The sequence below is a fragment of the Hibiscus syriacus genome, unplaced genomic scaffold (genome assembly GCF_006381635.1).
Source record: "Hibiscus syriacus cultivar Baekdansim isolate YM2019G1 unplaced genomic scaffold, ASM638163v2 tig00110234_pilon, whole genome shotgun sequence".
Taxonomy (NCBI): Eukaryota; Viridiplantae; Streptophyta; class Magnoliopsida; order Malvales; family Malvaceae; genus Hibiscus; species Hibiscus syriacus.
Window position 1 is genome coordinate 1,125,649 of NW_024062639.1, and position 72,089 is coordinate 1,197,737.

At 36.4% G+C, this 72,089-nt stretch overlaps 1 protein-coding gene, 2 long non-coding RNA genes and 1 pseudogene across 3 annotated transcripts; all 4 read left to right on the plus strand.

The window, feature by feature from the left end:
- The first annotated feature begins 9,031 nt into the window (after positions 1–9,031).
- Positions 9,032–11,028, plus strand: LOC120114527 (pentatricopeptide repeat-containing protein At2g30100, chloroplastic-like). The gene is given in 5 exon segments (XM_039135403.1): positions 9,032–9,578; positions 9,581–9,850; positions 9,853–9,902; positions 10,221–10,446; positions 10,449–11,028. Coding segments are annotated over 5 exon segments (1,311 nt in total). The 5' UTR covers positions 9,032–9,364; the 3' UTR covers positions 11,000–11,028.
- A 5,862-nt stretch (positions 11,029–16,890) lies between these two features.
- LOC120114525 lies at positions 16,891–39,884 on the plus strand. Its single transcript, XR_005515402.1, has 3 exons — positions 16,891–17,017; positions 37,399–37,404; positions 39,872–39,884. It is a non-coding gene; the product is annotated as an uncharacterized LOC120114525 (long non-coding RNA).
- LOC120114526 lies at positions 21,357–27,672 on the plus strand. The gene is made up of 2 exons (XR_005515403.1): positions 21,357–21,958; positions 27,553–27,672. It is a non-coding gene; the product is annotated as an uncharacterized LOC120114526 (long non-coding RNA).
- An 8,402-nt stretch (positions 39,885–48,286) lies between the features above and the next one.
- On the plus strand, positions 48,287–52,206 carry LOC120114555 (annotated as a pseudogene).
- Positions 52,207–72,089: the final 19,883 nt, after the last annotated feature.

A 72,089-nucleotide genomic window follows, 5' to 3' on the forward strand; every position in this document is an offset into this window, starting at 1 on the left:
TGTGATATTATGTACTTTGTTTGTAATCTTTATGGTGAAATGTTATATATGATATGATGTGGGTATTTTCTTTGTGAAACAATATGTATATATGATATACAAATGCAATAAGTATAATATATATTAAATAGGAGTAATAATAATAGGTAAAAAGGAAATATTCTATATATATATATATATATATATATATATATATATGTTGGATGCATTTTAGGTTTATCATGATTACATGAAATGTGCATAATATGAATTAGTATGATATGATATAGTTAGATTATTTATGCTCACTAAGTCATAGACTTAGCGTGTGATTGTTTCACCCGTAGGTTACAGAAGCGATAAGAGAAGCGAAGAAGAGAAAGACAGGTCAATATCCCTTACAAAATTTCAGATCAAAAAATAGATGATTTAATGTTTGGTTGTTTTGAATATAGTTGGCATGCACTAATTGATTGAGTTAAACATGCTCTGATCGATTTTGGTTACTATGGACAATTATGTAAATAAACCGCTTTTACTTTAATGAAAGTTTTAAATTTTCTTTGAATTTTGTCAAGAGTCAAAGTTTGAAAAGCAATGTGACACCTCAGACTCTTATTCGGGTAGGGTATAGGTATGGGGTGTTATATTTAATGTATCAGAGCTAAGGTTTAGCCGATTCTAGGATTAAACCGAAGTCAAATGAGTTTTAAAAATGTGTACATGCCAACATAAAGTGAAAATTTCTGATCTGATAGTTTAAGGAGTGTGCTGTCTTACTAATAGAATTAGATTGCTAAGTTTAATAGAAGTATGATTATGATAATTCCGAAATAAAGTGAAAGGTGATATTCCTGATTGTTGTAGCTATTCACCTGCTTGGCCAGGTAGGATGAAGAGCAGACACCTCAGGAAGTGCCTCATAAAATCAAAGGTTGATTTCAGAAGTCGAAATCATATTAGAATAATGATAGAAGATTTTTCTAGTTTTGAATCACAAAAGTGATGTGAAGTCTTCTTATTATTCCTTGGATAAGATAGAATATGGTGAACAAGTGTCACCATAAGAAAGTTAAAAGATCTAAGGATGTGGTTAGAATTAGTAGAGATTCGAGAATAAGTGCATCAGTGACAAGCGTATAAGATATATACAGCCAGAGTTTATGAGTTTGAAATAAAGGAATAATACCGTGTATAAGCAAGAATGTTAATAGAATAAGGGTTTTCATTTAGATGGAAAGAGTTAGCGTTGGCTAACCAGATTATGTGATGAAAAATATAGACATATAAAATTTGAGATGTTGTCAGGATAAGACAACCAAATATCTCAGACTCTTATTCGGGTCGGGTATAGGTCTGGGGGTGTTATAATGGTATCAGAGCTAAGGTTTAGCCGATTCTAGGATTAAACCGAAGTCGAATGAGTTTTAAAAATGTGTACATGCCAACATAAAGTGAAAATTTCTGATCTGATAGTTTAAGGAGTGTGTTGTCTTACTAATAGAATTAGATTGCTAAGTTATAGAAGTATGATTATGATAATTCCGAAATAAAGTGAAAGGTGATATTCCTGATTGTTGTAGCTATTCACCTACCCTGGCCAGGTAGGATGAAGAGCAGACACCTCAGGAAGTGCCTCATAAAATCAAAGGTTGATTTCAGAAGTCGAAATCATATTAGAATAATGATAGAAGATTTTTCTAGTTTTGAATCAGAAAAGTGATGTGAAGTCTTCTTATTATTCCTTGGATAAGATAGAATATGGTGAACAAGTGTCACCATAAGAAAGTTAAAAGATCTAAGGATGTGGTTAGAATTAGTAGAGAGTTCGAGAATAAGTGCATCAGTGACAAGCGTATAAGATATATACAGCCAGAGTTTATGAGTTTGAAATAAGAAATAATACCGTGTATAAGCAAGAATGTAATAGAATAAGGGTTTGCATTTTAGATGGAAAGAGTTAGCGTTGGCTAACCAGATTGTGATGAAAAATATAGACATATAAAATTTTGAGATGTTGTCAGGATAAGACAACCAAATATGAGGTGGATCGGGATACAGTTGTATATTTTGATCATAATAATGTGATATAGTGAAGAAGATGAGGATTCATATGTTTGAGTAAAGCTAAGGATTGATAAGAAGAATTTAAGAATGGGTACATCAGTGATCATTTTTTAAAATAAAGGAAGTTAGAATGTTGAGTTGAACCAACGGAAATTACATGGTGTATGAGAATAAATGTGGATTTGATAAGTTAAGTAAACTATAGCTGAGATAATTCTGACTGAAAGGAATGTATGAATGGTTCGATGAAGGTTTATGTTTAGATTGAAATAATTGGTGATGACTAACATAATATGTGATGATAAGTGTATTTAGTTAAAGGATTAGAAGATGTCAGGGTAAATTAACTAAGCATGGTGTGAATTGAGACATGATTATGTATTTTGATCACATATTTGTAAGGTAATGGAAGAGATAAAAGAATAGTAATGTATATGAATAAGAGTGTGGTTGGATAAGTGAGTAAATTCTACTGGTTGGATTTCAACTGAGAAGAGGAATATGAGTATTCTGATTAGGGCTTATCCCCTAAATTGAAACATTGTTACTGATTAATTGTAATGGTATGGATAATAAAGTTATAGGATTTGAAGAAAAGATAAAGTTAAGTTAATCAAGTATGTTGTGGATTTGGATATGGTTTTGATCATATAGATATGATAAAGGCAATGAAATAAGTATTTGTATGTTTAAAAAAAATAGCTTTGAGGAAGGAAATACAAGTACAAGAAATGGTAAAGAATAAGGTTCTATATAAGTAAGGATTATCAAAGTTATGAAGATGTGATGAAGATCGATAATCAGAGATGAGTATAAATGATAAGAAAGAGTATGTGAACATTAAATAAAAAGATATGATATGTATGAGAATTTTGATTTTCAAAGAAAGAAAGAATAAAGGGATAAGAAAAGATTGTGTGTATAGTAATACAGACAAGGATTAAGAAATGAGCAAAAGCTTGATTTATGTGCAAAACATATAGAGAATGATGAAAAAGATCAAGTGATTCATAATAATAAGGAATAAGGATTGGGGAAATGACTATAAAATGAATGATATTATATGGACTTATAAAGATGTGGATGTATATGAAGATTTGAGTTTGGGGAAAATGGTAAGTTTGCTAGCGGTAACAGGAAAGATTAAGAAAGGGAAGCAACATGAAAAATATTAGAAGACATGATATTATAAAGGTATGCGGTGAAAATTCGAGGATGAATTTCTTAAGGAGGGAGATTTGTAACATCCAAAAGTCGGTCAATGACTAAAATAGAATTTTGGTAATTTAGTGACCAATCTCAGAAAAGATTGGAAATTTAGGGATTTAAATGAAAAGTATTGATGTTGGATTTAATAACAGTTTGAAAGTAATAAGGGTATTATGGTTATTTTTCATGAAAGATTTTTATTTCCCTTTATAAAAGGTATTAAGAAAAGCTTAGGTGGCTTAAAACTCAAAGATTAACAAGTCTGAAATTAAGAAAAATGAGTTTTTAAGTGAATTTTTGAAATAGAAGGAGTTAATAGATTTTGAAGTTGAATTTGACTTGTCAAGGGTTGAATTAAGAGATGTGAAGTGATAGAATGAGTTTTAAAACATGTTGAAAATTGGTATGATTCTTGAAGTTAATCAAGAGGAGAGGATATTAGGTTAAAGACAAGATAAATGATATAAATGAGTTTAAACATGTATGTAAGTTAGGAATTTGAAAGGGGATGAATATGAAGCATTTGAGTTGAATTAAATGGATTTTCGTGCCTAAAGAGCAATTTCTGGGCAAGATGCATCGGTACACATTCAATATGTACCGATGCATTCTTAAAGAAGAAACATCGAATGCTAGGAATGCATCGATGCACTATGAGTATGCATTGATTCACCAAGACAATTTTGAAGGTGCATCGATGCATTAAGGGGTGCATCGAGCATGAATATTTCGAAGCTATTTTGGGTACCGATGCACTATAAGTGCATCGGTACACCCTGAAGAAAAATTGAATATTAGTTTATTAAGTTCGTTAAGTTGTTAGTATCAGATTGCAAGGTAGGTATCTGATAATTGCCTTAAAATGTATAATTATGTAGATCCAGAGCCCTAAACAGTTCGGAATCATTGACAAATAAGATCGATCAAGGGGAAAGATAAGAGATTAATTGACTAGTGAGGCCAAGTGAGTGCATAATAGTGACATGTATGTTTAATAGAAATAGGACTTGCGATGAGTCTATTCCTAGAATAATATGCATGAAGTCATGAATAAGATTATGTGGTTGTTATTATTATATGTGTTATATGTGATTATATATTTTACATTAATGTATGTATGCATAACTAAAGATATCGATGTGCTTTGTATATGCTATAGGATTTTGTGTAAACACTAAAATGTAATAATGGAAGACATGAAATAAATTATACGATACATAAGGAATGAAATGAACGAGTGAGCATAGATAATCGAGTATAAGTATATTATGGTATAGGTGATTACAGGAGAAAGGTTAGAAGACTCTATGAGGATAGTATAAATTCGAGGGCATATGCATAAATAAGGATACATAAGTATATAGGGAAGATTATATAGTTAAAGGAACCTATGGTTTATGAATTATAGTGAAGAGCTACAAAGCTTTATGAAAGAGTATATGTATGAAGTAATGGGAAATTGAACTAATTAAAATAGGTTAAATTGTATATATAGATGAATTATGTAAGTGAAAGGGGAAATGAGATAAGATAAGTAGAAATTATTTATAGGATAGAATGAGCCTATTTGAACATGTATTATAAACTTTATAAAGGATGACTTACTATGTAAATTACATTAAAGAGACATGTTTACACGATTACAAGATATGATAAAGGACATTAGATATATGAAAGAGAAAGTGAAACAAGTTAAATGATATTGAATCAGGTGAATATAAGATTAAAGCATAAATTATACGAAAAGATATAACTCATAGGATATGAATGTTTATAGGAACACTTGAGAAGTGTTATATGCCATGTGATACATAATACAAAATGATATGAGAATTACATGAACTACGTGATTAAATGTATATGTGATGAAGCTACGAGTTTATATGAATATGTGATATGTTTACATGAATATGAAAAAGGATATAAAAGATAATGCCCATGATATGTGTCATGAGAGCTAGGGTATAGTTGGCATGCCAAGATTCGAGGTCTACGCGGTCCTTCGGGATATATATGTATCCTTTGGAACATCTATGAGGTCTTTGAGACACATACTTGGTCCTTGGATATGTATGTGGATCTAAAGGAATTTTATACGTGGTCCTTAGGGACATCTTATATGGCACTTCGCTGCATTTCTACGCGGCACTTAGGTGCAATTTACGTAGCACTTCAGTGTATATATACGAGCTGTGGTGACAGCATTAGCACAACCTCTATAGACTCACATATCTATAGTTATCATATGTGTAAATGGGCTAATAAAGAAGATGATATAAAAAAAACCTTGTATGATATTATGTGCTTTGTTTGTAATCATTATGGTGAAATGATATGTGATATGATGATGTGGGTATTTTCTTTGTGAAACAATATGTTATATATATATACAAAATGCAATAAGTAAATATATATTAAATAGGAGTAATAATAATAATAGGTAAAAAGGAAATGGTATATATATATATATATATATATTTATGTTTGGATGCATTTTATGGTTTATCATGATTACATGAAATGTGCATAATAGGAATTAGTTATGATATGCTATAGTCAGATTATTTATGCCTCACTATGTCATAGACTTAGCGTGTGATTGTTTCAATCGTAGGTTACAGAAGCGATAAGAGAAGCGAAGAAGAGCAAGATAGGTCAGCATCTCCCTTACAAAATTTCATATCAGAAAATAGATGATTTAAATGTGTTTGGTTGTTTTGAATATAGTTGGCATGCACTAATTGATTGAGTTAAATGTGCTCTGATCGATTTTGGTTCATGTGGATAGTTTATGTAAAGAAACCGCTTTTACTTTAATGAAAGTTTTAAATTTTCTTTGAATTTTGTCAAGAGTCAAAGTTTGAAAAGTCAATGTGACGCCTCAGACTCGTATTCGGGTCGGGTACGGGTTGGGGGTGTCACTAACTCTTATCCCCTGTACCATTCCTAGCTCTTATGAACCTTAACCGGGTGAATCTGATTACACAAAGTGGGTAGTATCGATACTATAGTTGTAGTATCGATACCCTATGGTCAAGTATTGATACCCCTATGAGTATTAGTACTAAAAATGCATTTTGTTACGAAAATGGGGCATCAGTATCGATACTGCTACCCTGAGTATCAATACTACTCACCCTGGCAGTATCGATACTCCCATATGAAAACCTTAATTTTCCCCAATTTATCCAGTATCGATATTGTTCATCCCATTATCGATACTCGGACCTTAGAATGGATATTTTAGGCTCAAAACACCAAAAAAATCATCCTAAATGACTTGGGTTAGTTTCTAATCTTTTTCTGAAGGTTTAGTAAGTTGGTTAAGGTCTTAATGTGTCTTAAAAACACATTATTAACACCTAAAACGTGTTTTAATCATGAAATCAAAGATAAACCCTAAACATGCTCAAATATCTAAATCCTAGCGATTTCTTAAAATTTATGGAAACTTAATACTCCAAAGGATTAGAAATACATTACCTTGATGATTGAATCCCGGGATAGAGTCATTTAGTTAGAAATCATCCTCCACCTTGACTTGGATGATAAAACCCCTTTTTTTTTGCAAAAATAAACCCAAGCTTGAATCTTTACAACAATGTTGTTGGGGGTTTAATTAGGATGAATTTGAAATATAAAGAGGCTCAAAACCTTACCTTTGCTATGTTTGGAGAGGAAGAAGAGGGAAAATAGAAAGATGAGGATTGAAGAGGATATAAAGATGAGAAATATAATAAAGTTTTCATCTTCAAGAAATGGGAAAATTACACTACTAGTCTCTCTTCATCTTCATACTATGCAAAAAATCCCTTTTTATGGCTAATTGGGCCTAAGTACAACCCAATTAAGCCCAATAACTTGAATTATAATTCTACGGGTCCACTTACCTCTCGGGTATACCCGAAACTACTAGTTCAAAATTTGGGACGTTACAAATTACTCTTTGATCATTTGATAACATGCGTTTTCATCTAATTAGGTATTATATTTATTTAATTGAATTGAAGTGAAGATTAAATTGATAAAATATTAAGCATTGAGGACCATATGTATTATGCTAATTTGTTAACTGTGACGTGACCATCTTGTTAAATGTTAATGACTAGTGACTTAATTAAAGCATTTAAATAGTTAGACTTTGATTGATAAACTTAAAACATCAGTGAATAAATAAAATTAAGCAATAGTTGAGTGGTCACCAGTATAATTTACCCAAAAGAAAAACTCAAAGGGTTGATAATGTCATGAAAAATAAAAGTTTCTTTAATTTTGGGTAAATACATCATTCCTCTCTAAATTTACTCTCTTCTATTTTACTCATTGTACTTTCATATTTTCTAAATTTATTCACTGAACTTTCAAATTACTATTGTTTTGATCAGTTTTGGATTATTTTATTATTATTTTTGTATGATGTACATTATTATTATTATTTATATAAAAATAATTTAATATAATAAAATAATATTATTATTATTAAAAAAACTCAAAATATTCAAATCTCACCGTCAATCACCGTCGACCTTTGAAATAATAATAAAACTATTTTTATATTAAATAATAATAATGTCACATCATATGAAAATAATAATAAAAATAATCCAAATGATCGAAACAAGAGCAATTGTAAAGTTGAGTGAGTAGAAAAATTAAGTACAAAGAGTAAATATGAGAGAGAATAAAATTTAGTGAGGAATGATGTATTATACCTAAATTAAAGAAACTTTTATTTTTATTTTTTTTCATGAAATTATCGTTGGACCCTTGAGTTTTATTTCTAGGTAAACTACACTGGTAACCACTCAATTACTATTTAATTTTATTTTGTTCACGATGTTTTAATTTTATCAATAAAACTGACTAACTCTTTAAATGTTTTAATCAGGCCACTAGCCGTTTAACATTTAACGAATATGGTGACGTGACAATTAATAAAATTAACTAATTATATATGATCCTTAATGCTTATATTTTATCAATTTAATCTTCACTTTAATTAAATTAAATAAATGTAATATCTAATTAGATGATAACACATGTTATCACATAATTAAGAGTATTTTATTATTTATAATTATTTATTTCTCATTCAACTAAGTGATGACATGTCACCTCATAAAGTGGGAAAAATAAATTAGGAAAATGCAGCCCCTAAATCAAACCTGCGTAGGGCAGGGAGAAGCCGCGCCTAAATCGCTTTAATGAAGGGAAGAGCAAGCAATTTAGTAGTGTATTACAAAACTTTTACATAACCTATTTTAATGAAGGACATAAAAAAGGAAAAAGAAAAAAAGGGAAATGCATCTGGGAATCAAGTCTGCGAGGAATGATGTAATTTATTCTTTAATATTTTTTGAAATTAAATTAAAAATAAAAATAATATATATTTTTTTTATAATTATGAATTATTGATAAAATATATTTTTTAGAATTAGATAATTTTTATTATGTTATTAAATAAGTATATTATCACTTTATTATAGAATAAATGGATTACTAAATAAATAATTTATTGAAAATTATTGATGAATTGATTTAAAAATTACAAATAAATTAATAATGTGACGAAATATACATTTTTTAATCGGTTGCCAATAATTTAGTGACGGCGGGTGTAGTTACCCGCAAACAATTCCTCCAACCCTTTGTTTCCTTTTTTATTGATTTTATTTTTGTCGTTGTTTTGCCTTTTCACTTTCTCCAGCTAGAACCACCCTGGACATCTGTTTGGATGCGGAGAAATTGCTGGAAAAATAATAGAAAAGAGGAAACATTGACTCTAGCAAGAACCACCCAAACTTTTTCCCCCTAATATTAGACTTCGGTTTTTTCTTTATTTCGCGGGAACTAAAACTCATCGAATTTCTTTTCTTTTGCCCCTTAAATTATATGCAAAGCAAGCTCCTCACGTACCCAGAAAAAATGGCTTTTACTCATCGGTTCTCATCGTTGACTGAATTATCTTTGCCTTTTCACCGTCACCGCTTGTTATCTCCTCAATTGGTTCAAACTTTCTTTTCGAAACATAGTCTTAGAATAATGTCAACAAGGATACAACCACCAAAACCCAACCTTTGTTGTTAGGGAAACAAAACCCAAGTTCAAAATGTTGAGATCTGTTGAATTGGAGCAATATTTAACAAGCGATGAAGAAGAAGAAAAGGGTGAAGGCTATTTTCAGGCAATTGAAGAATTAGAGAGAATGGTAAGGGAACCCTCTGATATTCTTGGAGATATGAACGACAGGTTGTCATCAAGAGAGTTGCAGTTAGTTTTACTATATTTTTCTCAAGAAGGGAGAGATTTATGGTGTGCACTTGAAGGTTTGAGTGGCTTAAAAAGGAGAATAAAGTCGATATCGAGACGATGGAACTCATGGTTTCGATCATGTGTAGTTGGGTAAAGAAGCTGATTGAAGATGAGGCTGATGTGGGTGATGTGGTTGATCTCCTTGTGGACATGGATTGTGTGGGGTTGAAGCCTGATTTTAGTATGGTTGACAAAGTGATTTCTATGTACTGGGAAATAGAGAAGAAGGAGGAAGCTGTTTTGTTTGTGAAGAATGTTTTGAGCAAGGGAATTGAATATGAGATGATGAAGGAGAAAAGGGAGGCCCAACTGGTTACCTTGCTTGGAAGATGATGGTATGCGGAGCTTTTATCAAATTTGCTCGTATTTTCCTTAGATATCTGTAACTTTTGATATTATGTTATAAAATATGATTTTATATAATATTAGAAGATTTTAGTATAGATATGAGCTTGTAGGATAATGTGATGTCATACCCTTCATGATCTTTACATTCATTAGGATAATTTGATATCATACCCTTCATGATCTTTACATTCATTCGATAAAGTAACCAAGACTGAATCATATTAAATTTATTTTGTGCATATTTTATTTTATATTCGTTTTGGTTATTTTTCCCTTCACAAATTTCTAACACCATGTTTTACTAGGTTCAGGGCGACTACATGGATGCTGTTCACTTGGTCATTGACCTCAAGGAATCTGGATTGAACCCTGAGATTTACAGCTACCTTATTGCAATGACAGCATTAGTGAAAGAGCTTAATGGTTTTGCAAAAGCCTTGCGCAAGTTAAAAGCTCTTGCAAAATCTGGTTCCGTTGCCGAACTCGATATCGAAAACATGGAACTTATCGAGAAGTATCAAGCAGATCTTCTTGCCGATGGATAAGATTGTCCAACTGGGCAATAAAAGAAGGAAACCCTTCACTCCATGGATCAGTTCACGAGAGGCTTCTCGCTATGTACATATGCACGGGTCGAGGACTCGAAGCCGAAAGACAGCTCTGGGAAATGAAGCTTGCGGGTAAAGAGGCAAGCGGAGACCTATACGACATCGTTTTAGCCATTTGTGCTTCACAGAGGGAGACCAGTTCCATCTCACGGTTGCTCAGTAGAATCGAGGTTTCGAGCTGTCAACGGAGGAGGAAAACTTTTTCATGGCTGTTGAGAGGTTACGTTAAAGGAGGGCATATTGTCAATGCAGCTGAAACAGTGATTAAAATGCTCGACTTGAGATTGTCTCCAGAGCATTTAGATGGGGTCGCTGTTTTGCAGGAACTGAGGAAAAGAATCCAACGGCCAGGAAATTTGGAAGCTTATATTAATCTCTGCAAGCGACTGTATGATGCTAGCTTGATTGGACCTTGCCTTTTATATCTGTATATAAAGAAATACAAGCTTTGGGTTGTAAAAATGGTTTTAAACTGATGAACGTTAATGAAAATCTTGGGCAGGATTCTTTGTCAAGCATTCTCATTATAAGAGCTTTAGCATGTAAATGGAAACCTAATATTTTGTATGCTTTTAGATGCCCTAGCATAGACCTGTAAATTAGATGACTTGGATTAGCTTTAAATTTCTTAATTTTTAAATATTCTTGAATTTTATCTATTTTTAGTTTTAGTATGTTTTGATTTCGGATTATTTGAATCAAAATACAATAATTTTGTTTTGAACAACGATGACCGTGTAGGTAAATAATTGAAGCACTTGTATACATTTGGCTACTGTGCGCCAGTGCTACTCATGGCACTGGTGAGTATATTAAGGATTTAGAGTCTTAGAGTTCAATTTTTTTTTTTTTGACAATTACATATTTTAATAGTTTTTTATTTTAAAATTATAATTATGTCTATCTTCTATAAAAATTTTATGTGATTAATATATAATATGTTCACTACTTCGGTAGTTTTTTTTTCGTCTTCAATTTTCCCAGATTCATAATCTGCTAAACTTCTTTCCTTCGAAACCGAGTAAGTTACGTTTTTCTCATTCACCTTTTAATGAACTCTGCAGATCTGTTATTCCATTATATAATCTTGCAATTTTTGTTTGATCTCGTTTCAATAGATTTATTTGTTAACTGGAAGGAGACGTATAATAAAAATAACACACAAAGGGTCACTCTTTCTATCGCTTTAAGTCTCAGATTTTCTACTCCCTTTCCGTTTCTATTGATCTTTGACAAATCAAACTCCTTCCACACTCATCCGCAGTTTAGATCTGTCGGTGCTGCTGCATTCTCCGGTCATTTCCTTCATGTGTTCTTCCGGAGCTTATTCATTTTTATAATCTGAAAAACTTGTTTTGCTTAACTTTTGAAGATTTGTTTACTGTGATTTTCTTCAACTTTGTTGAACCATTTTTGTTTTCTCGTTGTTCGTTTGAGCTTTTGATTTTTCGTGATATTCTTAACTCTGGTATATTTTGGGTTTTCGTTATTGCAATTTTTAAGTTCTATTTTCAACTTGGGTTTCTAATAAACTTCAATCTGTTTCTATTTTTTTCCCTTGCTGGCCTCTTCAAAGAAGTATAAGTATTAACTTATTTTTAACTTGGGTTTTGGAATTAATAAAGGATATGTGATTTGTTAGTGAGATCTTATAGTTATTGTTAGTATTCGATCATCATTTTTTTTATCTGTTATGAAAAATTCAATAGATCCAATCTTTTGGGCTTTTGGAATTATAGATCTAGTGCTTTAATCATTGCTACTCAAGGAAGCATATTGGTTTTGGTTTCTGGGATAATGTGATGTTATCTTAGAACTTTAGATATGCATTTTGTTTACGTAGATCTTTTCTTGTTAACCCATTCTTACTAAATTTACTTGTTTTCATTGATTTTGGTTTTCAATTTATGATATGGGTTTGCCTAGTTGTTCCATTTGGGTGATTAATTGGAAATTTCTCTATTTTTTTACTATAATCTGTGTGAGTTGTTTAGCGTTTTATTGGTGCATCTTCTGTCTTCTTTGGATCCCTTTTTCATAGTTCCTCATAGCTTCGGCTATAAATGATTACTTGAGGTCATGTCCTTCGTTTAGATCCCATAGGGCATATAGGGGAGGGCTCAACAGAGTGGTGTCAAGGAGACTAGACTTAGAGTTTGTTCGTTGAATAGGCACATTAAATGCTAGGCTGTTGGAGCTGACCGGCGTACTTAGTAATAGGAAAATAGATTTTGCATGTATTCAAGAGACTAGGTGGAAAGGGGCTCGCGCCAGAGAATGTAATGGGTACAAGTTGTGGTATTCAAGCGTAGATAACGCTAGAAATGGGGTGGGTATCTTGGTATCCTCTAGGCTCAAGGAAAATGTAGTTGATGTTTGTAGATACCGGGATAGGATCATGATGATTAAGGTTATTATAGAAGCTGAAGTGGTGAATGTCCTTTCAGTGTACGCCCCACACACGTTGGCCTAGGGGAGGGGGAGAAACGTTGCTTCTGGGATCAATTAGATGATGTACTTAGGAGCATTCCGGAGGACCAAAGAGTTTTCATAGGGGGAGACTTCAATGGCCATATAGGTAGTACAACCGATGGGTATGACGGTGTTCATGGGGGTTTCGGTTTTGGTAGTAGGAATGAGGAGGGGAGTACGTTGCTTGAATTTGCTACTACACACAATATGGGGTCACTAATTCCTGCTTTAACAAGAGAGATGTAAACTTGATTACGTTCCATAGCGGAGGACATTGTACCCAAATCGACTACATCCTGGTTCAAAATTGGGATCGATGGGCTTGCATTGACTGTAAGGTGATCTCGAAAGAGGCATGTGCATCACAACACAGATTGCTGGTTTTGGTGTTCCGCGTACGCCACGGGCGGAGCACTCATAGGAGGGCTAAACTAGGTAAACATAGGATCCTTTGGAAGAACTTACATGGAGCGACAGCTAATGACTTTTAGGAGTAAGGTTTTGTCTAATACATGTTTTGGAACTACAAATCCAAATAATGCAGATATGTTATGAAAAAATATCCATCAGAGAGGTGGGCAAAAAAACCCTTGGGTTGTCGATAGGGAAGGTTAAGGAGTATAAAGAATCGTGGTGGTGAAACGACGAAGTCCAAACTAAGGTGAAGAAAAAGCAAACATGCTTCAAGGAGTTTCTACAATGCAATGATGACGAAGAAAGATCGAGAGCTAAACAAAGATACAAGGAGGCAAATCGGGAAGCCAAGAAAACAGTGGCTAAAGCAAAGGATAAGGCATACGAGGAAATGTACAAGAGATTAGACACCAAGGAAGAACAAAACGGCATCTTCAGGCTTGCAAAAAGCAGGGAGAATGATGTTTTTTTAGTGAAAGATCATGATATTAAGAGGGTTTGGGGTAGTTACTTCTTTGGCTTATTTAATGACGGTGCCTCTCCCTATAGAGATAGTACCGTTGATGGGTCAGCCGACCGTCAGACTACGGCTAATGACTGCCCTACAAGTAGGATTGGGTTTGAGGAAGTCAAAATGACTCTTAGAAAGATGGGGAGGGACAAAGTTGTCGGCCCTGATCAAATTCCTATCTCTGTGTGGTTGGCCCTAGGAGAAGAGGGAGTAAAGTGGTTGACCAATATCTTTAATATTATTATTTTAGAGACTGCCAAGATGCCAGAGGAGTGGAGAGAGTCTACGGTGATACCAATATATAAGAATAAAGGAGATCACCAACGTTATGATAACTACAGAGGTATTAAACTACTCAGCCATACCATGAAGCTATGGGAAAAGGTGATAGAGGCTAGGTTGAGACTGGTTACTAGGGTTTCGGAAAACCAATTTGGCTTTATGCCAGGTAGATCTACTACGGAGGCGATTCATCTACTTCGACGGCTTATGGAGAAATATAGGGAAAAAATAGAGATCTTCACATGGCGTTCATTGACCTTGAGAAGGCGTATGATAGCGTTCCCCGCGATACGATCTGGAAGACCTTAGAAACGAGACGGATATCATCTGCTTATATCCGGGAGATTCGTGATATGTACTGTAGATCTACTACATACACATCAGGACTACAGTTGGCGATACCGAGGCATTCCCGGTGGAAATCGGACTCCACTAGAGGTCGACTCTTAGCCCCTACATCTTCACCATGATTATGGACGACATCTATTGTGCGACACCAGACGGTGTTCCATTGTGCATGCTTTTCGCTGACGACATTGTCCTAGTTGCTGAAACAAAAACTGAGTTGAATAGTAGACTAGCTACCTGGAAGGCTGCTTTGGAAGAAAAAGGTCTAAGGATCAATATTGAAAAGACATAGTTTTTATGTTCAAACTTCAGTGGGAACCAAAATGATGAAGATGTAGAAGTATGCATAGAAGGACACGTTCTCCCCCAAAAGGATTATTTCAAGTACCTAGGGTCTATGATACATAAAGATGGGAGGATGGCTAAAGTGGAGGGCTGCTACTGGAGTTTTGTGTGACAAGAAAGTGCCTCTAAAACTTAAGGGAAATTTTTATAGAATAACAATAAGACCAGCACTGCTATATGGATCAGAATGTTGGGCAATCAAAAATGATCACGTAAGGAGGATGGAGGCCGCAGAAATGAGAATGCTTCGATGGGCATGTGGTAGGACTCTGTGGGACATGACACCAAACTCTTCTATTAGGATGTCCTTGGGGTGGTGCATGTATCCGAAAAATTGAGGGAGGGAAGATTACGGTGGTTTGGGCATGTCATTCTACGACAATCGTCGGATGCGGTCAGGAGGGGTAGAGTCGATTACAGTCGACAGTGCCAGAAGGAGAGGTCGACCAAGGCGGAAGTGGTAAGACTGCTTCAGATCTGATTTGAAGGATTTAGCCCTTACCGAGGACATGACCTCTGATAGGAAAGTATGGAGACTTAAGACCAGGGTAGTCGAGTAGTGCAGGCCACATCCATATAGTGTATCATCTCTGTCTTCTTTTAAAACCTTTGTAGTAATTTCCATGACTTCTACTTTTTATACGTTTCATTCGTTGGAATTTATTAAGGCTTAGAACTAGGGTAGCGGAGTAGTGTTGCCTTAGTTTAGATTTTAACCCATTTGACTTCATTCCTTCACGTAGTCTGTTATCGTTGATTTCTGTGTATCATTCTTTTAATGTTTTCTCTTTTTAATTTTAATCGGGTCTTACGTTACTTTCTATATGCACAGAATTTTACACATGGATTCATTTGTAGAGATTTACTTCCAATTACAGATGTGCATATGAAGACTGCATATGAAGACTGTTCAATCATGTATTTATTTATACATGTATTGCATTTTATCTTTATTTTAAAAAAAAATTGACTGTCGAAGATCTTTTACGGAATATACTTTCAACTTGGTGTTGAAGACAGCCTACTACACTACCTCCCTCTACCTCATAACATACTTTCAACGAAAATTGTAAGTCTCGAGAGAAATCTTGCTGACCGTACAGTTCCCGATATTCGAAATATTAAAGCTTCTGAGGTTTGTGTGATCTTTTCTTTTCTTTTCCCCGCTTTTATGTTCCGTTTCTTCTTGTTTCTGCTATGCTTTTTTTCTCTGATTGTTTCTGGTTTCTGGTTTCTGGTTTCTGTAAGTTGGAACTTGGCTTTAGCATTGAATCAGGGATACATATCTTGAGTTTCTTTTCTTTTCTTTCTGGTGAGAAATTTTACCTGGTGTTGATCTTGAGCTGAAACCACTTTGTACTAATTTTTATTGCGTTTTGATTTTGTATTTTCTTGTTTTTTTCCTGTGGATCTAAGTGGTAGTAGTTTGTAGATCTGTGTTTTATAAGCTATAAACTTTATTGACTCGAAGAAATTTTCTTTAAAAAAAAGATCGAGTGTCGAATTGCTGTGCGAGGGGCTTTGCTAAGAAATCGTCTTGATCGTTTTCCTAAACAGAGTAAAAGAGTCCATTTGCAGAATTATTCTTTTTTAATGTCAGTTTTCTTTCAGATTATTGAGAGTTTTGCGTTGAACTGTTTCTTATTGTTATATTTGACGATACTCTGCTGCTAAGAGAACCTTCGGCTTTCAAAGCTGAGAATCTCCGTGTCTTGAAGTGAAACGGCTTTTAGCCGAAGTGCGGCAACAATTTTGTTTTCGTTGCATAGTTCTACAATTCATTGTATTTGTTCTTCTACAACTTTCACCAACAGAAATTTCGTTTCCTTTTCCTTTTTTTTCCCCTCTCTTTTTTTCTTACAACTTTACTTGAAATTTATCTTCCTTTTATGAACTTTTGAGTATACCTTTGAACCCCGCTTAATGCTGGATTTCTCTCCATATCAAACTTCTCTTTAACGTGTTCTTTATTCAGCTTTTCTTTTCTTTTCAACCCTTTATTCTCATTTGTTTTTCCAAATTCCATTTCCAGTACTAAGTCAGTTTGAACAGATCCGTGGATAATTTCTTCTTCTGCTTGGTTTAATCCCTCGTTTGATTTAAGTACCGAAACTTCAGCTCAGTTTTCTCGCACTTCCGAACGAACTTTCCAGGCTCAATTTCTTCCGCCTTGCAGTTCGATCGGACCACCTTCCTCGTAGAGCAACGATCGCCTTCGTCAGCGGTTTAATTTCTGAACAAAAATTCTGGGTTTTCTCTTTTTCTTCTAATTTCATAAGATTTTGCATGCTAATTTCTTGATAGGTAAAGGTTTGATTTTGTGTTATAGCACGGTTTTTATCAGATTTTTATATGAACAAAGATTGTTAATTTCGCATCCACGAATTTTGATATATCCCTTTAGCTCTGTCGTTGTTTTGCATATCCCTTGCATATTTTGTACTTAATATTTCTTAATCTTGTTGTTGTTGGATCTGCTTTCTTTGACTTAGCTTCTTGCTGTTTTTTCTCTTGTTTTTACTGATCTTTTTTTACCAGCTTTGGGTTTGATGTTTTCAATTAGTTGAGTAGGATTCATTACTCTTATATCTCGTGTTACAATTTTAATCCTTTTTGCTTAGCTCGGATATTTATGAACATTTTAAATTATAGTTTCTAGATATTGGCCTATAGTTAAATAAGATAGTATTATTTTTTCTTAAAATCCTATTAAGTAACCAACTAGGATTTTTAGTACTCCTCAATTCTCTAGCGTTTTATTAGTGCATCTTCTGTCTATTTGGATTCTTTTTTCATAGTTCCTCATAGCTTCGGTTACAGATGATTACTTGAGGTCATGTCTTCTTTAGATCCCATGGGGCGTATAGGGGGAGGGCTCGACAGAGTGGTGACAAGGAGACTAGATTAAGAGTTTGCTCGCTGAATGTAGGCACATTAAATGCTAGGCTGCTGGAGCTGACCGACGTACTTAATAATAGAAAAATAGATTTTGCATGTATTCAGGAGACTAGGTGGAAAGGGTCTCGCGCCAGAGAGTGTAATGGGTACAAGTTGTGGTATTCAGGCGTAGATAATGCTAGAAATGGGGTGGGTATCTTGGCATCCTCTAGGCTCAAGGAAATGTAGTTGAAGTTTGCAGATACCGGGATAGGATCATGATGATTAAGGTTATTATAGAAGAGGAAGTAGTGAATGTCCTTTCAGTGTACACCCCACACGTTGGCCTAGGGGAGGGGGAGAAACGTTGCTTCTGGGATCAGTTAGATGATATACTTAGGAGCATCCCGGAGGACCAAAGAGTTTTCATAGGGGGAGACTTCAATGGCCATATAGGAAGTGCAACCGACGGGTATGACGGTGTTCATGGGGGTTTCGGTTATGGTAGCAGGAACGATGAGGGGCGTACGTTGCTTGATTTTGCTACTGCTCACGATTTGGTGATCACTAACTCCTTCTTTAATAAGAGAGATGCGAACTTGACGTTTCATAGCGGGGGACATTGTACCCAAATCGACTACATCTTGATTAGAAATCAGGAACGATGGGCTTGCATTGACTGTAAGGTGTTCCCTGAAGAGGCATGTGCATCACAACACAAATTGTTGGTTTTGGTGTACCGCGTACCCCACGGGCGGAGCACTCATAGGAGGGCTAAACTTGGTAAACCTAGGATCCTCTGGAAGAACTTACATGGAGCGACAACTGATGACTTTAGGAGTAAGGTTTTGTCTAATACAAGTTTTGAAACTACAAACTCAAAAATGCAGATATGTTATGGAAAATATGGCAAATTCCATCAGAGATGTTGGCAAAAATACCCTTGGGTTGTCGACGGGGAAGGCCAAGGAACATAAAGAATCGTGGTGGTGGAACGACGAAGTCCAAACTAAGGTGAAGACAAAACAAACTTGCTTCAAGGAGTTTCTACAATGCAATGACGACGAAGAAAGGTCGAGAGCTAAACAAAGATACCAGGAGGCAAAGCGGGAAGCCAAGAAAACAGTAGCTAAAGCAAAGGATAAGGCATACGAGGAAATGTACAAGAGATTAGACACCAAGGAAGGACAAAATGGCATCTTCAGACTTGCAAAATCTAGGGAGATTAGGAAAAAGGATCTATGTAACATTAGGTTTATTAAGGACAACAATGGTGTTCTTTTAGCGAAAGATCACGATATTAAGAGGGTTTGGGGTAGTTACTTCTTTGGCTTATTTAATGACGGTGCCTCTCCATGTAGAGATAGTATCGTTGATGGGTTAGCCGACTATCATACTACGGCCAATGACTGCCCTACAAGTAGGATTGGGTTGGAGGAAGTCAAAATGGCTCTTAGAAAGATGGGAAGGGACAAAGCTGTCGGTCCTGATCAAATTCCTATCACTGTGTGGTTGGCCCTAGGAGAAGAGGGAGTTAAGTGGTTGACCAACATCTTTAATATTATTTTAGAGACTGCCAAGATGCCAGAGGAGTGGAGAGAGTCTACGGTGATACCAATCTATAAAAATAAAGGAGATCCCAACGTTGTGGTAACTACAGAGGTATTAAACTCCTCAGCCATACCATGAAGCTATGGGAAAGGGTGATAGAGGCTAGGTTGAGACAAGTTACTAGGGTTTCGGAAAACCAATTTGGCTTTATGCCAGGCAGGTCTACCACGGAGGCGATTCATCTACTTCGACGGCTTATGGAGAAATATAGGGAAAAGTCTAGAGATCTTCACATGGCGTTCATTGACCTTGAGAAGGCTTATGATAGTGTTCCCCGCGATACGATCTGGAAGACTTTGGAACGAGACGGATCCCAACTGCTTATATCCGGGCGATTCGTGATATGTACTGTAGACTACTTACGTCAGGACTACAGTTGGCGACACCGAGGCTTTCTCGGTGGAAATCGGACTCCACCAGGGGTCGGCTCTTAGCCCTTACATCTTCGCCTTGATTATGGACGACATCTATTGTGCGATACCAGACGGTGTACCATGGTGTATGCTTTTCGCTGACGACATTGTCTTAGTTGCTGAAACAAAATCTGAGTTGAATAGACTGGCTACCTGGAAGACTGCTTTGGAAGAAAAAGGTTTAAGGATCAATATTGAAAAGACAGAGTATTTATGTTCAAACTTCAATGGGAACCAAAACGATGAAGATGTAGAAGTATGCATAGAAGGACACGTTCTCCCCTCAAAGGATTGTTTCAAGTACCTAGGGTCTATGATACATAAAGATGGGGGTGTAGATGATGACGTTACACACCGTATAAAGGCGGGATGGCTAAAGTGGGGCCGCTACTGGAGTTCTGTGTGACAAGAAGGTCCTCTAAAACTTAAGGGAAAATTTTATAGAATGGCAGTAAGACCAGCGCTGTTGTATGGATCAGAATGTTGGGCAACCAAGAAGGATCACATAAGGAGGATTGAGGCCGCAGAAATGAGAATGCTTCGATGGACATGTGGTAGGACTCTGAGGGATATGTCGACAAACTCTGCTATTAGGATGTCCTTGGGGGTGGTGTCTGTTTCCGAAAAATTGAGGGAGGGAAGACTACGGTGGTTTGGGCATGTCCTTAGGTGACTACCGTCGGATGCGGTAAGGAGGGTAGAGTCGATTACAGTCGACGGTGCCAGAAGGAAAGGACGACCAAGGCGAAAGTGGGAAGACTGCTTGAGATCTGATTTGAGGGATTTAGCCCTTACCAAAGACATGACCTCTGATAGGAAAATATGGAGGCTAAAGACTAGGGTAGTCGAGTAGTGTGGGTCACATCTATAGGGTATCATCTCTGTCTTCTTTAATGTCTTTGTAGTGTTTTCCATGACTTATACTTTTAATACGTTTCTGTTATTGGTATTTATGAAGGATTAGAACTGGGCTTGCTAACGTTGACTTCTGTGTATCATTCTCTTCATGTTTCCTCTTTTAAATTTAGACGGATCTTATGTTTCTGTCTATATGCAGAGATTCTTTCGCAGGGATTATTATGCAGGGATTAATTCCCGTTACAGACGCACATATGATTTTAATGACTGCATATGAATACTGATTAGCTATGTTTTTATGTATTTATTTATACATGCATTGCATTTTATCTAAATTTTTAATTTTCTGACTGCCGGAGGTCTTCCACGGAAGCTACTCTTAACCTGGCGTTGGGGGTAGCCTACTACCCTACCTCCCCCTTACCCCATACATATGGGAATTGGGTTTTGTTGTTGTTGTTGTTATTTGCCAATAGGTTATATATTCTTCTTTTTATCCAAATAACAGCCAACTTTATTACAAACCAACAAAGCGTGTACAAAAGCTCAAAAACCCATAAAACTGAGTTAAAGTACCCACAAGCTGTCATGCAAAAACCAAAATAGAACAAAACAGATAAAGACAAAACGGTTGGTGTTCAAAGTTCCTTGAAAACCAGATGAAGCGGTGAAAATAAAAGGAACCAAAAAACGAGCCTTCAAACCACAACCCATCACAGTTCTTCGACTACCGGAGAAACCAGCCAGCGCCGATCTTCCAACGCTTGTTCTTCGACACAACGGGGAGCTTCTTCCGTCCAAAATAAATCGTCCGTTCCCAACGATGATTGAGCCGCCAGGAGACGTGCCGCCTTGTTGCCGGAACGGGGAGTGAAAGAAAAGAAACATGAACGGAAAGAGTTTGTTCTTCCCTTCACCTCACAAATCAAGGTACTAATTTCTGAATAATATGCTTTCGTCGATTTCAGCTTGTCAATGACCGTTTTGAGTCACCTTCTACCACTATATCAAAAAAACCCAAGTCGGTTGCAAGCAAAACGGCATGGAACGCCGCCATAGCCTCGGCCATAAAAACAGAGGTAACTCTCTCGATCAGTCTCTTACTTGCTTACATTAAAAACCCCAAATGATTCCTAATGACCACTCCTGTCCATGCATGTTGATGGAAATGAATGAGACGAGCGTCAAAATTAATCTTCACCGCCGGTTAACACAGTGCTTTCCAACTAATTGAAGGAGGCTGCTGTGGTCCGTATATAATTGATGTAGCCATCGAAAAGTCAAAACATTGTGTCTTTATCAAGGTAATTACGTCGTTCCTCTTTAACACTTTGCCTTGATGATACTTGAAATTTATCGCATACCAGAGAGCCCAAATTACTACTAGAATCTCTGCATGCTTATAGCTTGGGTGATCACTAAACAACCAATATAACCAGCCCACAAAATCATTAGTTGATAAGCCACCATTCCACGAATATTGTAGCTCAGACCAAACAGATTCTGCTAACACACATTCCTTCACAATATGAACTCCAGTTTCGACACCCGAATTACAAGTTGGGCAAATGTGGTTGTTTACAATTCTTTTCTCATACAAACTTTGTAATGACGGGATAAAATTATGAACGAAACACCATACCTGCAATTTGATTTTTCATTGACATGAATTCGCCCATATGTGCTTAAACATGGCGGAAATTGGTGGTGAAAAGACTCCCTCATCCAATAATATTCGATACCCATATCACACGCTATAAACCCTAGATTTGTCTTCACTCCAAATTTTGCATGAAAGAGAACAGATTTGATAAATGCTATGATAAACTGGAAGAGAGAAGAGAGAAACAAAGCAGCAGAAAGATAACAATGCAAACAGAACTTTATTGAAAAAAATGAGAAACGAATACAAAGTTCAAAAATTACAGAGTGATTACTTCATACTTAGATCATGTATAGTGGACAAGCCCACTATATATAACACAAGGATTAATTAACTGGCCCAACTAACATGATTCAGTTGTAACAACTTAACTAATCAGAAACAGTTACAGCTAATCAGCTGTAGATAGCTGCATTATTATACTCTAACATTCTCCGGGTTTTCTAATGATCTAAATCACCATTTCAACATTTTTCTGGCTTCTTCAGATCCACTTTTTCATAACTGGTCCCACTAATTTCTTCCCAAGACTTTACACCAAGTCGAGAGCGTATATCACTGAATATTGCAGGTGGTAAAGGCTTAGTGAGTATATCAGCCACTTGTTCTGCAGAAGAAACATAGTTGACACTGAGTTGTTCAGCCAGAACTCTCTCCCTTACAAAGTGAATATCAATCTTTACATGCTTTATACGAGCATGGTGTGTTGGATTTGCTGCCATAGAGATTGTAGAACTGTTATCACACCACACAACTGGTTTTCCAGTTACACTAACCTCAATTTCATCAAGTAGCTGTTCAATCCAAATCAATTCAGAAACAGAATTAGCAAGGCTTCTATATTCTGCTTCTGATGTAGACCGAGATACAACACTTTGCTTCTTAGAGCACCACACAACTAGATTTCCCCCAAGATAAACACAGTAGCCTGTCGTGGATCGTCTATCTTCCACCGAGGCTGCCCAGTCTGCAGCAGTGTAGCACACCAGACTAAAGTTTCCAGATTGAGTGAAAAACAACCCATGCTCAAGTGTACCACTGAGATACCTTAGTATGCGCTTTACTGCCCTCCAATGAGTATCACACGGGCTATTCATATACTGACTAACTTTGTTAACAGCAAATGCTATGTCTAGTCTTGTTAAACACACATATTGTAAGCCTCCCACAATGCTACGATAAAGATGGACATCTCCAAACAACTGTCCATCATTTGCCTTAAGCTTGGGAGTAAGGACCATAAGAGTAGGTGTAGGTGTTGACTCACCTAGATTTGATATTTTCAATAAATCAGAAACGTACTTCTTCTGATTCAAAATTAAACCTTCTGAAGTATGCTCAACTTGCATTCCAAGAAAAAGCTCTAACTGACCCAAGTCTTTAAGAGAGAACTCCTCATTGATAGCTTGCATTATGGCATCCACTTCCATTTCCTGGCTTCTAGTGATGACTATATCATCAACATACACCATTAAAAGCACTTGAGAGCATACTGAATTTCTGATAAACAAGGAGGAATTAGCTTTAGAAACAGTAAAACCAAGGCTTTTAACCAAAAATTTCCTCAAGGTCTCAAACCATGCTCTAGGAGCTTGTCTAAGCCCACAGAGTGCCTTTTTTAAACAACACACCAGTTCCTGCCCATCTTCACTCTTCTGCTCAAACCCCGGAGGCTAACTCATGTAAATTTCCTCAGTTAACTTCCCATTGAGGAATGCATTGTTAATATCAATTTGTCTAAGTGGCCAATTCTTCATGACAGCAACAACCAACACAGTCCTGATTGTGCTTGCTTGAACAACCGGACTAAATGTCTCAGAGAAGTCTCTCCCTACCATTTGTGAATAGCCCTTGGCAACTAGACGAGCCTTAAACCTATCAACTGACCCATCAGGCTTCTTCTTAACTTTAAAAAGCCACTTGCAGCCCACTGCTTTGCGTGTAGGTGGTAGAGGTTTCAACTCCCATTTACCATTCTTTATAAGAGCATTATACTCATTATGAACTGCTTCACACCAATGAGGATGTTGCAGTGCTTCATAGACACTAGTTGGCTCTTGAGGACTTGTCTCAACAAGCAATATTTTAGGCTTGGAAATGCCAGCATTTCCTCGAGTAACCATGGAATGTGTATTCTGAATTTGTCGTTGCAGTGGTGGTGATGGTGATGGTGATGGTGATGGTGATGGAGATGGCATAAGTGATGTAAGTGATGGAGATGGAGATGGCATAAGTGATGTAGGTGATGGAGATGGAGATGACGGTAGTGATGTAGATGATGGAGATGGAGATGGTGGTAGTGATGCAGTAGTTGTGAATGGATGAGATGAAGATGATGTGGATGGTTGTGATGAAAGAACATTGGGTGGTGATGAGGTGAATGAATGTGATGATGTTGAAGGTGTGATAGATGGTAGATTTGAAGGATGAGGTGTTGATATTGGTGATGACAACTCTGACATCTGTTGTGGTAGTGAAGAAGATGGTAAGACTAACTTGTGATTGTGTGTGTTAGTGGAAGAAAGAATGGAAGGATAAAACCAATTGTTTTGGGAGCTAATATTTTTGAAACCCGAACACTTTTGTTCAGTTTTAGTATAACTATATATCATAGATGGAGTAGAGGTACTAGAAGGGTTTTGAATCTGTTGATAAGGGAACTCATTCTCTTCAAAGCGAACATGTCTTGACACATAGACTCGACCACTAGAATCTAAGCATTTGTATCCCTTATGAGTAGGAGAGTAACCCAAGAAGACACAAGCAGAAGACCGAAACTGAAATTTATGTTGATTATAAGGTCTTAGAAACGGGTAACACACACAACCAAAAACCCTTAAAAAACTATAATCTGGTGTTTTGTGAAAAAGCTTTTCATATGGTGAAATGTCAGATAATGCTCGAGTAGGTAACCGATTAATAAGAAATACTACACTAGAAAAAGCATCATTCCAGAAACTTAATGGCATTGTAGCTTGAGCTAGCATAGAGAGACCTACCTCAACTATTTGTCGATGATTCCTTTCTATTAAACCATTATGTTCTGAAGTGTGAGGACATGACATCCTGTGCACAATACCTTGCTCCTTCATGTAGGCTTGAAGAACACCAAACTCACCTCCATCTAACTGAAACACCTTGAGCTTGACACCAAACTGCCTTTTTACCTGTTTATGAAATTAAAGAAAAACAGTTTTAACTTTAGATTTTTGTTTCAAAAAATAGATCCAAGTATACCTACTATATGCATCAGTGAAGGAAACATAGTATCTAAATCCATTAGAGTACACAGGGTAGGACCCCATACATCAGACACTACAAGCTCTAAAGGTTGTGAATAAGCAGTATGTGATTCATAAAATGGCAATTTATGTGATTTAGCAAGTTGACATGCTTTGCATAACATTTGATCTTTACTTATATCAAAAGGAATTACATTGTAGTGTTTTAGTGCAAAAAACAAAACTTCTTTAGAAGGATGACCTAGCCTCTTGTGCCATACATCCATAGACAGTCTAGTATTTACAATATGGCAACTTATTGAAGACACATAATTAAGAGCAGAATTATTAATATGAAGCATATCACTAGTAGGCAGACAACTGTAATTATCATCAGAGTCACTATCAACAAGTTTATTCATGTCAATATTGAATTTGTATAGTCCTCCATCTTCTCTTCCTTTTAACAGAATTTTCCGAGTGTGCAGGTCACGAACTTGACAAAAATCATGATAAAATTCAAGCAGAACCTGATTATCCTGGGTGAATTTGGAAACAGATAACAAATTTTTAGTGATATTAGGCACATACAATAACTTATTTAAATGAAACTTATTAGACTTAGCACAGAAAATGAGTTACTAGGGACTGTATTGGTAGAGAGCTACCATTACCAACAATCACACTACCTGTTCCAGAATGAGTATCTTTAACCTGTAGGTTGTTAAAATCTTTAGTGATATGATGTGTTGTTCCAGAGTCAGGATACCAGGCATTATCATCCACAGTTTCAGGTGTAGCTATGTAAGCTTGAGATGTGGCATGACACTGAAGGGCTGTGGACTGAGGGGTATTGTAGTAGGAAAGAGGACATATTGTAAGGATTTGGGCAGGCCTGCTGATGAATAGTGAAAGGAATTGACTGTGGGCGAAAACCAGGGCCTTGTGGGGCTGGAAAAACAGAACCAACATGGCCTTGTGGGCTGGAAAAACAGAACCTTGTAGGGCTGGAAAAACAGAATCCTGCGGGGCTGTTATCAAAGGTGAAAGGCATAGTACATGGAATTATAAAGGGATGAGGTGCCACTGTTCGAACTATAAGAACTGACATTGGCCTGAGCAGTGGAATAGCCTCTATTATTGTTATTTTGTGAGGGGCGAGATGATTCATTTTTGTAGCTCATGTCAAACCTATAATAACACCTTTCAACAAGGTGCCCCATTCTGCCACACAACTGACACTGTGGCCTCGAGGATGAAAATCGTCCTTGGCCTCTTCCCTTATTACTGTTGCTGTTATTATCGAAGTTTTGACCAACATTCTCAACAAAGTCACTCTTATTTTGATATTCAGATTGTGACAAATTATTAGGACCACATGATCATTTGCAGCTTGAGTAGCAACATAAGCACAGGCAGTGACATGATTGAAAGAATGTGTCTGTCTAGTGTCAACATCCAATAAAATAGTGCTAACAGACCTTAGGCCAGGAGGGGTAGGAGTAGCAGTTATAACAGTAACAACAGACTCAAACTCAGGTGGCAGGCCATTTAAAATAGCAGTGATATGTTCATGTTCTGAAATTATCTCACCACAGCTAGCTAGATTGTCACAAACAGACTTGATTTTCATAAAGTAATCTCTCATACTCAGCTCCCCTTCCTCTGAGAATAAGCTTTCTCCTATAAGACATTAACCTAGAGGTAGTCTTGCCACTGTATAACCTATGCAGTGTACTCCAGATTTCAGCTGCAGTATTAGGACCTATGAGATGAGGCAACACTTCCTCACTAACGGTAGAGAGCAACCATGAGGCAAGTGCTCCATCTTGTTCCTCATACAGTTCATACTCAGGATTTAAGCTAACTACACCATCAGAAGTAATATACTGTGTAGGCCAGGAAACATTTGAGTTATATTTCTGAAGCCTATGTGTTTTAATAGTGAGAAAAACTCGTTGATACCATGTCAAATAATTATGGTCATCTAAAGTAACATTGATCTTCTTAGTAGAGAACAACCTAGCAGAAGAGGCAGAACTAGCAATGGCATTCACAACAGTTTCATCAAACGTATTTGTCATGAAGAGCAGAAGACAAACAGTAGACAAATCACAGGTTTGCAACCAGAAAAGCAGCAAAGAGCTGAATGTAGTAGGCTAACAATTAAGGAGTAAGAATGATCTCACCAGTATCGAAGATCCTTCGAAGAGCACAGACAACACATCGAAATAAGCAGAAACTGAAGAACAGCCAGACTAGAGGAGATGCAACACATCAATCCTGAGAACAAGCACATACGAAATCAAATTGCAAGAGACCTAAGTGGAAGAGAACATATTTGATAAATGCTATGGTAAACTGGAAGAGAGAAGAGAGAAACAAAGCAGCAGAAAGATAACAATGCAAACAGAACTTTACTGGAAAAAAATGAGAAACGAATACAAAGTTCAGAAATTACATAGTGATTATTTCATACTTAGATCATGTATAGTGGACAGCCCACTATATATAACAAGGCTTAACTAACTGGCCCAACTAACAGGATTCAGTTGTAACAACTTAACTAATCAGAAACAGTTACAGCTAATCAGCTGTAGATAGCTGCATTATTATACTCTAACATTGCAATCAATCTGATTAAAACTAGAAAGCGAAATGCCTAAAATGCAATTAGCCTCCCCCTCATTGAAAATTCTTAGAATAACCGATTCCCTCCAAACCATAGTATCCCCCTCAATCAAATCCGAAACAGATTCAACCGAATCATCCCGTACTGATTCAAACCGTCTAGGAATATTCCTCAGCAACAAAAAATCATTCCATATTGAAATCGAGCTCTCTGAACCCACCTTCCATCGAAAACCTTTCTCCAGTAGTCCCTTCGCACTCCAAATACTTCTCTAAACGTAAGAAGAAGAGCCCAGGTGGGAAGACAAGAAATCCCCTACAGTAAATATTTGCTTTTAATATTCGAGCCACCAAAGAAGAAGGGTTTTGAATCTGACGCCAACCCTGCGAGCAATATTAAATTTAGTTAAATCGCGAAAGCTGAGACCCCCATTTCCTTGAGGTGACAACCTACTCCCTTGACACCAGTGAATACTGCGCTTGCTCTTCGACTTCTGCCACCAAAATCGAGCCATAGTAGCCTCAAGTTCTGTACATAAACTCTTAGGTAATAAAAAGCAGGATATAGCGAACAAAAGAATCGCTTGGAACACAGACTTTTTGAACACTTCTTTACTCCTTTGGGACAGAACTCGAATGCACCACCCCTTCACACGACTCTGAAATTTATCTCTCAAAAACGCAAAAGCCACCCCCTTTTTTCTACCCACTATGGCATGTAAACCCATGTATTTCTCCGGATTGGAAACATTAGAAATTCCCAAAATACGCCAAACATCATTGGGATTGCCATCAATGACATTTGAGATGAAGAAAACATCGAATTTGTCAAATTTATTTCTTGGCCAGAACATTCCCCATATATCCGAAGGATCTCTTTCATTTGGATTGCTACATTTGTTGTTGTTTCCCCAAAGAGAAGGTTATCTTCATCGAAAAAACAGATGTGAAACAAAAAGGGCATACCTGTTTATTCAAACCCCATGCAAAACATCTGTATCAATGGAAGAGCTAATCAGAGTAGAAAGTCCTTCAATGCACAGATACAGACTAAGAATATCCCCCTATCTGAGCCTGAGGAGTAAATGAAACACCTGCCACACAATTAATTACGACTGAATACGAAACAAACAGATACAATACATAAGCATTTGAATCCAAGAAGTTGCAAAATCCATTTTCTCCATGACATCTCGCACAAAACTCCATTCCACTCTGTCATACGCCTTGCTATGTCAAGTTTCATAGCGAAATACCCTTTCCGCCATTCTCTTTTATGTATAAAAGACTATAAAAGTTCATAGGCTGCAATAGTATTATCAGAAATTAATATACCCACCACAAAGCACTTTGCGCTTCATCAATGCAAAGGTGTAAAGTGTTATGCATTCTATGAACTAACATCTTCTATTTTTGTTGGAGACTACACTTTTGGAAGTAAAACGATGTAAGTATGATTGACTGAATGCATGTCATACCGTCCCTGAAGAAGACACATACAGAACTCGGCTACTTCTTTTCCTATAACGTGCCAGAATCTCTGATAAAACAATGCCCCTAGACCATCCTCGTTTGAAGTAAATAACTTCTTGAAGTAGTTTCTAGCTATTTCTTCACGACCCACATCCGTTTCCACAACCGACCCATCCTTGGACTCCAACGCCATAATTATATTTTTTTCATCTTCTTGTTGATGCATATCGATGAAAAAAACGGTATTGTTATCTCTGTGCTTTAACCAGTTTGCTCTTGCTCTTTGTTCCCAATACAGCTCCGATTTGTCCAACTCTATGTTTAAAAATAACTTTGTTTCGATGTTTTCACCGAGCACCTCATCAGTCGACTGCAATTCAACTAATTCTGATAGTCTTTTTTTTTTTATGAGACTAAAAGGCGTTTAGACTTGCAATTTTCTTTAAAACACACTTCCTCTTCACAAGAACTCTCCAGCAACCAGGAAGCTTCAAATCTGAAATACCAATGCCGGCCGTTTAAATTGTGGGCGACTGTATCCAAAAGTAAATGACAATTATCTGAAAAAGAATGAGTCAAATGCTTCAACGAATAATCCGGAATAAATATTTCCAATCCTCATTTGCAAAACCACTGTCTAGTCGTTCTCGAATATTGGTATCCTCTGAGCGACCTCATTCCCAAGTGAACGAGCCTATGTAACCAATGTCCATCAAACCGCAAATGACCACCACCTCCCTAAAAGTAGACATCTGCCACTCACCACGAACCCGTCCACCTTTTTCAAACGAGAAAAGAATTTCGTTGAAATCCCCAATTATTAACCAATGCATAGTAGAATTGTCATCCAGTTGTCGCAACAATTGCCAAGACTCCCAACATCTTCCCTTATAATTAAGACATCTTTTAAGGCTTATTAGAATTATTAACCAAGGCATATTATTAACCAGTACATCGCCACTGCATACCATCCTCGTCTGCATTAATTAAGACATCTTTATAAGAACTAGAATAAGATCGCAAAACCACATCACAATAATACTTCCATGCCAAACAAATTCCACCACTTGAACCCTACGAATCAACCTCAATCCCATGTATAAGGCCGCACGACTAACGACCTTTTCCATTCGTGAACCTTATATTTTTGTTTCCATAAGAAACAATGGAATGATGAATCTCTCTCAGCAAACGACGGAGATGTTGAACCGTCCAGGTCATCCCCAAACCCCAAACGTTCCAACTTAACATTTTCATTGTGACCGACTAGCATGATGATACAGACATGCTGATATAACATTATTTTCAGTTTCGGCAACCTTCTCTGTAAATAGAGCAACTGGAGCGCTCCTCTGTCTCATTGCATTTTCTGTCTTTGAAATGGGGTTCTCTTCATCCGCTACAGTCATTGTTATATCACCAAAATCACCATCCCCAACCATAATATTACCCGAATGAAAAATCCTCTTCACCCAAACCTTAGTCTGTTCCCTCGTACCAGCAACCCCTTGAGACACTGGATCGCATTCTCCCGTTTAGGAGCCATCGATTCCACTTCAGTATGCTCATCACATAACCAAGGGCTCGAGGCCATTCCTTTTCTTCGAGGAAGAGCCTGAATTGAATCGTCCCACTGAATCACCAGATCTGCCTTTACCTGCAACATCATCAGAGAACAAAATCTGACCATGCCCCAATTTCCCACACCTAAAGCAAATAAACAGTTTTTCGTAGTGAAACTGTGCATAAGAATGAGACCCGTTTGGGAGAGCAATATTCTTTTTAATGGTTTCCGCGAACAATATGCGCACCCGAATATAGCCACTTTAACACAATGATACTACCGTAGAAACATACTCAAACTTTCCAATAAAATTCTCGAATTTTTGAGCGACCTGTTGAGCGATAAATCCCACTGACAAATCCTTTACTATAACCCACAATGCAGACCAATGTAATTCCACAAACATCGAATTGCCTTACTTTAACCGATACAAAACTAAAAGATGGGAATTGAAGTACCAAGGCCCTTTGGATTCAATCCTATCTACATCATCCACATGAAATAATCGAATCAAAAATCTACCATCACCCAATTCAGTAATAGATCTCCCTCCAATTGGGTGTCAAATGTAAGCGAGAATCATCGTCATGGCCTGAAAATTTATCATACTCGCCGAAATAAACCGCTCAACTAGCCAATGCTCAAACGAGATAGTTGATGGAGATTCCAATGAAACCAACACTAAACTCTCCTCTTCCTCTTCCTCTTCCTCTTCCCCATATTCAATTCCTTCAGGTCCCTCACCATCTGGCCCATTCCTTAACCCGAAAGAAGAAGCCGACAAAAGAAGACAAAACAAGCAAAACAAACTGAGAAAACTCAGATTATTGCCAAACGATTGAAAAGACGGCTACCAAAGGTAGAGAGAAAACCCTAACACAGAGTGTTATTAAATAAATAATCTTAAATATGAATAAATGAATTGATGTAATAAATAAGGAACGTAAGTGTTTAATCTACGTTACTTCGATTAAAAAACGTTATAAATAAGAGATGGTGATGTAATAAATAATGTTATCCGATAGATAATTTGTAGGTTGCAGTTGAGTGATATAATTTCGGTAGGGTAAAATTAAACGGTCGGACAATTATTTAAAATTTTGGTAAAGTACACGTTTAGTACCTGAATTGTCCATTTTGTTTCGTTTTAGTATCTAATCTTTCATTTGTTTTAAAATCATACTTAACGTTTATTTTTTATTTCATTTTATTACATTTCATTAAAAATTTAACTAAATAAATACAGATGACATTTTTATGGATAAATTACATTATTCACCACTTAATAATCTTCTCACTCTTATTTTGGTCACTAAAGTTTAAAATTTTTTAATTTAACTTCTCAACTTTCAAATTGCTCATGTTTTAATAATTCTAATTTATTTTATTAATTTATTTTATTATTTTAATAATATATAATTAAAATAAAAAATTAAATTTGAAAGTTAGAATGATTAAATTTGGATTAATTTGAAAGTTAAGTAATTAAATTAAAAAAATTGAACTTCAATAACTAAAATAGGAGTGATAAGATAGTCGAGTGATATAATTTACCCAGAAAAAAAGTGTCATATTATAACAATTCCGCTAAGTTTTTAATGATGAGGTACTAAAACAAAATAAAAAGTAAACATTATGTACAATTTTGAAACAAATGAAAGTTTAGGTATCAAAACGAAACAAAATTAATAATTTAGGTACTAAACATAAAATTTACCCTGCAAAATTTGAATATTATCAATGAAAATAATCCTTTCGAATAAATCATTAAACTTAAGTTCTAGTTACATTTTAATCAACAAATTTTAAATTTCATTTTCATTTTAGCCGCTCATGGTTAATTTTTATTATTGACACAATAATAACATATGTCATTACTAAATTAGTTGAAGAAAAAAAACTAAAAAAAGTAGTTGTAGGACTTGAGATTCAAAGTCAAGCCCAAAAAAACCTACTTAACCACTACAATTCTTATCATTATTATTTTTATTAATTCATGGTCATTACAAGTGATAATATTTGTGTAGAGGTTTTCAATTATTTGATAATGAACACTTAAACCCTATTATTATCTGTGCTCGAATTCGGGACCTCCAAGGATAGCAATCATCCTTTAACCATTGAGATAGTTTGGTTCGTACATAAAACATTGGTTAAACACTATTAAATTATAAAGATATTAAATAAAATATAATTAAATGATTTTATAGCTACATATTGAATGTTTTATTTACAATTGCATGCATTTTTCAATTAATTTTATTTTAATAAATAAGATGTTGAGATCATTATAATATTTTTTTTGAAAGGTAGGATTATTTATGCTGAAATAAGGTGATAAGACAATGATAAGGGTCTAATTAAAAAATTTCTCTACACCTACATGAAACAAAAAGAGTGTGCCTTATCAATTGTCGATACAAAAATCAACTCTTATAACTTTCTGAAACTAGCTCACCAATGAGGCCATAACCAAAGGAAACCAAACGACATCAACAAGGTCCAACAAGGTAAATGTTGCCCACACTAGGCACAACTATATCAAAATTAAAAGCTTAAGATGTAAACATGTTAAACTGCTATTCGAGAAACATAAACAACCAACAAACTAGTATAAAAGGCAACTACACTTCAACTACATCACTTAACTATTTGAAACCCTACAAACCAAAAATGATAGCTGAAACTGCCATACCAGAAATCGCTCTTTGATGCATAGATAAGCAGATCAATGCTTATGAGCCCAGCTTGACCAAATATTCAACAAACAAACCAAGACTAGAAAAAAAAGTGTAAAACACTCCAACAATTGCACTAGCTCAAGAAAATGGCCCAAGAAACAGACATTAAATGAAATCCATATGAGAAACAGAGAAAGAAGAAAACTGTCCCTGAAGACCTGTAGCACAAAAACAGACACCCCAAACTAAAGCACCACCAAGCAGACCAAACTTTATGGGCAAGGAATCCATCTCTTTGTTAATGCATCAACGTCTCCATTAGCCACTCTATGGACAAACATAATTTTCCAAGAAAACTTTCTAATGAACTGGGCACATAGAGGAACAGAAATCCAAGAGACTACGAGACTGCTATCCGATTCAATTATGAGATGATGGGATGAAAACCAAGTTGAATCCTGAAAACGACGACACGCTGTAGAACAGCTGGAAACTCTGTACTCGAGGGATCTAGATAACAACGACTTTTGAAAATTTGTCAAGGATATTACTTTTATGATCTTGGAGAATGCCCATGATACCTGCCAAACCAAAATTGAGTTGTTGTCCACATTAAACTTTAAGAATTCATTAGCAGGGGATACCAAGCACCTGCTACAATAAGGGGACGACACTCTTTTGATACACAAACCTACAAGGGACAAAGCAACACATCATAGATAGATTTTGTTGAAAAATGGTGCCATGTGCACCGAAAGCAAGCATTAAATTGCTTTGTCTTTGGGGGCATCGAAAAGTGCAGAAAATATATATATTTTTATATTAAAATCATTTTAGTCATTTTAATTTAGGGTATTTACAAATTAGTCCTTAAGCTTCAATTATAAATACCCTAGCTCATTTAGCTTCAAAACCAACCTAAAGTATTCTAGCTTTCTTTCAATACTAGAGAGAATTTAGAGAGTTTTTTGAGAGTTGTTTTCTCCTTTTTATCAAGAGAGAATTATCATTGTTTTCTCTTTAGTAGATCGAGAAAAGTTGTAATTCCTATTTTCTCATAGTGAAATTCTTCTACCGTTACCCGTGGTTTTTACCTTATATTATTTAGGGGTTTTTTGTGTATATTTTATCTTCATATTTTATTTTATCAAATTATCAGTTTCGATTTTTCTTTATTCGATAACCGTCTTGCGCAACAATTGGTATCAGAACCAGATTAGAGTGTGTAATATCTGCTTATTGTCTTTGTGGTTGCCACCAAAAGGTGGATCCTCCAACATAAGAAAGTAAGAAGTTATTACCCATTCTTTGAATGTTCCAGAGAACTATTCACGGTAGTGAAATAGTGGGAGCTATTCGTAGAAGAAGCTATGACAACGAAATTTGATATTGAAAAATTCAATGGGAGAAATTTCTCATTGTGGAAATTGAAGATGAATGTCATCCTGAGGAAAGACGGATGTATAGCAGCTATCAGTGAAAGGCTGGTAGATTTCACAGATGACAACAAATGGAACGAGATGAACGGGAATGCTATGTCAAACTTTCATCTAGCATTAGCAGATGAAGTATTATCAAGCATCGAGGAGAAGAAGACAACTAAGGAGATATGAGATCATCTCACCAAATTGTACGAGGCCAGATCGTTGCACAATAAAAATTTTCTTAAGAGAAAATTGTATACTCTCCGGATGTCATAATCTACTTCAGTTACGGAGCACTTAAACACACTGAACACGTTATTTTCTCAGCTTACATCCTTAAGATGTACAATATGAGAACAAGAACGTGCTGAACTTCTACTTCAAAGTCTACATGATTCGTATGATCAACTCATCATCAAATTGACAAACAGTAATATCACCAGTCTAGTCTTCGATGACGTTGCAACTGCTGTTATACAAGAAGAAAATTGGCGCAAGAACAAAGAAGACAGACAAGTAAATCTGCAACAAGCAGAAGCGTTGACAACGATGAGAGGGAGGTCAACAGAACGTAGCCAAAGCAGCAGTCACAAACAATGTAGATCAAAGTCGAGGAGCAAAAAGAATTTGAAGTGCTACAACTGCGGAAAGAAGAGTCACTTGAAAAAGGATTATTGGAGTCTAAATAAAAACTTCAATCCATAAGGCAATACCGCAAACACTTCAGATGATGGAGATGCTCTATGCTGTGAAGCGTCAACCACCGTGGAAGGCAGAAAAAGATTTACAGATATATGACTCATTGATTCGGGAGCAACATATCACATGACCTCAAGAAGAGAATGGTTCCATCATTATAACCTGTCTCAGGAGGATCTGTGTATAATTGCAATGATCATGCCTTAGAGATCGTTGGTGTATGAACCATAAAATTGAAGATGTATGATAGAACAATTAAAGTTGTTTAGATGTGCGACACGTGAAAGGCCTGAAGAAAAATTTATTATCCTACGGATTATTGGATAATGATGCAAGTAAGATTGAAACACGAAAGATTCATAAGGTGTTATGTGGAGCTCTTGTAGTGTTGAAAGGCAAAAAGATAACAACAAACTTGTACATGTTGAAGGGAGAGACTTTACTTGAAGCAGAAGCCTATGTTGCCTCATGTAGTTCAGATTCTGCAATGCTATGGAATCAGAAACTTGGACACATGTCAGAACAATGAATGAAAGTCATTGTCGAGCAAAAACTACTTCCAGACTTAACAAATGTATCACTTACTTTGTGTGAGCATTGCATAACAAGTAAGCAGCACCAGTTGAAATTCAACACATCAAATTCTAGAGGCAAAAGTGTTCTAGAATTGGCTCACTCAGACGTATGACAAGCACCAGTTACATCCCTAGGTGGAGCAAAATATTGTCTCATTTATTGATGACTACTCTAGGAGATGTTGGGTGTACCATATTAAGAAGAAGTCAGATGTGTTTTCAACTTTCAAAAATTTTAAAGCGCAGGTGGAACTTGATTCTGGAAATAAGATCAAGTGTTTCAGAATAGATAATAGAGGAGAATACACAAGCGAAAAATTTGATGACTTTTACAGGAAAGAAGGCATCAAAAGACAGTTCACAGTGACAAACACTCCTCAACAAAATGGAGTGGCATAGCGGATGAACAGAACCTTGCTAGAAAGAACAAAAGCAATGTTGAGGGATACAAGCCTAGAAAAATCATTTTGGGCAGAAGCAGTTAATACCGCCTGTTATTTGGTGAATCAAGCTCCATCAACTGTGATAGAGCTGAAGACACCAATGGATATGTGGATTGGTAAACCAGCTGATTATTCAAACCTCCATGTATTTGGAACTATTGTGTACGTGATGTATAACTCCCAAGAAATTTCAAAGTTGGATCCAAAATCCAGGAAATGCAAATTCTTGGGGTATGCTAATGGAGTAAAGGGGTATCGCTTGTGGGATCCCACTGCCCGCAAAGTGATCATCAGCAAAGATGTTATCTTTGTAGAAGATAAACTACAAAGAAAAGAAGATGATAGCGTTGAAAAGTCAGAGACTACTCAGATACATGTGGAAAAAGAGTTTGAACAAGGAGATTCTTCTGAAGCAGAACCAGCACATGATGAACAAGAACCAGAGAGTTCTGAAGCTCCAACAACTCGTCAATCAGATCGTGTAAAAAGACGTCCCAATTGGCACTCAGATTATGTTATAGAAGGTAATATTGCATACTGCCTTTTAACAGAGGACGGTGAGCCATCATATACCAGAAGGCAATAAACAACTCAGATGCTTCACTGTGGATGATGGCGATGCAAGAAGAAATTGAAGCCCTTCATAAAATTAATACATGAGACCTTGTGCCCCTACCACAAGGAAGGAAGTCAATTAGTAACAAATGGGTCTTCAAAATCAAGCGAAATTGTGACGATCAAGTTGAGAGGTATCGTGCAAGATTGGTGGTCAAAGGATATGCTCAAAAAGAAGGTATTGATTTCAATGAAATATTTTCTCCTGTGGTTCGACTAATAATAATTCGAGTAGTTTTGGAAATGTGCGATACATTGAACTTACATCTAGAGCAACTAGATGTTAAAACAGCTTTTCTTCATGAAAATCTTGAAGAAGAGATTTAAATGCTCCAGCTTGAAGGTTTTGAAGAAAAAAAAAAGAAGAACTTGGTTTGCAGGTTGAATAAATCTCAGTACGGTCTAAAGCAGGTGCCGAAGTGTTGGTATAAGAGATTTGATTCCTTCATTATTTGTCTTAGATACAACAAACTTAATGCAGACCCTTGTGCTTATATCAAGAGGTCTGGTGATAACGATTTTGTTATATTGTTGTTGTATGTGGATGATATGTTGGTTGCAGGACCCAACAAATATCATATTGAAAAATTGAAGGCACAACTGGCTAGGGAATTTGAAATGAAGGACTTGGGATCAGTAAACAAGATTCTAGGGATGCAAATTCACCAAGACAGAAGTAATAGGAAGATTTGGCTTTCACAAAAGAATTACTTAAGAAGATCTTGTCACGATTCAACATGTAAGATTGTAAGCCAATTTATACCCTTCTTCCTATTAACTTCAAATTATTCTGTCTCTAGTACCGTATGCATCGGCAGTGGGAAGTTTAATGTTCGCTATGATATGTACAAGACCAGACATTGAACAAGCAGTGGGAGTGGTTAGTCGGTACATGGCGAATCCAGGCAAAGAGCATTGGAATACAGTAAAGAGGATCCTAAGATACATCAAAGGGACCTCAAATGTTTCATTATGTTACGGAGGATCAAACTTACTAATCAATGGGTATGTAGATTCTGACTATACAGGAGATTTGGATAAAAGCAAATCTACTATAGGATATGTGTTCAAAATTGCTGGTGGAGCTGTAAGCTGGTTTTTAAAATTGAAGTCAGTTGTGGCTACATCCACAACAGAGACAGAATATGTAGCAGCTACACAAGCCAGTAAAGAATCAATTTGGTTGAAGATGCTATTGGAGGAGCTTGGGAATAATCAAGAGTATGCCTCTCTGTTTTGTGACAGTCAAAGTGCCTTGCATTTAGTGAGGAATCCAACATTTCATTCAAGGACAACGCACATACGAGTTCAGTACCATTTCATTCGTGAAAAAGTGGAAGAAGAGACGATAGATACACAGAAGATCCATATCAAAGACAACATAGCAGATTTTATGACGAAGGAGATCAATGCTGATAAATTTACTTGGTGTCGATCCTCTTGTGGCATGGCAGAGATATAAGCAACATGATGGTACAAGGTAGAAAGAATGGTGTGACGATATGATTGTTCCAAACATATCTTCAAGTGGGAGATTGTTGAAAAACGGTGTCATGTGCACCGAAAGCAAGCATTAAATTGCTTTGTCTTTGGGGGCACCGAAAGGTTCAGAATATATATATATATATATATTTTTATGGTAAAATTATTTTTAATCATTGTAATTTAGGGTATTTACAAATTAGTCCTTAAGCTTCAACTAAAATACCCTAGCTCATTTAGCTTCAAAACCATCCCAAAGCATTCTAGCTTTCTTCCAATACTAGAGAGAATTTAGAGAGTTTCTTGAGAGTTATTTTCTCCTTTTTTATCAAGAGAGAATTATCATTGTTTTCTCTTTGGTAGATCGAGAGAAGTTGTAATTCCTATTTTCTCATAGTGAAATTCTTCTACCGTTGCTTGTGGTTTTTACCCTATATTATTTAGGGTTTTTCCACGTAAATTTTGTTTCTTTTATCTTCATATTTTATTTTCTCAAATTATCAGTTGCGATTTTGCTCTATTCGATAGCCATCTTGTGCAACAGATTTGAATGACTCAGGCCAACGATTCTTACACCAGCTACTCACTCTTAACAATGTTACGTCAAAAAGTTGATTCTCATCCAAAATAGAATTCTTAAAAGTCATCTCATTGCGAAAAAGCCAAAGAGACCAAACCAACCCAGAGAAGGCAAGTTTTCAAATTTCTTTAGAACCAGCTCGAATAAGAGTGTTCATCCACAATAGAAAAAATGAGCCGAAATCACCAAGCATAACAAAAGTGACACCCCACGTGTTTAACCATCGTTGCCAAAACTTCCAAGATACACAAAATGACATAAATTATGGGAAATGGATTATACCTTAGCTAGAGGTGGCAAACGGGTCATTAGGATTGGGCCATTTGGATCGGATCATTTTAAAAGTAGCCTAAACCAAAATCAATCCGAACCGAAAGCAATCTAAACCGAAAATCTATATATACTTGATTTGACTTATAACTGAATTAAGACTAAATGATAAGAATAGCAAACAAGAAGACATATTTTTTTACAATAATATATCAATAATTTTATATATACTTAATTATATTCATATCAAATTCAACTCGGATTGAGCTGATCCAAAGGTTGACCTAAATAAAAAATCAACTGATCTGATATTGACCCGATTCAAAAATCAACTGATTCAATATTAACCTTACCTGAAATCTAATCGATTCGATATTAACTAATATACCTGTAAATGAACCAAACGCACACGAACGGAGGTATGTTCATGTTCGTTCATTTAATAAATAAACGAACATAAACGAACACGAACATAAACGAACAAATTTTTTTTTGTTTATGTTCGTTCATTAAGGAATATAGTTTGTTCATGTTCATTCATTTAAATGATAAACGAACACGAACATAACCAAAAAAAATTTTTTGTTTATGTTCGTTCATTAAGGAATATAGTTTGTTCATGTTCATTCATTTAAATGATAAACGAACATAAACGAACACAAACGAACGAACATAATAAATGAACATAAACGAACAACACAAACACACAAAAAAAACTTATTCAAACAGAACAAACGAATGTAAAAAGAGTAAACAACAATAATAACAACTTAAAATTCTTTAATATAACCTGTAACTTTAGAGTTAATTTGTTCGAATACGACAAAAACATACATAAATCATAAATAAGCTATATGAACATAATAAAGTCTTAAAGTTAATTTGTTCAACAAAACAATCTTCTTGAAATCCAAACAACTTCAGTAATCTTCGTAATATATTCAACTTGCCCTCTGATTGAACATAAATGAATTTAAATGAATGAACATAAACAAACATATAATCGAACGCCCACGAACGTAAATGAACGAACGAGCCCTTTGTTCATGTTCGTTCATTTAATTAAACGAACACAAAATCCTGTTTATGTTCATTCATTTAATAAATAAACGAACATAAACGAACTTCCCGCCGCACAGTTCATGAACGGTTCACTGAACGTTCAGTTCATTTACATGCCCATTAACCGACTCAAAAGTTAATCGATCTAATATTGATCTGAACAAAAAAAATGATCGGTCCGATAATAACTTGACCCGAAAATTAACCCACCTAAAAATTTACCAGGCCTGATATCTGACCCAACCCGATTTATCGTACACTGAAAATCATGTACTGAATTTTTAGAGAGTTAACTATGGTCTTAAGGTGTCATAAAAACACTTCCTTAACACCTAAAACGTATTTTAATCTTAAAATCAAGTTTAAACCCTAATATGCTCAACTACACCAATCGTAGAAATTTCTTGAAATTTATGAAAGTTTAATCCTTCAAAAGATTATAAATTCGCTATCTTGATGTTTGAATCATTAAATAGAGTTCCTTTCTTATCCACACTCATTTCCTTGGTGATTTGGATGAAAACCCCATACTTTTATTTAGCTAGGATTAAACCAAGACTTAGATTCCTTAAACTAAAGTTGCTAGATGAATTTAGGACGAAAATGAAGTTTAAAAGAAGTATGGAATGGCTCAAAATACCCACCTTAGCTTTTTTTTTCCTTTGAAGAGGAAGAAGAAGAAGTAAAAAATGAAGAAATGAGAAAGAGGATAAGGATGAAATAAAAAGGCTCATCTTTGTAAAAACGGGAAAATTCACAATTGGTCCTTCATTATTTTTATACAATTTAAAATCCCCTTTTTATGGCTAATTGGGCTCAAATCCAACCTAATTAAACCCAACGACTTAAAATATGAAATTCACGAGGTTTATTTACCCTTCGGGTAAACCCGAAACTACTAGCCTGAAATTTGGGGTGTTACAGTGATAGTATTGATACCCTTACCTTGGTATCAATAACTGTAAAGAAATATCAATACTCTATGAATAGAGTATTGATACTTCCTATCCCAAAAATCTCAATATCAATCATTTATAAAGTTCTTACAAAGTCTTCATAATCATTTATAAAGTTCTTACAAAGTATTCATTAACAAGCTCTCGTTATAGAGCTAAACATTTCATATCATTATTATCACATTTTATCTCATTATTATTATTATTATTATTATTATTATTATCAATTATAACATTTCTAGACTCCTTTCTCAAGCCTCAATTCATTATCCAATCAATTAGTAACTCAACTCTTACTAGTATAGGTTATTTTATTCACTTAGGCCCCTAAGGGCATTCTAGCAATTTTTACCCCTAAGGGCATTCTAGTAATTCATCCCACTCCCAAGTATATCGGATGTTTGAGACTTATGGTAAGAGTACTTAATTAATTATCAAAGTCTTAACACATTTTTTTATGCGATAATAGAATTTGTATAACTTATTATCACTCAGGGGTATTTTGGTTATTTTATGCTTTAATTCAATTTTACAGCAATCACTAATATCTTACATCATATATTAAGGTCTTACGCTTTCAAAGGTATTTTCAGATCTTTATAAGGCACTATTCATAATTAGGGGTAATTTGGTAATTTCATCCCTCAAGGGGTATTTTAGTAATTTCTCAAATTCTCAAGCTATATGCTCAATCTCAACCATTATTAAATTCCTCACTCTTGAGTTTTTTCAGCATCTTGAAGTCCATTAACCAATCATCAAAGATGATATTGGTACCTTTATGTAAGTATCAATATCCACCATAGGATATTAATACTCTCCTCGAGTATTCATACCAAAAATAGCCCCGAAACATCCATAAAATACCCTTAGTAACGATACCATACATGTAGTATCGATACTCTTTCAGGTAGTATCGATACTCCCTTGAGTATCGATACCAAAATTAAATTCAGAAAGGGCCAGAAACCACCCTTTGTATTTTTCAAAAGAGCAATATCAGTACTTTCTTCTGCAGTATCGATACCTTATTTGAAGCATCGATACTCCCCTTATAAAATAACCTAGATTCATCTAGAATATGAGTAGTATCGATATTGTATGAAAAATATCGATAATATAACCCATAAATACATTGTTTTAAATATGGCAATTTAACCCGAATCCGATGGGTTCTGACTCGACCAGGTAGGGCTGGATTTTTTAAAAACAAATTCAGGTCATGGTCGGGTCGGGTTTGGGTGTAGGGTGAAAAAACTCCAACCCGACCTGAAGATAATAATGTAACTTCCTTAAAAATTTTATTATTTTCTTAATTAAGTCATTATTTTATATCAGGTCAGGTCGAATTTATACTCTAAAAAATGGGTTGGGTCGGAGTCGGGTGGAGAGTATATTTTCAGGTCGGGTTCAAGTTGAGGATTAGATTTTCGGGTCGGGTCGGGTCAGGTTGAGAAAAAACTCGACCCGTTGCCATCTTTAATTGTTTAGCTCGGGAAAGAACTTAAAATTCACCCTAAACACTTATTTTGAGGTCTAAGTTGATAATTAAAGCTTATGGAAGTTATTAGGGGTCATTATACATCATTTTACACTAAAATAGCATCCATAATATCTATAACAACAAATCAAGCAATCAAACTCGTGTAGATAACATACAAGAAGTACGAAACAGTTATAGTGTGTTACCTCAGCTCTTAGAAACCCAAACATTTGTCTAGCTTACCCAAGACCAACCTTTCCTTGACCTAGCTTGTTGGGGGTTCTTGCATCACTCTTTAACATATCTCAAGCTCCCACAATGTTTCTAACACCAAAGCAATGGTCACAATATGCTAAAAAATAACTAAGCTACATGAAATTCAGAGAGAAATCATAGGAGGGAGCTCTTGAAGCTCAAACCCTTTAAAAACTTAAAGTGAGCTTAATAACACCATTGAAGAAGATGGTGAGCTCAACTTGAAGATCATGATCTCAATAAGAATCTCACCTTAAAATCATGGATTGGAGTAGGAAGATGATGCGAAAAAATGAGAAAGAATGAGAGAGAGGAAGAAGGAAATAAAGCCTTTTTTGCTCTCCCAAAACACCACGTCAAATATAGGAAAAAATCCCCAGATATCAACCATGATTTTCATAAACGAAGAAATTACCCTATAAGTCCCTCTCTTATCATCCTAAGCTTAAAACTCTCCTTCTTATCTCCAATAAAACCAAATTCTTACTCGATTAAACCCAAATTTAAACTGATGGACCTCTATGCTATAATAAATCTATTGAATAAATTATTGGGTCAACACGAAACTACTAACCCGATATTTCGGGTGTTACAGGAGTATTGATACTGCCTTTGTAATATTTAAATAAACTAACCGTTAAAGACTATTGGGCTTGACCAGTATCGATACTTCTAGAGTATCGGTACCAATTTTGCTTACATGAATCTGAACACTTTAGAAATTGACAGGTAATATCGGTATAATCATGGGAGTATCGATATTTCTCTTACCTTTGATATCAGTACTGCAAGAATAGTATCATTATCGATACTGTAAGAACAATATCGGTACTACTTACACATAAACCAATTTTGTGTTCAAATTCAAGTTTTGTGAACTTAAAATTTTTTTTAAAAAAATTGAATAAATTCAATTAAATCCAAAAACATTTTACCCTTAAATTATTATATCAAAATAGGTTCAACAAGTAGTTATGCCGTCAATGTGTTGCAACTGATGCTGGTCTCTCCCAACTGCATTTCAGACATTACTAAACTGAAAGTTATTATAATATTCAACAAGTGATAATGAATAAAATTGAGATTTTTAAGGAAAAGAGTTGTAGAAGGTAGTGTCGTGCTAGTTGTTCATTAATGAGACAATTGATTGCAGAAAATGGTGAAGCGCAAAGATTCCCACAAAATTCACGGGAATTGGGGTGCACCACACTTTTTCAATCAAAAATGTGCAGGCAACAAAACAGAGCGTTGCACATGGGGCTACCACACTCCCAAGGCCCTTGCTTTGTAGATGGCAACTTGTAATTATGACTTTCGACTATACACCACATGTTCAACTCATCCTTTAATCATTCACCCAATCAACCTAAGCAAACGCTTCACTTTTGATTTTAGTCCCTCTGATATGTAGGGATGGGCATGAAACCCGAACTCGACGGGTTCTGATCCGATCCGATCCGATCGGGTCGGTTTTTAAAAAAAAAAATCAGGTTCGGGTCGGGTCGGGTCGGTTTTACATTGAAATTTTCGGAGTCGGGTTGGGGGCTAAAATAATTCTACCCGACCCGACCCAACAGTTAATGAATAATTATTAATTTTTTTTATATTTTTTTTCACTTTCCCTAATGTCCCTTTACCTACCCGACCCAAGCATCTCCTTCAACCTTCATCAGTTTCAAACAAATGCCATCCAGGATTGTTAAATTAAATGTATGTCTTTTGGTACTTTTTCTTTAATTTATGTAACTACATGGTTTGTTAAATATTTGTTGTTACGCATTATCATAGATGAATTATGTTCTCAGAACTTCTGATTGCAAGTCATTTTTTATTTAAAATTGACTGCTTCAAGTTTCATTGACAAGAACACCAGTAATAAATATACTGAAGGTAAACTGATTATGCTAGCCGAATTAGTTTTTTATTAAATAAAAAAATCGGGTCGGGTCGGTCGGTTTTAATAAATAAAAAATTAAATCGGGTCGGATCGGGTCGAATCGGGTTTTTGAACTATCCATCGGGTCGGATCGGGTGAAAACTCAAATTTCGTCGGGTCGGGTCACGGGTGGAGGTACCCTTCTTTTCAGGTCCGGTCGGGTGGACCCAAAACCCGACCCAACCCGACCCATGCCCATCCCTAGTGGTATGTTCCAATTTGAGAAAGATCTTCTTTGATTTGACATAATGTTATTATTAATGGACCTAAATTAATAATACTATTATTATTAGCTACAGTTATTTAAGTGATGTCAGTTTTTTTTTTAAGAATCACCCTTAAATATTTGTCTGGCATTAAAATTTAAGTTTAAGGTTATTAGAAACCCTCGAATTTTTAAAAAAAAAATGAATTAAGTTTTTAATTTTTGTACATTCAATTAAACTTTTATACCTTGAAATTTCATCGATTCAATTATTCGACTGTTAAATTTAATAGATTTTTTTTATCAATTGATGTTACAGTCATGTCACAGTATTATCAAATGGTAATTTTTTTTTATTTTTTAATAAATTTTTAGAATCTTGAAGAATTTTTTTAAAAACTATAAATTTCACGCAACAAAACTATAACGTCATTCAATAGTAATATTTCAAAAAGATAATGTTAAGGCTTAACAGTGATATTGGTCAAATAATATATTTGATTCAATTTCTCGATTTGATGGCTTAGTTGGATGAAATAAAATTTAGAGACTTAATTAATTATTTTTTCAAATATTTGAATATTTTAGACACCTTTAAGATTAAAATTTATTACTAATTGAATGTCTTAACTTAATTTTCACAAGACACAAATTGTGTGACCTAATAACAATAAGGACTTTCATGTTATTACTCTAGTAACGATAATTAATTTTTCAAATTAATAACATTATAAAATAGATATTAATATTTGTAATCATCCTAGATTAATAAAATAAATAATCAAATTATACCAAATTAAAACAGTCAGATAGAATTTCTAAATTTTAGTATAATAGAAGGGCTAAAATCATAATTATACCTAAAAAAACTCATCATGGATGAAAGAGAAATGTAAACTAGTGTTGATGAAAAAAATGAGCCACTTCGATCTATTGGCTACCTAACCTTTCATCAATTTACTTGTTTTTTTTTTAATTAGATAATCATTTTCATTGTGTCTTGGTATATGCATGGCAGATCAACTTTCATAGTTTCTATATTAATAATGATGATAATAATATTGGTAATATTTTATTATACAATCAATGATCTGAATAGGTTAAATATGCAGGACCATCCATGATTTAGACACAGCAAGCTCATATTCTTTTTTCTGGTTGTGATGGCAGAATAATTTTCCTTTTGGTTTAGCATTGATTCTTGATAGCAATGGTGACTGCCAATAGGAGAATCAAACTTTATTAAGGAAAGATATATTGTTTAATACATTTATTGATGTAAGAAAACTGAGAGCTGAATGGATAATATTGCATGGGGTTTCTTGTGATGACTGATAACGAACCAACGCAATAAATTTTGAAGGAAATTGTCGTTGAAATTTTGGAAACATCAACCTCAGCCGTAGGATCTGTTTGGTATGTGATGAGACTCATCACCTTCTTACATGATCCAATCACTCCACAATGCCTAGATCTATCATGTGCTTTCCCTTAGTTTTTTAATGTCAATACATTATATCGTATAGGCTTTAATAGGGTCAATAATACATGAATCTAATATGGTTTTAATCCCTCTTATGTTTTGAAAATTTAGGATTTAATCCAACTACTTCAAATTGGTATAATTTTGTTAACCTAGTTTTATACTAATATTATTTGTATATCTCGTAAAGTGATGATGTGGGTTTTCTTGATGTTATTTATTCACGCAGTTAACACCGTACACAAATGAAATCAGTTATAGTTCATTCGTTAAGTAATCTTAGTGGTTCGAGAGAATGTTGTTATTCTTAGAGGACTCGAGTTCGTATAACTGAGTTTGCAGGATGTGTATACTTTGTCAATGACTAATAAAGAATCTAAACAGATAATACCTTGTAATTATTCCAAACTATTTAAGAAAATGAATTTACACATCCATCCAAGTTCTTAATTTTTTTGAACAAATTCATATCATCACTTTATTGATAGACATTATTAATTTGGACCTACTAATAACATAAAAAATAGAAAATATCAAATTATGGAAAAATAAAATAGAGAGATTGAATCTCAAATTTCAGCATAGTAAAGGGACTAAAACCACAATAAGACCTAATATTTTGATACATTCAAGGGGATGTGGTTACTATATATATATATATAAAGTATTTGTTTGATTAGGAGGCACCCACCTTTGCTTAACCTGTTGATAAGTCCATATTAATCAAGTTTTAATGTCATTTAAGTAACCTTAATTATAAGAAATCAATTCATCTGCTCCAATCGTTGACCAAGATTAGTTGGCATGTTCCCACTCCTCATCTTCATCTGATGATGACGTGGCAATAGCCCAGTGGTTACCGGCTCCACAATGGTCTGTTTTTAGCATTGGAGTTGGCCACCAAATCAAACACTTTCTTCCTGGTAACCCCAACACCAAAACTGCCAAACCTTTCATATAATAAGCCTTCACTGTGAAAAACAATAAAACAAATTATTTTCCATCCCAGAGAGAGAGAGAGAGATGAAGGAAAAAAGCTGTGGAGAATCTCAATGAAACTCAAAGGCTAAAACTTTTTGCGAAGTTCTCTTCTTTATGCACCTAATCACTTTCCCTGTGCTTGAAGAAGGAAAGAAAGGAGGTAAAAAAAACCCTTTTATTCAAATCTTTGTTCTTTCATTTTTGTTTGTTGATTATTGAGATAGATTAGGTATTTCTATGTGAATAGAAGATAGTGAACTTGTGTAAATATTTGAAGAAGAAGAAAGTGAAGGAAAACTACCGTATGGTATATTAGTGATTATACAAAAAATGCGTGGTCTTAAGGTTATAGAAAGGTTCAAAAGCACTCAAGTTCATGCCTTGAATCCACCAGATTCCACCGTTGTTAACACTAGTGCCTCTTCTTCCACATCCAATAAGCTTGGTAATCATAGGGTCAACTTTATAGGTACAAAACTCAAATCCAGTCAGGCCTGCTCTGTCTCAAGAGCTAAAACACTGCTTCCTTTCGGACTCCCTAGAACTGACCTTCTTGAACCACCCATAGAACCTCACTTGAAACCCATTCAGTTGATAGAAACGTTAGCCGACCTTTACCATCGGTTCAAGGCTTGTTCGGAATTGGGGAAATCTTTGATATGCATTGAGCAGTACTCGATTTTGAGTAGCCTTGGTGATCCCAAGTTATTGAGAAGATGCCTCCGCGCTGCGCGGCAACATGCCTTTGATGTGCACTCGAAGGTGGTTTTATCAGCTTGGTTAAGGTATGAGAGGAGAGAAGATGAGCTTGATGGTGTATCACCAATGGATTGTAGTAGGTTCATTCTAGAATGTCCTAAGGCTGCCCTGGTATCCGGATACGATCCAAATTCAGTTCATGACCATTGCAAGTGTTATGAAGAGTGTACTAAGTCCACCGATGAGCATGTTTCCGAGGGGAACAAGTTTTTGACATTGGAAGAAGATAGTGATATCTCTTTTTGTGTTGGCAATGAGGAAATTAATTGTGTTCGGTTCAAAATTGCTTCACTTTCAAGTCCATTTAAGGCAATGCTATATGGGAGTTTCATGGAGTCAAAAACTTATAAAATTGATTTCTCACAAAATGATATCTCTGTTGAGGGAATGAGAGCTGTGGATTTGTACAGTAGGACAAGGAGGGTGGACTCGTTTTCTCCTGAGATTGTTCTCGAACTCTTATCTTTTGCAAATAGGTTCTGCTGTGAGGAAATGAAGTCCGCTTGTGACAATCATTTGGCTTCTTTAGTCAGTTCCATGGAGGATGCTTTGGATCTTATCGATTACGGGTTAGAAGAAAGGGCAAATGTTCTAATAGCTTCATGTTTGCAAGTGTTGCTAAGAAAGCTCCCAAGTTCTCTTTACGACCCGAAAGTGATGAAAATATTTTGTAGCTTTGAAGCTAGGGAGAGATTGGCTTCAGCAGGGCATGCTTCTTTCCTATTGTATTATTTCCTAAGCCAGGTGGCTATGGAAGAGAACATGCTGTCGAATGCAACAGTGATGCTGTTAGAAAGGTTGAGAGAATGTGCCATGGAACAGTGGCAGAAGGCTCTAGCTTTGCATCAATTGGGTTGTGTGTTGCTAGAGAGGCAAGAATACGGAGGTGCTCAATGTTGTTTCGAAGAAGCTAGTGAGGCGGGTCATGTTTATTCGTTAGCTGGTATGGCAAGATGTAGGTACAAGCAAGGGAAACAATATTCATCCTACCGGTTGATGAGTTCACTTATCTCTGAGTATAAAGCTGTTGGGTGGATGTATCAAGAACGGTCTTTATATAACGTCGGGAAGGAAAAGATTGTCGATTTGGACACTGCAACTGAATTGGATCCCGCCCTTCCATTTCCATACAAATATAGAGCAGTCTCAAAGGTAGAGGAGGAGCAAACTAAGGCTGCTATTTCAGAGATTGACAGAATCATCAGATTCAAGCTTGCACCCGATTGCCTAGAATTGCGAGCTTGGTTCTTCATAGCAACTGAGGATTATGAAAGTGCTTTGAGAGATATTAGAGCACTGTTAACTTTGGAGCCAAATTACAAAATGTTCCATGGGCAAGTAAGAGGTGATATGTTGATCGAGCTCCTGAACCATAAGGTCCAGCAAAGAAGTCAGGCTGACTGCTGGATGCAACTTTATGATCGATGGTCTTCTGTAGATGATATTGGCTCTCTAGCTGTCATTCACCAGATGCTGGTTAATGACCCTGGAAAAAGTGTCCTTAGATTTCGGCAATCTCTTCTACTTTTGAGGTAAGCTTTTTGTTATCAAGTTTTTGTTTACTGAAGTTCTTATTGAATTGCAATGCTTGTCTTTATGTTGATTTTTTAGTAAGGTTTTTCATTTATAGAATCCTTCTGTCTTGTAATGGGAGCTTAGAGAATAGGGGTATGATTGCAGGCTAAACTGTCAGAAGGCTGCTATGCGGTGTTTGCGATTAGCTCGTAATATTTCTAGTTCTGAGAATGAAAAGCTAGTTTATGAAGGATGGATTTTATATGACACTGGCCATCGTGAAGAAGCTCTTGCGAGAGCTGAGAAGTCCATTTCGATTCAGAGGTCATTCGAAGCCTTTTTCCTGAAAGCATACACATTAGCAGACTCGAGTTTGGATCCCGAATCTTCTTATGTTATTCAGCTCTTGGAGGAAGCCCTTCAATGCCCTTCAGACGGCCTTCGGAAAGGACAAGTGAGTAAACCGTTGCTTGGACTCGGTTATTTGACAATCTTCTTCATACCAATTTCTGTTTTTTGGTGATATTTTACAGGCACTCAATAATTTGGGCACAATACTTGTGGATTGTGGTAAACTAGATCAAGCTGCAACCTGCTATATGAATGCCCTTGAAATCAAACACACAAGAGCTCATCAAGGCTTAGCACGTGTATATTTTTTAAGAAATCAGCGGAAAGCTGCCTATGACGAGATGTCCAAACTAATCGAGAAGGCAAATAATAATGCATCGGCTTATGAAAAACGATCCGAATATTCTGATCGCAAGATGGCAAAGAATGATCTCAACATGGCCACAGAACTAGATCCACTAAGAACTTACCCATACAGATACAGGGCAGCTGGTAATTTTCAATCTCTTTTTTTCCTCTGTTTCTTTCATTTGATTCAAAGAAAAACTATCATCATAAGAAAAGGCATGAAACTCATATTACTTTTTTGTTAACACAAACACACACACATATATATATGATCTGATAATTTTCAAAGTACTTACATGCTGCATTATATGATTACTTTGATAGTGTTAATGGATGACCAAAAAAGAAACTGAAGCAGTTGAGGAGCTTACAAAAGCCATAGCTTTCAAGCCTGACCTGCAAATGCTTCATCTTCGAGCGGCGTTTTACGAGTCAATGGGTGATATGAAGTCGGCTCTCTGTGACTGTGAAGCAGCACTCTGCTTGGAACCGAACCATATGGACACGCTTGATCTGTATAATAGAGCACGAGACCAAGCCATCGATCCACAAGAAATGTAAGAGGCATCATTGTTGTTACATTTCTGATAAACTTGTCTATTTAACCATTGGTTAAAAGGAAAAGAATCATGGACTCTTTCACACCTAGCTGCTGAATGACCTCACCATGAAAAGGAAAGAACCCAGTGGGAGCTGCTTGCAAGTTTTGATAAGCCTTATAGAACCAGGTCTACCTTGCCGTTCAAGAAACGATTAGACATGTAGGTTAAAAGGGCTTACACACTATCCATTGCTTGCAAAAAGAGATGGTATGAAGTTCATAAATATGTATGTATCTTATCATTGGAGAAGATCTTGTCATCTCTTTAGTTCATAATGTATATTTTTCATTCTCAATTTCTGTTTCATACAATGACAGTTCTTCTTCCATGTTTCCCTCCCTTCCACTCTTTTATTTCTGAGTAGCGAGTTTGTTGATCACGACTGTGCTTCTTAAGTGACAACGAACCCTGATAATGATGAATGCTAAGGGCAGTAAAATATGATTTTTTAGCTCAAAATTCAGTAATTTCACTGGAGAGTGAGAAGAAGCCATTTGGTGCAGCAGACTGTAGAGGGTAGTAGAATGTGCCACGAAATCGACAGGCCACCATGCACAAACCGACAACAATTTGTTATTGTATATTTGGATGGCAACGGGAATACTTTGAAACACACACACAAGAAAAAAAGAGTTGTGATATAGTGATATGGCTCTCTTATTCTAACTCAACACATGGAGGGGCTCAGTGGCCGGGCCACCACCATAACTGCTCGGAGGGGTGCAGAGGCCCTGTGACATGCTCTACTTTGTGGACCACACTTCCTTAAAACGTAAATGCTTCTACTTGTTGGTTTATGAGTAGAACTGGACTCGTTATAAAGAGACTAGACAGTCTCCCCTGGTGCAATAGGAAATGCCCCACCGTCTTTTTCAAGATGAGACATCTGTTCTGATAAGTGATGTCTCGAGTTATATATAACTATGCAAGACTTTGGACAAGTTTGTTGGTTTTGGGTTGGATCAATTTCGATCTAGTCAATTCAGGCTTCTAATGGATGATTTTAGAAGAAGTTTATTTTAGGTTGTAATCATTTCGAATTTGATTAACTTAAATGCTCAGATAATTTTTGAATTAGAATCGATTCAAGTTCTAATCACTTTAGATTTCAATTACAATCAAGTTCAAGACAATTCAAATTCCATTGTTCACTTCGATAACCAAATTCAATTCTTAAATTTATCAAATTGATATTCGAGTTCATATCAAAATTCGAGTCCTCCATTATTGGTAAGCTTTTGAGACATTGCTCTGCTTTCTTAACCATGCACGAAGGCATGGCCCTAACAAATGTCGAAAATCAGCGGTAACTTGTAACCCTACAATGGGCTTTCTTTTTTTTGGAAAAAAAAATTAAGAGCTCATAAGGGAAATAATCGTTCTTTGCCCTACGTACTTATAATCAATCATGCTCACTTTTTGTAACAGCATTACCTAAAATCAGTTGTTCAGAGAATTCCTTCAAAGGTTACATCTCAAGAGTTGAACCTCCATCATCCATGGTTTGTTGTGTTTCAAAATCTCAAGGATTTTGGCGTTCTGCAGTTTTCCAAGGCTACACTCGGAGTAGATTTGAAGTCTCTGTCTAGGTCTACAACTACTAGCATGGATCAGCATACTTCATTCCCTTTCTAGAATAGGGAGGGATTCGGCCGCCGACAGTCCTTCCATTTACATATGAACAAATGATCCTCCAGTTTCGTTAAGACCCACTCTCCCAAAAAAGATAAAAAAATAAACTACAATTAGTTAAAAAAGTTATGTTTACAAATATGACGGACGTAAAAATTTATATCATGAGCGTAAATGTAAGAAATTATAATAAAAAATTTAAAGACGTGAAATTATAAACTTTAAAAGGTACAAAATTAAATAATCAATCGAAGAAATCTAAAGTAATTTAAAATTATTATGGCGCCTTGTCCACCTCTATTTAAAAGGCTGCATAAGAACAAGAAAGGCACCCGATGAGGCCATTTTCGTTACAGTCCGTGCAAGTCTTAAACCCATTTTTTTCAGTGTACAATTTACGGCTACCGTTACATCCGTCGCACAATGCATGTGGATCTCTAGGGGACAATTGAACACTCATTATTTTAAGAAAATAATTAAATTTAGTTTAATTTATTAATATAAATAAGAAAAATAAGGAAATTTATATACTCAAAAAATTTTAAACAGAGTATCATAATTTTAGAACTTATTTTTTTAATTTTTAGATCCACTATTGTGCACAATAAAAACTTGTAACCGTCGCAAACGCCATAGTTACTGGGTTGGGCCGTTGACAATCTTTCCATTAACTTCTTAAGCCCAACTATTTGGTTTAGTTGTTTGATCTCCTCGACCCCTTCTACGCATCTCCCCCCAATGAAAACCCCGGCAAGGTCAACTTGTTTTTACCAAGGATCTCTTTCAACTCGTTCAAGAACCAAGAATCCCTGGGTAAATACCGCTCATCAATACAGTCTCGAAATCCTCGGAGGATCGACCGGATATTGTTGCAGTCCTCGAACGTCAAACGAAGCACACGTAGGCTGGTAAAGTAAACCACAATGCGATTATCAGAGTCCAAGATCGAAATGGATCGATCCGGGAATTTCCCATTGGGTTTGAGTTGGGCTGGGGCCAGGAGCGGAGGAGAGTTGGCAATTTGGACATGGTGGAAGGCATTGGCGTTTGTTTTTGTTACGGAGGAGAGGAAAGAATCGTTTGCGCATAGGTGTTGGATATCTTTGAAAGAAGAGCAGAGAAAGAAGACGAAGTGTTGAAAAATCGCATCGGAGTGTTTTTTGTTGCCCTACGGCCGCCACATTTGTTTGCAGTTGAAATGTAGGGGTAAAACAAATTGAATTAAAATTGAAAATAACATGTGTGATTTATTTTGACCAAAAAATTGAAATAAGCACTACATCAAAATTAATATGTAGCGGCGTTTGGAGAGAAAACGCCACAAAAGTTAAACATATAGCAGCGTTTACAATCGTAGCGCCATAAATTGATACTTTAGTGGTGTTTGTTGTAAAAACGCTGCAATAGAGTTGACATATAGCGGCGTTTTTACAACAAACGCCGCAATAGGGTGGTTTATTGCGGTGTTTTTTAACAAATGCCGCAATAGAGTGGTAAATTAGCGGCGTTTATACCACAAACGCCGTAATAGATTAACATATAGTGGCGTTTTAGCCAAAAAGCCGTAATAGATCAGTAAATTAGCGGCGTTTATACCACAAACGCCGTAATAGATTACACATATAGTGACATTTATTCTTAAAACGCCGCAATAGATTACACATATAGTGGCATTTTGAATGCAAACGCCGCTATAGACTCACCTTTTCTCATTCTCTTCCTCGATTTAATGGTCCTCTCGTGGCTCCAACTCTTCTTCCCGCTTCTCAATCTCTGATTTCATCTCAGGAAATGAGGCGGTGGTTGCAGCTAACGCCGGTGCTTGGATCAATAGACCACTGGTGGAGTAGTCTCAACAGTTTGTTTATATGTTCACTGAAATTTGGAATTTTGGAATTCTTATCAAATTTTAGTTTTTCGTCCTGTTTTAGAAAATCACGTCAGTGAGGTTTGGCATCCTTTGTTTAAGCAGTGAAAAAAGGACGATTTGTGTACCATTAACTGCAATTTTTTTAGCTGTTTGTGCATTGTGTTATCTATAAATAATTGTTGTGAATGAACTATTTTTGAATCAGAATCGTAATTCATCTTGTGGACAACATAAGGATGAGATATTTCATCAGCAACATGAACTGGCAAAGTCAGAACCCAATCTCAGCTTTGAAAAGGCTAATGTTGAAGCCATTATTGGATTCCAGTCACTGATACCTGATGCTAACAATTTTCAGCTAGGAGGTGTGCAAATAAGTTGCAGAAATGATGAAGATCCTATTCCATTTCCTGCCTTTGAGGTCTGTATTTTCTTTTCCTCTAGTGTTCACCGAGATATAGCACATTCTCAATATAGAGCAGCGTTCTTTTTATTATTTTAATTCAAGATCAACAGATGATTGTGCCACTGTTTTTTTTTTGGATTTGAGATACGAATCCGATAGCTATGGAAATAAAAAGTGCATACAACATACTAGCATCTGCAACACGTTTAAGTCTTATTTATTGGCCTTTGTTGCCATTTAGGAGGAATTTAAGTTGACAATTAGATCAGCAAAGAAGCAGATTTATTGTTCCTTTATTTTTATGCATGGTGAAACAAAATTGTTGTTGATCAAGTTAATGGATTTTGCTTTAAAAAATCTATTAGACATTGATGGTGGATTACAGGATTTAATCCTCACTGTCTCTCAACCAAACCATTGGTGTAGTGACAAAAGGACTTGCATTGTATTCAAGTCTCGATTGACACACTATCTGATAAAAAAAAATCTTCATTGGCATGTTCAAATATAAGTGCCTTCTTGATTAACTCGTATACTAAAAATAGAGTTGTGTCCTCTTTATACAGTCAAGTCCACTACAGTGCTTTAAAGATAATAATGTAGAGCTAGCCAATCAAGCATTGCTACCCTTTTCACAATTAAGAGGCCATGCAGAGGAAAATGCCGTGGTTCCTAATAAACATGAAGATTCTAGCAAGAATGTCGATGTGAATATCTGCATCAAAGACCAACGACAACATCAAATTGTTTCAAGAACCACATTAGCACCTCCAACGGTTGCATGAAATGAAATTGAATCATCCCATGAAGATTAATAAGCTTATACCTCTTGTGAGTTATTCTTCCATTTTAATATTTAAGTGGCTATCAAATTTTATAGTTACTTGCTCTCTAAGGTTATATATCTTCCGATGCTGGTATGCAGATTTTCAACATATAATATTATTATGAAGCACCATAATGTCATGAGGAATTACTGATTTTAGTTATATTTTCTTCTAGTTATCCACTTGCAGTTCCTTAAAAATAGCTTTTTAGTATATATACTTTACATTGTTGTTTTCAGTAAGTGTAATGTGTTTTACCTTCCTCGTATTTATTGCACTCAAAACTTGTTTTCTCCCATTCTTTTGATTAATAGGTTACCAAGTCAAAGCAATCTTTTATAGCCATTGCAGAAGCTACTCCACTTGTTAGTGCATTGACTTTAACAAGTAAAGAACCTAATGGACTCTTACTCTATGGTTCGACTCTCAGCAAACCACCAATTCCTAGCACTCATACAGGTAGTTCATTTTTTTTGTCTCACATTGGTGCCTGGAAGTTCTATTTCATCTCAGCGACCTTTGTGTCTAATTAGTATCTTGCAGATACAACTATTGTCCATATATCAAATTTCCCTTTGTTAATGTGGATGAATGCGTCAAATTATTGCCTACTGTCTGGTTGAAGTAAAAGAGGAAGAGTACTTGGTTCTTTTTTGCAAAGTTGTGAACTAAATTGGTATTTTCATTTCTCATTCGTTCCTTGCTTATCAAGAATATTTATATATTCATTCTAGAGTTAGTGTTCCTTTCTCTTTTTTTCACTATCATAGAAAGAGAATAAATGCAGTACATTTCATTTAAACTTGACTATATTATTTGTGATAATTTATTAGTTTTATACTTCATTATAAATTTTTGTTTTGTCTTATTGAATCTGTCATATTTCAGTTGGTACATTGAATCTTTTTGTTAATAACTCAGTGGTTTTGTTTTAGTTTTGAAAAATTGAGTTGTGTTTCACAAACTGTATTATTTTCTTATTTTGTTTATCGTATTATATACAATGTCGTACTAACCAGAGTTGCAATGTTCTAGGTTGTCCCTTCCCCAACAGTTCTTGATAATGCAAGTGCAACAAATGCACATTAGACTGCTGCTTAACCTGCATACTGTAATAGTAACCTGTTCTCTGGGGTTGTTCTTGCAAATGGGTGGGAGCTGGATGATTCTACAAATGCAGAAAGTTATAACGGTTGGTGTCCTGCTGATGTACCGAAACATTCAGAGTTAGGCAACACAGGATGGATTGATGAACTAACCAGAAAAGACTACAATGGTTGGGGTGTGCAAGATTCCTGGCCTACATGGGTGAACAATATTTTTTTTAATTGAAAGTGAAAGAAACTAGATTAAATTCTAGAGAATAAAGCCAAACTACATTATATTTAATTGTAATGTTTATAAATTTTAATTTATTTTGTTGTTAAGTATTTTTCTGCATAATGTGTCTTAATTAAAATTTATGGTTATTGTTAATTAGATCTCGACCTTCTGTGGCGTTTGTTCCAAAAACGCTGCTATCGATCTTGACCTATGGCGTCATTTTTGGTTCTCAAAAGCCGCTAACTTTAGCGACATTGGTTTTAGTGGCACTTCTTGCGACGTTTTTCCAATCGCCGCAAGCGCTTTTAGCGGCGCTTAAAAACGCCACTATAGGTGAAAAAATGCCGTAAATGTACAGTTTTGTTGTAGTGAAGGGTCTGTTTGTTTGGATGTAATAGGTTTTCCGAAAAATGAATTATTGGAATTTTAATTACTGAAACTGGAAAATGAATTACTGGAATTTGAATTCTGGAAAATGAATTAAATTTCTGAAAAATGTTTTCTGAAAGATGTTTTACGTTCTGAAAAACATCTGAAAAATGTTTTATGATGTTTGGAATAAAGATTTTTTCTACTAGTTGAAGAGTTTTTTAAAAATTATTTATTACAAATATTAAATATAATAAATAATATTATTTATCATAAAACTTAATATTATTATTTTAAAATATTAAAATAATTTATTTATTATTAAATATTATTTTTATAATTTTATTAATAAAAATAATAATTTTTGTATATTTTAGTGAAATAAAATATTATAAATTATATTAATTATTTATTAAAGTAATAGTGTTATATTATATTTTAAAAATATTAATTAGTATATTTTAAATATCTTTATTAAAATATTATTTAAATATATAAATAATATTATTCATTATTAAATATATAATTTTTTTATATATTATTAAAATAAAAATATAATATCTTATATTATTATAATATAATTGATTATTTTATATAATATTATATTATTATAAATATTAATAAATAAATAAATAATATTTTGATGAAAATGATATTAAAATATTTTATTAATATTAAATTCATAAAATAAAATTATGTTGAGTATTTATTCTTTGAAGTGAAAAGTTCAGAAAATGACTTACGGAAAATGAATCTATAAGTCATTTTACAGAAAACACAAAGAAAATTCTGTTACTAGGAAAATGAATTACATTTCGGAAAACCAATTACGTTAAACAAATACGGGAAAACATTTTCTGGAAAACGAATTACGTGAAACAAACACGGGAAAATATTTTCCAGAAAACGAATTACGTGAAACAAACACAAGAATTCGGGGAAAACCAATTTCGTAATTCCAATTACGGCAAACAAACACTCCCCAAGTGGGTTTTTTTTTACATGCTATTTAGGGTTTGCTCTTTAGGGTTTTTTTTTGGGTGCTACGTGTTGTTAGGGTTTGCATGCAAAACGTTCCGCCGCCGGCCCCGGTGGCCTTAAGGTCGAATGTTGGCTCTCTTTTGAGCGGCAGGGGATCCCCTCAGAAGGTAAGAGTAACCGCCTTGGAAAGGAAGTGAAGAACATTTATGATGCTAATCTGGTAGTTGAGGGGTTGATTGGATCGGATGCTAGGGTTTATATGAATATCGATGTTGATGTCTCGATGAATGATATGTAGTATCTGTGACTTTTAAAACCCCTTCTCCTCTTGGTGCTTTGTCTTACGTTGCTATGGTAATTGGGGGGGGGGGGAGATTCGGATCATATGGTAAACTCTTTGTTCGGTGATGTTGATGTCTCAATTGAAGAAGGGGATGTGGTAATCGATCGTAGTGGGGACTACCCTACAATCCAATTTTCTGAGAAGATTCATCAGGTTATTGATCACAGCATGCGACGCTTGATTATTATTAGATTGCTTATGAGGAAAATCGGCTATCGTGTGCTTTGGAACAAGATACAAACACTTTCGCAGCTTCAAGGCCGCTTTTTGTTAATCGACCTCGAAAATGATTATTTTCTTGTAAAACTTGAGTTGGACTGGAACCTCTCTTAGATCTTGATAGAAAGACCTTGGATAATCTTTGGCAATTATCTCACCATCCAACCGTGAAGCCGCAAATTCAATATATCAAACATCACTCTAACGCAAACAATGGTTTGGATTACGCTGCCGGGGCTTGCCTACAGGTACTATTCCAAGTCTCTTTTCCGCCTTATTGCCTCAGTTGTGGGTAAGGTGGTTAAGGTGGTTTATAACACTACTGTTGGGGAGATGGGTAAATTTGCTAGATTGGTCGTGGTTGTGGATCTTAGTAAGCATCTCCTTCCTTGTATTAGAGTTGATGATTTCGTTCAGTAGATTTAATATGAAGGGCTTCAGTAAATATGTTTCAAATGTGGGATGTACGACCGTTATCAGGACTTGTGTGGTTTGATAGCAACCAAAGATGCTGACCATGTGAAGGAAGGTACTGGCTCTATTGAACCAGAAGCGGAGGAGAGATCCCTAGGAGATGCCCGTTATGGGCCTTGGATGGTGGTGGCAAATCGTCGTAATCGTAATAGAAAGAGTACTGGAACTAGTGGGGTAAAAAGTTCTGACCCGAGGTATGAGATTTTGGATGAAGAGCATAATGGGGATAAGGAGAATTCTAACATAATGTGGACAGTAACGAGCACATGGCTTAGATGGGGGATGCCTTAGGGGAGGTTGCTAAACGTTCTATTTCCAATGGTCTGTTGACCTCTAAGGGGGTGAAGGCAACAACGTCGAGCCCTTGTGTTAACTAGAGTACTGTTGTGAATCCGGCCCCTTCCAGGAACCCGTTATAGGAAAAAAATATTGATGTGGGAAAGGTTAAAATTATTACTTTTTAGGTTGAACCCACCGTTCCGGGAAACGAGTCGCATGTGATTATTGTTGAGCGAAGTGGAGCTAAGGGGAAGCACAAAGCTGTTACGATCAACGAGGAACATATTCTTCAACGTTCCTCAGCTCGAGAGAAGGGAAATAAAAATCGGCTATGCTTGTTATTAGATCTAAGGCGGGAGTTTCTAAACCGAGTTGGATTAAGAAACAACTCCTCCTAAACCAGGGAGTCGTGTGTTGCTTAGTGACTGGATTCAATCAGCAACATCTAGTTTAGAGATGGGGGTCAAACTACTAATTGCAATATTATTGGTGACAAAGTGGATAGGATAGAGTCCCAAGATAAGGAATTGCATGTGCAGGAGACAAAACCGACCCTAGGAAGGTTGAGTTCCTATGGCTTTCTTTACTTTGGTCTCTTTTACTGTGTTATTTATGTTTAGTTGTATGATATGGAATAGCCAGGCATTGAAAGTCCGTCTTATCGTCATCACTTCAAGGAGTTTGTTACGAGATTCAATCTGAGTATGGTTGCTTTTTGGAAACTAGAGTGAGTGGCACTCGTGCAGATGGAATTTTGTTGAGGTTAAATTTTCTGAATTCTTCCGAGTGGAAGCTCACGGTTTCAGCAGGGGTATTTGGCTTCTCTGGAAGGATGGAGTGAATTTTGATATTCTTTCAGTCTCGAATCAATTTGTGCATACTGTGGTCCATTCCCCTGATTTGCCTAATTATATCTGCGTAACTGTGGTTTATGCTAATCCTTCTGTGACTCTTAAAAGGTTCTTTGGGGACAACTTTCTAAGCTAGATCCGGGAGGAGATAGTCCTTGGTTGCTTGGAGGGGACTTTAACTCTTTGCTTTAATTCAGATGATAGAATTGGAGGTGTGAGTGGCTGAATTTCCCTGAGCTGAAGCTTTACTAATTTGTTTTGACTATGTTCTCATTGACCTTGGATACCATGGTTCTACTTTAACCTGGGTTTGCGGCACTTTGAGGTAACAGTTGGATAGATTTCTGGCCAATGCTAGGTGGATGGAGTTGTTTCCTGAAGCCTAGGTTCTCCACCTTGATCGTATTGGACCGGATCATTGCCGTATGCTTATTAAAATTAGCAAGAGGTGTCAAGGACCTATGCATTCACCTTTTCGCTTTTTCTCTTGGCAAAATCATCCGAATTTCTAACGTTCTCAAGTCAACTTGGCATGATAATGTGGATGATCTCGGTAAGCTAATAAACCTTAAATTGAAATTGGCTGATTGAAATATTCACTCTTTTGGGATGATTGGTGAGCACAAACGAGTTATCCTTGCTAGATTGCATGGTATTGATCGGGCTCTTGTTCAGAGACACTCTATTTTTTATGTGAATTGGAGGCCAAGCTCCGTAGAAAACTAGATGCCTTTCTTGAACAGGAGGAGAGCCTTTGGAAACAAAAATCGAGGTGCAATTGGTTTTTCCGGAGATCGTAACACTAGTCACTTCTAAACCTGTGCTCGGATTCGGAGGCATGCGAACTCAATTCGTACGCTTAGATGCGATGATGATAGTTGGTGTTTGGATGATCCGACCCTCCATAGTATGGGTGTGGATTTTTATTCTAAACTTTCTCTTTTGTTGGTGAGGTGGGATATATGTATCACATTAGGAATGGTTTCCCGTCGGAGGTCGGTTTGTTGGATGGTTATCAGCTCCAGTCATTGATGATGAGGTTAAACGTGTTGTTTAAAAATGCAACCAACAAAGGCTCCTGGTATTTATGGGTTTCATGCCTTCTTCTATCAACTAAATTGGAGTGTCGTCGGACCTAGTGTTATCCAGTTTGTGCGAGATTGTTTCAGTCGAGTGGTGGTTCCTGAATATATCAACCGGAAATTACTCGTCCTCATCCCAAAAATCTAGCATCCCAAAAACCCAATTTCAGTCGATTAGTTTGTGCACAGTCCTGTATAAGGTTGTAATGAAAGTGATCGTTAATCGGTTAAAGTAGTTTCTTCTTAAATGGATCTCGGAGACCCAAACAAGTTTTGTTCTTGGCAGAGTAATATCGGACAATATAATTATTGCCTAGGAGGTTGTCCATTCGATGAAACGGAATAAAGGTGCGAAAGGTTGATGGTGATCAAGATTGACTTGGAGGTGTATGACCGACTGGAGTGGTCCTTAATTGATGACACTTTATTTGATATTGGTTATCCCTCTGATCTATGTCGTTTAATCATGTGTTGTGTTTCCTCTGTCTCCACTCAGATCTTGTGGAATGGTGTGGCAATGGAAACTTTCAAACCTTCATGGGGGATTCGGCAAGGTGATCCCGTCACCTTACCTATTTGTATTGTGCATGGAGAGACTTTCTCAAGCTATCATCCGTTCAGTGGAAGATAGATTGTGGAAACTGTCGGAACCGTCTTTCCGTTGGGTCCCGGAATTGGGCTTCGACTTGGATTAAACGAATTGGAGTCGCCACCGATCATTTATTTAAAAATAAATGGGTTGACCGGATACCTTATAATTTACCTGATCTGCGTCTTACCAAAGATGTGTCGGATTCGGGAGTCGGTTACAGTCAAGGAAGGGTTAGCACCCTTGAACTATCCTTTCGGTACTACGTAATTTCCAGTTGTCTTTAGTTAAGAAAAATGTAAATTTAAATTAAGAGGTAAAATAGCGATCTTGACTACTTAAAATTGATTGATTTGAAAGTGAACCTTTTAAGAGTCAAAATGTGTATTAGAAAGGGTGATGAAAATAACTTAAACTTGAAAAATAAAAAAAATGAAATGAAGAATAAAATAACAATAAATGATACACCAAAAATAACATAATCGACATGGAGATATAGAACATGAAGGAAATAAGAATGAAGACAAGTATGACAACATATGATAAGGTAAAAAAAAAATTGAGAGAATAAAGAAATAAGAAAATAAGACACAATAAAACGAAAAAAAGAAAAGAATAAATAAATAAGGAAAGCATAATAAAAGTGAAATAAAATAATATATGCAAATGTAAAATAATAAGAATTAAATAAAACATACATATGTATATATAAAAAAATGTAAAATAGTAGCGTATAAAGTAAAATAAATAAAATTAATAAAAACATATAATAATATTAATACCATATATATATAATAGCTAAATATGAGAGAGAGAAAAAATATAACAATAATAGAAAAACTAAATAATGAAAATAAATATAATAATAAAAAAGTAAAGAAATAACAAGATAAAATACAGAATATATATATATATATATATAATATAGCATATAAGTAAAATAATAATATACTAATAATACATATATACGAGAGTTAAATAAAAAAAACTAATGATAATTTAAAATATATAATGCTAATAGTATATATATATATATATATATATAATTAAATATATTATAATATTTGGAAAAAGGAATTACAGGGAAAGGGACCAAATTGGGAGATAGACAAGTTGGGGGCCAAATTCTGAATAAAACAAACACGAGGAAGCTTGATTTGGGGTCAAATTAGGCTCTTAAAAGAGTTAAGGGGACGAAAAGGGTGATTTCTCCAAATTTATTAAACACGCGGACCCCTGAACAGGGTCGGGTCGAGACGCGGGTAGGATGGGCCAACTATAAAGGCCAAAAAAAATTTTAAACTCTCATTTTCTCTTCAGAAAACCGAAGCCCCTCCCCTTCCCATTTCATTTCTCTCTCGCCTGTTCTTCATATATGAAGAACACGGCGGGTTTCCAGAATCCGGTAACCATACACCGCCTCGCCGCCGCCGTTGAACGGCGACGGCCACCGTTCATTGGCGGCAAAACCTAAAAAAAATTGGTTTTTCTGAAAGCCCTTCTCTCCCTCAACTCAAATCTCAAACCGGTTTTTTTGAAATAGGCCTCGGGGGAGGGTAGATCCGAGATCAAAGTCTCGATCCCTCCCCTAAAAGTTCATCGGCTAGTTAAGTGTTTTTTTTTGGGTTGTCTTTCGAATCAAAACGCAGTACAAGGCATAGAAATCAACATGCAAAGGCAAAAAAACGGATGAACAAAGGTAAAAACACTGCTACCTTTTTATTTCCTTTCGAAACGATTACAATAGCTCTGATTTGCCTCGCGAATTTTTGAGTATTTTGTGCCTAAAAGCTCTCTGGTCCCCTGAAAAGCTCTAATTACATGGCTTTATAGTGATAACCTAGGCTATTTTTAGAGTTTTAATCCGAGTAAAACTCGGTTTGTTTGTGGTGATAATCCACGATTCTGACTTGGTTGTTTTTGTTGAAACACGTTCATTGGCGTTTGTTTGGTGGTCGAGAGTCTTGCGAAGGAGAACTCGGATCCGTTGGAGATAAGAAACGTGCAGCCATGGGGAGTTGAAGGGGAGAACGGCGCTAGGGTTTCTGGAAACCCTAGCCTACTGGTCACGTGCCTTGGGCTGCTGAGGCGTTGGATCTGGGCCACTTGTACTTGGGCCATTTGTTATTATTTTATTTGTAAAGGGCCTGTGTACAAACATAAAAAAATGTAAGTATGTATATTATGTAACGTGGTTAGAAATTATTACATGAAATAACATTATTTAAATCTGATGAAATTTAGTGTCTTCAGCTGCCCCTCTTTGCTCATTGTCGTGTAACGACAATAGTGCAAAGATTAAAAGACTCGAATTTCGACCATATTGAATATCCTCTGTGGTTGAGGTCCGACGTTGAAACTGGTTTGTCAATCATGAAATGACATCCTCGTCGTGAGGTTGAGTCAAAACTGGAATATTTTGAGCACGAATTCCCTCATCGTGAGGTTGAATACGAGCTCAAAGATTTTGGCAAGTGGTCTCTGAATCTTCTTCTGGCTCAAGATATTCCATCGTGAAGGTGAAACTTGACCTGAAGACTTTGGTGTTGTGGTGTCACCGATGACTCTCTCGTCGTGAAGTTGAGTCTGAGAATTGGAAGTCCTTCGTCGTGAAGTTGAAATCCAAGTATTGTTCCGAGTCCAATCGTCCGCTGTGAAGTTGAAACTGATTCTGGGACTGGGAAATTGTTTGTTGACAACCAGCGGTCCCTTCGTCGTGAAGTTGAACTTGTACTGTCTTGAGTCCAATATCCTTCGTTGTGAAGTTGAAATTGGGAAATTGTTTATTGACAACCAGCGGTCCCTTCGTCGTGAAGTTGAACTTGTGTTGTCTGGAGTCCAATATCCTTCGTTGTGACGTTGAAATTGGCTCTGAAATTGAGAAGTTGTTTGTTGACAACCAGCGGTCCCTTCGCCGTGAAGTTGAACTTGCGTTGTCTGGAGTCCAATATCCTTCGTTGTGAAGTTGAAATTGGCTCTGAATTTGAGAAATGTTTGTTGACAACCAGCGGTCCCTTCGTCGTGAAGTTGAACTTGCGTTGTCTGGAGTCCAATATCCTTTGTTGTGAAGTTGAAATTGGCTCTGAATTTGAGAAATGTTTGTTGACAACCAGCGGTCCCTTCGTCGTGAAGTTGAACTTGTGTTGTCTGGAGTCCAATATCCTTCGTTGTGAAGTTGAAATTGACTCTGAATCTGAGAAATGTTTGTTGACAACCAGCGGTCCCTTCGTCGTGAAGTTGAACTTGCGCTGTCTGGAGTCCAATATCCTTCGTTGTGAAGTTGAAATTGGCTCTGAATTTGAGAAATGTTTGTTGACAACCAGCGGTCCCTTCATTGTGAAGTTGAACTTGCATTGTCTGGAGTCCAATATCCTTCGTTGTGAAGTTGAAATTGGCTCTGGGTAAAACCTGTAAAGATATGCATATATGAGATGGTATGGATGTCATGCTCTTAGGTATGCCTAAAATGTATGGGCAACATATGTTATTCTGGGCTCTGGAGAGAAATCTTGATTTCCGGTGGCCTGTCGTTGTTGACTCTTGATTTTGAAAGCTTGAAGTTCTGATTTCTGATCTTGAATTCTTCAAATGTTTGAATCTGATGTGCACATTCTGGTTTTTTTTTTCCTTGGAGATGCTCCTCAACCATCTCAAGCATGTGCATGAGCCTTGATCGGCTTCTGGGTACCTGTACTTTTCAATGAATCTTTGTACAGTAATATGCGATTATCTTTCACAAAAAATAAATAAACCATTAGGTTTAAATCTAATTCAAGATGCTCAAAAGGAATTGGAGGAAAGATGGTCTTTATTCATAAGGGAGGAGAAGAACAAATAATACATGGCAAACATTCTAGAAAACGAATACACGATGATGTGTAAATGAACGTCTTAGATCTCGATAATGTGGGCACTTCTGAGCTGAAAAGTCGTTTGGTGACCTTGAATGCAGCCTTTGCCAAAGGATTTTTGAAAATGCGACAACGTTTAGGAGAGTGCGACATTTCTCCGATTTATTGAGTTTGTAGAAGATTCCTGTGCCGGGATGTTTCCACTGTTAATATTCAAATTGCCCTTTCCGGGTTTTCAACTTGGACTCATCCTTGGTTGCAAGACGCCCTTTGCGGATTTTCATCTTGAACCCACCTTATTTTCTCTTATTTTATTCTTTTTTTCCTCTTTTTCTTTTTTCTTTTCTCAATTTAGGGCGCCCTTTCGGGTTTTCACCCTAAACGTTATTCTCTTTTTGTTTTTTTTGTTTTTTGTTTTTTTTTGTTTTTTTTTCTTTTTTTTTTCAACTTAGGACGCCCTCTCGGGTTTTCATCCTAAGCGAAGTATTTCTTGACTGCGTCCGAGTTGATGGGATGTGGCAATTCAGGTCCGTCCATTTCAGTCAGGATGAGGGCTCCTCCGGAGAAAGCCTTTTTCACGACATAAGGTCCTTCCCAATTTGGCGTCCATTTTCCTCGGAAATCTTTCTGGACTGGCCAAATTCTTTTTAGCACTAGATCCCCTTCGCGGAATATTCTCGGGCGCACCTTTTTTTCATGTGCTCGGATCATTCGTTTCCGATAGATTTGACCATGATGAATGGCTTTCAGTCTTTTTTCATCTATCAGATTAAGCTGATCATATCTGGATTGTGCCCACTCTGCATCATCCAGTTTGACTTCTGACAAGACCCTGAGAGAAGGAATCTCGACTTCAATGGGTAGCACTGCTTCCATTCCATAGGCTAGTGAAAATGGAGTTGCCCCAGTCGAAGTTCGTACCGAGGTTCGATAAGCGAACAAAGCAAAAGGCAACTTCTCATGCCAGTCTTTGTAAGTTTCAGTTGTTTTCTCCACTATCTTCTTAATATTTTTGTTTGCTGCTTCTACTGCTCCGTTCATCTTTGGTCTGTAAGCAGTGGAATTGTGATGTTTTATGTTGAACTGTTCGCAAGCAGTACTCATCATCTTGTTGTTCAAGTTTGTTGCATTATCGGTGATAATCCTTTCAGGTAGACCATACCGACATATAATTTCTTTCTTCAGAAACTTGCAAATAGTGGATTGAGTGACACTGGCGTATGACGCAGCCTCTACCCATTTCGTGAAATAGTCAATTGCTACGAGAATGAAACGGTGGCCATTCGAAGCCTTCGGATGGATTTGCCCGATAACGTCCATGCCCCACACAGAGAAAGGCCATGGTGACGTCATTACATGAAGCGGATGGGGTGGAACATTTATCTTGTCTCCATAAATCTGACATTTATGACATCTCCTAGCATAGTTGACGCAATCGCTTTCCAGTGTGGACCAAAAATATCCGCATCTCATTATTTGTCTTGACATCATATGCCCATTTGCATGTGCTCCACAAACTCCATCATGTACTTCTTCCACTATCATTTTTGCCTCTTCAGCATCGACGCACCTTAACAGAACTTGGTTATGGCTTTTCTTGTATAAAACCTCTCTGTCAAGGACGTATCCAGCTGCCAACCTTCTAAGGGTTCTCTTCTCGATTTCAGTGGTTTTTTCTGGATAACTCCGATGCTTGATATACTGCAGAATATCGTAGTACCAAGGCTTAGTGTCTTTCACTTCTTCAATTTGGTAACAATGAGCTGGGTACTCATACGACTGCATGTTAATTGGCATCATTTCAGACTCCCCGCCAGCCTTGAATGTGGCTGCCAAGGTAGCTAAAGCGTCAGCCATTTGATTTTCTTCTCTAGGCACGTAGTGGAAGGTGACTTCGTCGAACTCTTCAAGCAGATCCAACACTAGTTTTCGGTACTCTAACAACTTTATATCCTTGGTTTCCCACTCTCCTCGGAGCTGATAGATTACTAAGACTGAGTCTCCATACACCCGCAAAGTCTTTATATTTTGCCCCAGTGCAGCCCGAATTCCCAAGACACAGGCTTCATATTCTGCCATGTTATTGGTACAATCAAAGTTCAGTCTGCTGGTAAATGGGTAGTGACTCCCTTCTGGGGAGACTAGGATTGCCCCGATGCCATGTCCTAGTGCATTTGATGCCCCATCGAAGTGCATTCTCCAGGAACTGTCCGTTGAAATGCTTGCTTCCTCTAAAGATATGGCCATTAAGTCTTCGTCTGGGAAATCAAAGTCCAGCGGCTCATAGCTCTCATCAGTTCTGCTTGCCAAAAAATCGGATATGGCGCTGCCTTTTACCGCTTTTTGGCTCACGTATTCGATGTCAAATTCAGACAAAAGCATCTACCATCGGGCTAACCTTCCGGATAGAGCAGGTACACCCATCATGTATTTTAGTGGGTCTAACTTGGAAATCAGCCAAGTGGTGTGATACAACATGTATTGTCGAAGTCTTTTTGTAGCCCAGACCAGGGCACAACAAACCTTCTCAATAGGAGGATATCGGACCTCGCAATCGGTGAACTTCTTGCTTAAGTAATAGATGGCTCTTTCCTTCTTCCTAGACTCGTCGTGTTGACCCAGGACACACCCCATGGAGCTCTCGAATATGGAGAGATACAAAAATAGAGGTTTTCCTGGGATAGGGGACATCAGGACAGGAGCGTGGGACAGGTACTCTTTTACCTTCTCAAATGCAATTTGACAGTTTTCATCCCATGTTCCAGGGCTGTTTTTTCGGAGAAGGCGAAAGATCGGATCACACTTGTCAGTTAGCTGAGATATAAATCGGGCTATGTAATTCAATCTTCCTAAAAAACCTCGGACCTCCTTTTGTGTTCGCGGAGGAGGTAGACTCTGGATGGCCTTAAACTTATCAGGATCAACTTCAATGCCTTTTCTGCTGACTATAAAGCCTAATAGTTTCCCGGATGTCACCCCGAAGGTACACTTTCTAGGGTTTAGTCTCAGTTGGAATTTTCTCAATCTCTGGAAGAGCTTCCTCAGATTCTTGACATGTTCATTCTCGGTTTGTGCCTTAACAATCATGTCATCAACATAAACTTTGATCTCTTTGTGCATCATGTCGTGGAATAGGGTCACCATAGCTCTCTGATATGTTGCCCCAGCATTCTTTAATCCGAAAGGCATCACTTTGTAACAGAAAGTTCCCCATATTATGACGAAAGTGGTCTTCTCCATGTCTTCGGGACGCATCTTGATCTGATTGTACCCCGAAAATCCATCCATGAACGAAAAGTATGCGTTCCCGGCCGTATTGTCCACCAGAGTGTCTATGTGTGGCAGAGGAAAGTTGTCCTTAGGACTTGCCTTGTTAAGGTCCCGGTAATCGACACACATGCGTACTTTCCCGTCCTTCTTCGGCACAGGCACTATGTTGGCCACCCACTCCGGGTATTTGGCTACTTGGAGAAAACCGGCATCAAATTGCTTCTTGACTTCTTCCTTGATCTTAAGGAGCATTTCTGGTCGCATTCTTCTCAGTTTTTGCTGCACAGGTTTGAATTCTGGTTTGATTGGCAGTTTGTGAACTACCATATCTGTGTCTAGTCCCGGCATGTCTTGATATGACCAAGCGAACACATCTCCGTACTCCTGAAGTAAGACTATCAGGTTTTTTCTTGCTTCAGTCGAAAGAGTTGTGCCGATTTTAACCTCCTTTCGATCTTCCTCAGTGCCCAAATTTAAGATTTCGATCGCATCCTCATGTGGCAGTATTTGCTTTCCTTCTTTTTCTATCATTCTCAACAATTCGGTAGGCAAGTTGTACTCCTCTTGATTATCGCATTCATCAAATTCCCCAAGACAAATGGTTGATTCAAAATCCACCTCTGGATCAGGATCATCAGTGCCCGCATTATCGTTATCTGGGAACCTGAAAGGAAGAAAATATGCATGTGTGAGAGGATAATATCCCACACGGAACGGTCAAGGACTAACTTTGAGAGTAACTGGAAATGAAGTACTGGAATGAAGGAGATAGAGAATGAATTCAAAAATAAAAGAAAAGTTTGTTTGCCATGGAAAAGAAAAATGTATCTTTTATTAAACTTAAACAAAATATTTATTCACCCTTACAAAAGATCACCTATTGCCCCGGGTATAGGCAAATAGGGATAGTTCGAATATTACTCTGAAAGATTCTTGTAAACCACAGGTAGTTCTTCCACCGACCAACTGCTAGGGATGAACCCATGTGGCAGAAGGCATATCCCGGATCTATCTCCGTTGTCAACATCTTTTGTGGTCACGACATTAACGTTCAGATCTTCCAGAGCCGTTTCTAACTCAGATATGGTGGTCTCAAACACATAACCACCTGACTTGAATGTTGTGAAAAGCGGCGGGAATGTCATGGGCTTCCATTGAAATTCGTTCCCAGTCAATCTGGCCAATCTTCTCTCCCGGTTCTTTTGGATTTCCTTTCTCTTTTCATGATAACCGGGCTGAAAACCGAGCCCAAATTGGTCTAATTTTGAGATAGGAAGGACAGGATTGATCATCCCTTGCAAATATTTCCCAAAACCTTTCCCGGTTCTGGCGCCTTGGCCCAGGGTTTGCTTGATCTCCATCCTTGTGCATTTGGAGAGTCGAGGTCTTGGGATTCTCTTTCCTTCCGCCACGAATGTGGCATTCACAAACTCCAAGGAGCGGAACGAACATTCTACTGCTTCCTCATCTACTTCGATGTATGGAGCCTCCGTGGTCACGCTTGCCACGATATCTTCCTCAGCGTTGATAATTACTAAGGCCCCGTCAATGACAAATTTAATTTTCTGGTGCAACGTGGAGGGTACTGCACCTGCTTGATGAATCCACGGCCTTCCTAAAAGACAGCTATAGGACGGCATGATATCCATCACAAGGAACTCAACATCATAGGTGGCTGGTCCGATGGTCAATGGTACCTCGATCTTTCCGATTACCTCTCTTTTGGTCCCATCAAATGCTCGGACCACATTCTGACAAGCTCTCATATGAGAGGTATCTATTGGTAGCCTCTTCAATGTAATCGAAGGCATC